Below are 68,617 nucleotides of genomic sequence, written 5' to 3'. Positions count from 1 at the left end.
CAGAGAAGACAGATGTGACCACGGGCCTGGAAGGCATAGCTGGCCATGTGGCTGGATAGGACTAGGTTGTCAGGTTAACATGGATGAGCTAATTGAGAGTCTGCTCAGCTAAGGCCTACCTACCTGTTGAAATATTAAAAGGTCTTTTTTTTGTGGTTATTTGTGAAACTAGGTGGTTAAGGAGTAACTGTCACTATATTAATTTCCAGCATTAATTAATACAGAATATTACTTTCTTTTTTAAAATAAGTGGCACCCAAACTGGGGCCTGAACACATGATCCTAAGATTAAGAGTCTCTATGGACTGAACTTTTGTTTAAAAAAAAAAAGTTCCTTTCTCCCTCCCAGGAAGTCCCACCTATCTCTCTCTACTGTCCAATCACAGGCTTTAGCCTTTTATTGAGCAATTAACTTGGGGAGCAAGGTTTGCACAACAAAAAGCTAGTGTATGTGGGCAACTGCATCTGTGTATAGAATTTAGCATTCGAATACATAACAGCACCAGACCACCCCAACAGGGTCTCCTGTTCTGGCTGCCCTGGAACTCACTACATAGACCACACTGACCATTAACTCATAGCAATCCACCTGCTTTTGTCTCCTGGTGTTAGTACTAAAGGCATGTACTACTATGCCTTGAAACCTTTAGTTTTACCTCAATGGTCTATTAATTCTCTACCCTGTGTCCTAACTTGGTTCAAGTGATCTTTAAAAAAAAAAAAATCATCCATTAATGTCATGTTTCTATTTGTTTATGTGTGTGAGTATTTTACCTGCCTGCATGTCTGTACACCAAGTCCACTGAGTATCCATGGAGTCCAGAAGAGGTTATCAGTTCCCCCGGGACTGAAGTACCAGGACAATTATGAGCTGACACCTTGTAGGTGCTAGAAAAAGAACCCCAGGGCCTCTCAAAGAGCCGTGGGTGCCCTTAACCACTGAGCCATTTCTCCAGCTCCATTTGAAGTGCTTTTGATCATCTGTCTCTTCCACAAAATATCACATGGGTCCATCAGAGAATAGAAAAGAAATTGAACCAAAATTCAAGGGCCTTCTAACTCTGTCCAGTGGTGTAAGGCGTGTAGGGATGAAGCATAACACTTAGCCTATTTGGTTTGTGGAGACCACTCATTTGTCACTTGGATGTGTTATTTTAGCCCATATACCAAGTGACTCAAAATTGCTAGTTCTAATGGGATCTGGGGCTTTTTGGTAGGTCCCAACTGCTGTGCAGGCTCCTCTACCATTTAGGCCAAATGATCCAGCAGAATCAAGGATTCTTGGGGTGTCAGCAGCAGATAAGGACGCTGTTTGGAGCCTTTGACAAACCCCAAAGGAGACCTTTGGGATTTTGAAGTAAGGTTCTGCTGACAACTATTTACCTTTGTGCAGCTCTTGGTCTGCTATTAGGCCTTAGTGGGAACTGAATCACTGAAAATAGGCCACAAGGTTTACTATGAAACTGTGAGCTGCCTATTATGAGCTAGGTGTTATCTAACCCAACAGTTCATACTTTATAACAATCAAGTAAATAGGACAACCCATTGTGTACAGTCAGACTTCTTCCCCAGCCATTCCTGTCACAGACCAATGGATGGTGAACAAAGTGGTCTTGGTGACAGGAATGGAGGTTATATGTGGGCTTAACAACATAAACTTCTGTTGCAGGATATTTGATCACACTGTAAACTATAAAATTGTGTTATTTACTGAAAGAAAATTATTTCTAGTTGTGGTGTGGCACAGTCCTTAGCATACACCTTTAATCACAAACAATGAAAGTACAGTTAGTTTGTAGAAGGAAGCATCCATGTCTGGAAGTGATGTCTGAGTGGCAGACAAGTGGCAAATCAGAGAAAGATCTAACAGGAGAGAATATGCCCAGCTCTCCTGAGAACAGAGAGAAAAGGAGCAATTTAAGAGAGAGCAGTGCAGAGAGAGAGGAGGCAGTTTTCCTGGACAGTGGTACAGAGACGCTGCAGAGAGATAGCAAGCTAGCCACAGGTGAAGATAAGCCAGGGAATGAGGAGCCTAGAATAGAGGTTGTCCTGTTGCTTCTTGTATTCAAATGCTAAATTCTGTACCCCAAGATGTCGATGCTCCTGGTAAGGAGCTAGCTCTTCAAGGACAAGGAGATTTTATGTATATCAGCTTTTGTTGTATAAACCTTGTCCCCCAAGTTATCCATGATTGATTAATAAAGATGCCTAGAGCCTGGAATGGGCAGGAGAGAGCAGATGGAGCAAAGGTTCTCGGGCAGAAGGTCTCAGAAGAGAAGGGAGAAGTCACCACAGGGTAGGTAGATCATGAGGGCTGGCTTGTGAAAATAGGAGTGGTCCAGGTGGAACATGGCAAGTCATAACTCAGTGTTATTGACAGGGAAGCAGACAAAATAGCATAGAGGGTTGATATCTGCTCAGTTCTAGGGCTTTAAGGCTTATTATAAATATAAAGGGTTTGTGCCTTTTATTTGGGAACTAAATGATCTAAGGTTGAGTGGAAACCCCCAAAGAATATTCACCATGACCCAGACTGCTAAAGTTCCTTTGAGGTCAAACAGAGCAATTCAGTCAAAAACTGAGAGAAGTGGGGCTGGAGAGATGGCTCAGTGGTTAGAGCACTGACTGCTCTTCCAGAGGTCCTGAGTTCAATTCCCAGCAACCACATGGTGGTTCACAACCATCTGTAATGGGATCTGATGCTCTCTTCTGGTGTGTCTGAAGACAGCCAGCAACACCGTACTCATATACATTAAGGAAAAAAAAAAAACTGAGAGAAGCTAGATTGAATCAGTCATCTGTAGATAGAGTGGGATATTGAGAGAAGAAAGAATTCTGGGAGAGAAGGAGGTGGGAGGAGCCAGGAAAGACATGAGGAGATGGACACATGGTTCCTCAGTATAACCGGCCAATAAATGGGCTGTCTTTAATTATGATCTAGTCAGAATAGAGCCTAGCTATATGACCAAAGTATTTATTTATAAATTTAATTTGAATTTGAGTCTTATTTCTTAATTTTGGGAAGATGGGGTTGAGAGACAGAACCAGAACTTAACTACCAGTCAGCTTGGAAAGGAGTTTGAGCCAGAACAGCTGAATTGAACCAACCAGCCAGTGCTCAGAAAGCACTAAAAAGGGTCAGCTTTAAGTTTCAGAGGATGAAAATACTCTAGAACTAGATTAGATTGTACAGAGGCTAGAAGCTTCCAGGACTAGACCTAGGTTTGCAGACAGAGGCAGTAAGCCCCCAAACGATAGTTACTACAAGTGAATAAAAGTTACTTTTACAGTGCTCCTTATTGTGGGCAGTCCCTTCTGGTAGGAAACAGGATAAAAAGGACCAACACTTGCTAGAATGTCTGTCTTCCTCCTCTTGCCTTTTTCTTTGCCTTTTACCTATTCTCTACCTCATATGTGAATGTAAAGTCCATCCGCTCAGTTCTGCTCCTCTTGTGACCCCCTAACTAAAACACTATTGTACCAACTCACAGCTCCAGCCCAGCCCTCATTTAAAACACACACACAGACACACAGAACACTGAGGTGTGGGGAGGGGGCAAGCAGGTGTCAGGTTTAATCTGTATGAATCTTTACAGGCACTTTTCATGAGTTTACAAGAGACCCTTGAGACATCAAACAGATGGTATTTTAATTCCCAAGTCTTGACTCTTAGTGCCAAGTTCATGCTCCGCTCCAGACCTCCAGATAGAGGCAGCTGTTGAACTCACCCACACTCCTCAAAGATGTCTGGATAGTGCCGAAAGAGCACTGGTGGGTCCCGGTCACCTCGGACTGGGGCTCCGGGCACAGCCCGAATCCCAGGCCTACGGCCCCGGCGACCCCCTGAGCAGGAACGGTGGATCCACTGATGTGCTTTCACTGCGAACTTCCTCTTGAAGCGAACGCCACACTCTGGACAGGGGAAGGGTCGCTCACCAGAATGCATGCGCCGGTGGCTGACCAGCAAAGACGGGTAGGTAAACCGGCGTCCACAGTCCACACACACATGGCGTCGCTGGCTGTCCTGTATATCTGTGTTGGGTTCCTGGACAGGAAGCTGCACACCTGCTATCTGATCTGGGGTAGCTTTGGTAGGTGGCTGTGACCCTGCAGAGGCCTTGGTAGCCATGGGATAAGTCTGATGTTCAACCACCTCTTTAGGTTGCAACTGAGCAGGAATCTCTGCTGGCCGCTCACCTCCTTCCTTACAGCCTGGCTTTGACTCATTTGGAGTATCTCCTGGGAAACAGAAATTAATTGCATTTTAAAAATCCATTTGTCACTGGGCAGTGGGGGCTCATGCCTTTAATCCTAGCACTACAGGGGCAGAGGCAGGCAGGATTTTTGTGAGTCCTCAGGCTAGCCTGGTCTACACAGTGAGTTCCAGAACAGCAAAGGGTACATAGAGAAATGTCTCAAAAAAACAAAAATCAAAGCAAACCAAAAAAAAAAAAAAAAAAAAAAAAACCCTCATTTGTCCCACTAGGGAAGTAGCTGTAACTCCAGCGTTTGGAAAAGGTGAGACAGGAAGAGAGCTGTCAGTTTGAGGCTAGCCTGGTCTACACAATGAGGTCTTGTCTCAAAAACAGGATAGCGGAGTATGATGGCTGCTCACCTTTAACCCTAGGACTTCAGAGGGAAAGGCAGGGAGATTTCTGTGGGGTTGAAGACAACCCCGTCTAACTGGTGAGTTCCTGGCCAGTCAGAGCTACCTGTCTTAAAAAAAAAAATCAATACAACAAAAAACAAAACAAAACAGGGGCTGGAAAGATGGCTCAGTGGTTAGAAGTAATTGCTGTCCTTCCGAAGAACCTGAGGGAATCTCATGTCTCTGACCTCCTTGGACAGCTATCCTTGTGTAGACACATATACTGACACAGAATGAAAGTAATAAAGATAAATCTCAGGGGAAAGTTTCAGTAAAACCTAACACTTCTGCACTGACTATCCTAGCTGTTACTCAGGCGGCACCAAAGTTTGCTGCCCAGTGACTTACTTTGTTGGAAGTCAGTTAAAATTCCCTTTCTCGCATGTCAAATGCGAAAAACAATAGTTTCTTGACTTTACAGAATTATTGGATTAAATATATACATGTTCCCTGATCAGTTAGTAAATGCCCAATAAACAATATTTACTGCTGTACTCTGTAATTGGCTTTGGTAAAGTGGCTCTCGTATAGATGAGGCACCATATTTGTTTCAGCTTTCTTCCGTTCAGGGTAATGCTGGGAAGCCAAACTGTCACCCTCCAGGTAGCCATTTTTCTCAAGTACCACTTTACCTTGTATGAAATATGACAGGCCAACCTGAAACCAGCTGTTTTTAGAGGTATTTTAGGGGTCTTGAGGAGGGGAGCTGAGACAAAGTCTATGTGTAGCCTCAATTGGCCTCAAATCCACCTGCCTCTGCCCTGGGAATGCTAGGATTAAAGGTGTGTGCCACAATGACCAGCTTTAGTTGGTTTTGAAAAGGGGGAAATGAGCAATATTCTAACAAATATCTGAAAACCTAAATATTCTTTGGGTTCTAGAGTCTCCTGCCTGTTCTTTCTTTCTTTCTTTTTTTTTTAAGATTCATTTATTTCTTTTTATATACATTGGTGCTTTGTCTACATTTGGGTCTGTGTGAGGGAGGGTGTCAGGTCCCCTGGAACTAGAGTTACAGACAGCTGTAAGCTGCCATGTGGGTGCTGGGAATTGAACCCAGGTACTCAGAAAGAACAGTTGTTGCTTTTGAATGGTGAGCCATCTCTTCAGACCCCCTACTCTGTTTTTAATGGAACAGCTCTCCCCAATTTCCAAAACTCTTAACAGGTAGGCTTTCTTTTCTTTAGTATCTGAACATGTTGGCTCTTTAAATTCTGTAGGAATGCTGGAATGGGGAATCTGAAAGGTTTACTAGAGAAGAAACCCCTGAACAAATAAGTTTTAGGAGGACTTGGGACAATCCCTCACCTCTCGGAGCTCCTCCCAGGCTTTCCCCCTCCTCAGGATCCTGGGCGGCGGGGCTCCAAGCCTCACTCTCCTGTTCCATCCAAGAGATGAGGGCTGGTTTGGGGCCCGGGAACCCTGAGAGAGAACAGGGGTCACAGTGCTGGCCTGAGAAGCTGGCCGAGGTAGATAGCATCCCACTAGGGTGAGGGCACCTCCTCGGAACTTATGCTCAAATTAACCTGGGCAGGGTTTGCGAAGCTCTTGCCTGAATGAAGACTCCCGAGAAAGCCCCGAGAATGGAAGGTGATTGATGCTGCTGGTGGAAAAGTGCGGGATGAGGGCTCACAATCCACTTGATCGGTCTACAGCATCTCCCCGGTGAACCCCCGAGGAGGATGGGGGGCGGGGCTCTGACTCGGGGCCTCACCGAGTGCGCCCAGGATGCCGTAGGTCTCGCGCATCACCTCCCGGTACAGGGCTCTCTGCGCGGGCCGCAGACACCCCCACTCCTGCGGGGAGAAATACACGGCTACGTCCGCGAAGCTCACAAGCTCAGGCTTCCTGAAACCAGGCCAGATCTCCCCAGGCATCGGAACCAGCAGTGGGGCCGGGGGTGGCGCCATCGGGGATCCTGCCGGGGCAGCGGCTTGGCTGCCCCAGCCTTCCGCTTCCGGCCGCGGCAACCGCGGGAAGCCACGCCCTTGCCACGCCCCTTGGTCACGGTTGCTAGCAACCCATGCAGAAAGAACAGGCAGCCAGTCAGTAGCCGCTCCGGTGGAGACTAGTAATGCTCCATAATCTTTATTCCACAGCCTCTCACACAAAGACAGGATTCAGGTGAAGGGACCCGAAAAGTGTCTTCAGAAAACATGGCGACCGCCTAGCTTTAGTTGCCATTGACAGCACTGAGGCGCCATTTTTGCAGCTTAACACTTATGGTGTCTTTAGGACTTCCATTGCCAGCAGTGCCCCATTTGCCCTTAAATTCAAAGCCCACTTCAGGAGGGTTGACTTTCGTTTCTATGTGGAGGAAGAAGAGGCCTTCAAAATATATGGGCTACCTCACCAACCTCTTGTGATTGGCTGTAACTGCAAGGAGCAGTAGTGCTGCAATTGACTCTGGAATGGCGGGACATCTGAAACAATTCTGAGGACCTGGGTATCCCTGGTGCCTGAGATAATGTCTTTCCAGTCTCCCAGTGTGCGTCCTGCTGATGTAGCTGGAATCTGTTGGTCATCCTCTAGCGCCTGGCAAAGCCTGGGTATTGCATTTTGGAAACCAAGTTCGTGTCTTCAAGAAGTTGAATGCTTGGGCTGGAGAGATGGCTCAGTGGTTAAGAGCACTGACTGCTCTTCCAGAGGTCCTGACTTCAATTCCCAGCAACCACATGGTGGCTCACAACCATCTGTAATGAGATCTGATGCCCTCTTCTGGTGTGTCTGAAGACAGGCTGTCCTGTATTCATATAAACAAAAACAAACAAAAAAAAAAAGATTTATTTTAAAAAAAAAAAAGTTGAATGCTTGAACCCATAGTTCTGCTCGCTTAGTCTCTGTACTGATGTGCTTAATGTGTTTCTGCTTGGATGGAAGGGTATCCAACTTGGAAGCCCAGAAACCACACAGCACTGAGGTGAACAGTCTCCTAAGAGAAGAGTATTCTGAGACATGGGAGCTCAGGAACCACAAACTGGAGGGTCCAGTGTGTGGAGGAATAAATCCAGAGATGGCTGCCCTCTGCTCCTTGGAGCAGACAACAGAGAACTGAACAGAGGGCAGGCCTTGTATAGGATTTCTTAGTGGGTAGAGCTTTTCAGGGCAGAGATTTCTAGAGTGAAGCTTGGCGAGCTTTCAAGTCTTGATCTTGGGGAGCTCAGGGATTGGTGTGGTTTTGTTTGTTTGTTTGTTTGTGTTTTTCTGTTCAAGTATTGGTAGGTCTTCATGCTCTGGGATAAGTGAGTTTTGTGAGAGAAGCTCAGGGGTTGATAGTTTTATTTTATCTTTTCCTGCTCAGGGATTGGTGACATTTTTTCACACACCTCGCCCCCTTTTCCTGCATTAGGCCCATGGGGTAGGGTGGGAAGTCTTTCCTAGCTATAGGTAACTTTGACTGAGGTACCATCTCTGTGGAGCTGTTTGGGGAGGCTGAAGAGGGGATGCTGCCACTGCACACAGCTCCTGTGGGTACGGCTTCTGCAGTGCTGTGTTCACCAAAGCTGTAGGCTGAGGCAGGAAAGGTGTCACCACGATGTGGGACAGCTTCTTCTGAGATGGGAAAACAGATGTGCCACCCTGGACAGCTCCTGCGATGGCTGCAGGCTGAAGAGGTGTCGAGGTGCTGCCATTCTGACAAGAGCCACCATTTTGACAGCTCCTGTGGGGGCATCTTACAGCAGCCATAGAGTGGAGAGGGAAGGAGGGGTCAGTCACAGCTTTGAAGAATTTTGAGGTGCGCTGCTTAGGGACTACACCTAGTGAAGTTGGAATTGGAATTAGGGAAAGTTTTAAACTGCATTTAATTTTTTTTTTTTTTTTTTTTTTTTTTTTTTTTTGCCAAGTTCATCAATATGTATGTGAAGCCAGCGTTGGAGTTGGGATTGTGTAAGCCCAGCACTCAAGAGACCCAGGCGGAAAGAGCTGGAGACCAGTCTGGATTATAGAATGAGACTGTGTCAAAAAGAAAACTATATTTAACCCTCTTTTTAAAATTAAATTGAATTTTAGTATATATATAGCTTTATGGGTTTTTTCTTTATTCTCTTTATTCACTACCTGTGTGAGTTTTTATGGGTTCTTCTATCTCTGTACAATATCGTCTCTCTCTGACTCTGCACAGCTGCTCCTGGTTCAGCTGTCACCAACCATCTTCTCGCTCTGGTAGTGCAGTTTACCTTCAACTGACTCCTATTTTCACTCTGCTCAATCTTTTCCCTTCTCTAGCTCTACTCTGAAGAGAGAATCTCTTATACTCATCACCTGTCTGTGATAAAGCCGATGGCCGATGAGCTGAGGCAGGGAATGGGTGGGACACTAGCAGGAAGAGAGGATTCTGGGAAATAGCGAGTGAAAGAGTTGCCTAGGAACACTGAGGAGATAGCCATAAACCAGCCATGTAGCTGAACTCAGGTTAGAATAAAGAGGACGTTCAGCCCAGACTTGGATGCATGAAGCTGAGGAGAGGGGAGAGGTGGAAGATATAGAATAGTCTGAATTGGTTAGATAAGTTGTGCGCCAAAGCTTATGGTCAAGGTATTAATAAATTATTCGTCTGAGTCATCATTCCAGGAGCAAGGGCTCAGAAGAAAAATGGATCTATGTTTTACACTACTCAAACTTCTTTCTTCCTGCACCAACTGTCTTCTCTAACTCTACTCTGACCCTACTCCTATCTGTAGTAGCTTATATTCTAATGCAAACTGGATCCCCAAAAGAGCTTGCACAAGAGGGTCTGCACTTAGTTTGTGGGAACCTTCCCCAGTCAATTCTGATTGATAAATAAAGATACCAATAGCCAATAGCTGGGAGGAAGGCTGTGTGTATTTCATTCGGAGACATAAACCACTGAGGTGGGTAGGAACCTGGTGTTGGCATTTATTAAAAAATTAAGACTTCACAGTCCTACTTTTCTGCCAGCTGGATCCTACCCTTGCCTTCTTCCCAGTGCCACTCCCAGCTCTCAGTCTCTGCTGGCTTTCTATATCCTCCTTTTCCCAGAAATCAAAGCGGCAACTGATACTGAAGGCATAGGGTCCTTTAAAGGGCCAGGCACTCCAAATAAATCACACTACACAAATGTACTTCTATGTAACCCCAACTGTCCTAGAACTCACTATGTAGACTGGCTAAACTTGAACTCACAGAGATCTTCCTGCCTTTGCCTCTGCCTTGGCTGCTGCGGTTAAAGGCATGTGCCACCAATCTGGCTGTAACAATTTTCTAAGAAGTAGAGTGTCGGTGTTTATGGAAAGGTAAACAAGTTTATTATTTAAAATGCTTAAATTTGTATACAATAAAGTTGGAGAATGAGCAAAGAATGGTACTACAATGTTCACTTCTAACCTCCACATGCATGTGCATACATGCACGTGTTTGTACAACAAACGTAAACACATGTAAGAAACACGTTCTGGTGTTCTCTAGCACAGTAGGGTATCTACAAATAATAATCGCACTATTTATTTCTTACAGGGTTTCACTATATAGCTCTGGTGCTGATTTAGAACTTGCTATGTAAGCTGGAGTGGCCCTGAACTCACAGATATCCACCTGCCTCAGCCTCCTGAACACTGGAATTAAAGGGATGCCCGCATTATGGTGTGTATTTTTTAATAGCTGCGTGGACCTGGACCTCAGTAGAGGCCTTGAGGTTGGTAAGAGGATTCAACAGAGACGGTAAGGTCAGTTAAGTTTACCCTGGAGAGAGGCTGCAAGGAGAGAAAGGGAGAGTAGGGAGAATGAAAGATGGGGGAAGAAAGAGAGGGAAAGCAGGGGAGAGATGGTATGTAGCTCAGTAAGAGAGAACTTGCTTAGCTCCTGGGTTCAATGCTGTGATGGTTTGAATATGCTTGGCCCAGGGAGTGGCACTATTAGTAGGTGTGGCCTTGTTGGCATAGGTGTGGCACTGTGGGTGTGGGCTTTACGACTCTCATCCTAGCTGCCTAGAAGTCAGTCTTCCACTTCCAGCCTTCAGATGATGTAGAACTCTCAGCTCCTCCTGCACCATGCCTGCCTGGATGCTGCCATGCTCCTTCCTTGATGATAATGAACTGAATCTTTGAACCTGTAAGGCAGCCCCAATTAAATGTTGTCCTTGTAAGAGTTGCCTTGGTCATGGTGTCTGTTCACAGCAGGAAAACCCTAACTAAGATGCTAAACAGTGTGATTACCCCTCCCCCCCACAAAAAGTTCATTTTTAGCAACAAAGAAGCCTCAAAGACCTGCCCTGCTGAGGACAGCAAATTGTGTAGATTTCTTCAGTTTTTCCTGAAGCCTCTGGAAAAAAAGTGGTTTAACAACCCTCCAAATTTTGTTTATTTATTTTATATATGTGTATATACCTGTGTAGTCATGAATGTATGGCAGTCAGAGGACACCTTGGAAGAGACAGTTTTCTCTTTCCACCATGTGGGTTCCAGAGATCAAACTGAGATTATCAGCACTGGCAACAAATGTACGTGCTATGGTATTGGTGAGAGGGGAGTTCGATGACTGTGGTGGTTTGAATTTGCTTGGCCCAGGGAGTGACACTATTAGGAGGTGTGGCTTTGTTAGAGTAGGTGTGGCCTTGTCAGAGGAAGTGTGTTACCATGTGGTGGGCTTTGAGACCTTCCTCCTAGTTGCCTGGAAGCAGCCTTTTCCTTTTTGCCTTTGGAACAAGATATTCCAACACTCAGCTCCTCCAGCATCATGCTTGCCTGAACACGGCCATGCTTCCTGCCATGATGGTAATGGACTGAACCTCAGAACCAATAAGCCAGACCCAATGTTGTCCTTTATAAGAGTTGCCCTGGTCATGGTGTCCCTTTACGGCAATGAAAGCTGTAATATACGGTAACTCAGCAGGTAAAGTGTTTTTGTGCAAGCCTAGTGCTGTGAGTTCAACCCTGTAACTTATGTAATAGTGGAAGCCGAAGCCAGATGTGGTGGTGCATGATTTATTTCTTAGGAGTCTGGAGGTTAAGGTCAGAAGATTTCTATGGTTTCAAAGCTAGCCTGGTCTACAATCTAAGTCTCAGGCCAGCCAAGGCTACTTAGTGAGAATCTGTTTCAACAACAAAAAGTGGAAAGAGGACCAACTTCACAAAGTTGGTCTTTGACCTCCTCACACATACCCAGATACACTATGTACACCCACAATCATAACTTAATTAATTAATTTTAAAATTTAAAAGATAACAGGTCAGAGCCATTCACAGTGCAGAGCAACAACAGGCCTATGAGCAGGACTTTAAGACAGACTATGCTGAATAATCACATCCTGCGTGCCAAAGTTGGGACTGCAAGCCAAAGGCTTACAGAGCTGGGAGCCAAGATTATAAGACTTCAGTAAGGGAGTCCGGAACACAAGATGCTAGTAGATAAGACAGTCCAGGAGCATAAAAGATTCAGGAACTGGCAATCAAGTTACAGGAAATCAAATAATCGCTCTTAGGGCTTTATCTCAGTTCGGCGCATGCTCCTGAGAGATCGCAGAAAGATCACATCAGACACCTGAGAACCCTGAAAGTACATTGGAAAGAACGGAAAATCAGAGTCAAAACTCACAACTAGTAGCTAAAACAAATGGGGGTGGGGTGTTTAGAGTGATTTATTTTGTGTGCCTGGCCCTTTAAAGGATCCGCAGTTAACCCTATGCCCTTCAGGATTGGCTACATCTTGGACTTCTGGGAACAGGAGAGGATATGAAAAAGCTAACAGAAGCTGAAAGAAATTGAGTAGGATTGGAATAGGGTCAGGGAAGAGTAGGGTCAGAGAGTAGGATTCAAGAAGACAGTGGTGTTAGAAGAAAGAATATTAAGTCAGGCTAGAGAAGAGATTAAGCAGAGTGAGGACAGGAGACAGAACAAGAGGATTGGACTAGCAGAGTAGAAGAGAAGTCAGCTGGTGACAGTTGAATCAAGTATGGTAGTTTGAATAAACTTGGCTCATCGAGAATTAGGAGGTGAGGTCTTGTTGGAGTGGGTGTGGCCTTGTTGGAGTGGGTGTGGCCTTGTTGGAGTGAGTGTGGCCTTGTTGAAAGAAGTGTGTCACTGTAGGAGTGGGTTTTGAGGTCTCTATGCTTAAGCTCCACCCAGTGTAGAATGAGAGCTCCTTCCTTACTGCCTTCTGATCAAGATGTTGAACTATCAGCTCCACCAGCACCATGTCTGCCTGGATACTACTATACTGCCCCCCATGATGATAATAGACTGAACCTCTGAATGTAAGCCATCCATGGATCCCTGATGTTTCCACAGATACCAATGGCTTAGATAACTCCATCCCAATGGCGTATCTTACACTGGATCACCAGCTACAGCTTAGAGTACCATCCCCAAACTCTAAAAAATCCATGGCAGTATTTGAATAACATTGTAAAAGTTGTTTTACAGTGTTTATATAAAAGTACAAACTGAAATCATACTGTTACTACAGAGGAAGAAAGAACTAGTTGCAGAATTGGACCAAGATGAAAAGAACCAGCAAAATACATCTTGTCTGGTACAGGAACATAAAAAGCTTTTAGATAAAAACAGAAGCCTTTCTACTTATTACCAGCAATGCAAAAGCAAGCAAACAAGCAAACAAACAAACAAACAAAAAAACAACTAGCGGTCATCAGAAGCCAACAGCAGAAATGACAAGGCACTTCATGATTCTCTGGGACCGTTACATTTTTAAATGTGCAAAGACCTTTTTTTAAGAAAAGACAAACCGTTGTAACTGTTTGTTAGCTTTTTGGCGTGTTCTGAACGCCAAATGCCTCTTATTTGCTGCATGTTATGTCGGTGATTTTTCTTCGTGTGGTGGATATAAAATCCACTGTCTTGTTGCATCGGATGATAGCACCTGTGGCTTGGGAAAGCAAGCGTTCTCAGCTTCAGAGCACATGAAGTGATCTTGGCTGTATATGCTTGCTCCTGGTGTGAGCTACCTGACAGGTGGGGTATCACACTGGATACTGTGTGCAAACATCATCCTTTCTCTGTAGTAAAAGGTGGGACCTCAAGAATTTTCTTCATAGTGCTCATCTCAGAAATCTGGTATTCTTACCCCAATAGATGGTATGCACCAGCGTAAAGACAGGGCATTAAAACAACTGGTGGTACATCACAGAGGGACAGGACCTTGAGGCTAAGTACAAAGACATGGTTTTGTGCTGACACATCCTGGATCAATACTCAGTGTAGCCCCACCTGTTGCTGTTAAAGGTAAGTGGTGGTGGCTGTGTTTAATGAAAGCAAGTTTACTGATTTTCATAAGGTTGAACATCATCTGTGAGATACTGAATAACATGCTGTTTATTACACCCTAAGGATTTTCAGTTCTGTGTGAAAACAGAAGCTTTTCTGACTTTTAATATTAGCAGAAATGAAATTGAAAGATCATGATGTAGCTTAAATGATCCTTCTTGTAACAGTTACTGGATTGTTTTATGATATATTTGAAGAAAACTGAAAAAATAATAATTGGCCCAGCTAAAAAGGCTTCAGCTTGGACATCTGTCTATTATACCAAATAAGGAACAGAGCAGGCAAATCGGGAGACCTGAATAAAGGAAAATACAGGAGTAAAACTAAACCCACTCCTCATGGATATTTGGAGGATTTGATGCTCCAGAAATCCTTTCTGGAATGCCTTCTGCCTTCCCATGCTTCTAAGAGAATTTGAACACTTACAAAAAGAATATTTATATTGTTACCAGTAAGTTTACTATCAACCTTCAAAATAACTTAAAGGTAATAATAAAATGCCATTAAAAATAACTACTTGTTATGTAGTTTATGGTCTTTTGCCTGTAGGAACAGTAGGACTAGTCTGGGAAGGAACAGATTGACTTCCCAAGGATTCATTGCACATCCAGGAATTATAGATGATTTCAAAGAAGAAATTAAAATAATGGCTTACATTTAAAAATTCAATTTAGGGCTGGAGAGATGGCTCAGCGGTTAAGAGCACTGACTGCTCTTCCAGAGGTCCTGAGTTCAATTCCCAGCAACCACATGGTGGCTCACAACCATCTGTGATGGAATCTGATGCCCTCTTCCGGTGTTTCTGAGGACAGCTACAGTGTACTCATATAAATAAAACAAAATCTTTAAAAAAAAAAAAAAAAAATTCAATTTAACACAAGTGACAGAATCATTCAGCTGTTACTGTTTCCCTACATCAAAGGCAAAGCTGCTCCTGTAGGAATATTGGGAGCGTTTGGAAGTACTGAAAAATATGTGTTCTGGCAAGCAGTTATTAATGCTCAGAGGCCATCATTAAATTTGCAGGTGAATAACACTGAAATAGAAAGTTTGGTGAATACAGGAGCTGATGTAACTACTGATTCACAAAAATTCTGGAATTGAGAATGGCCACGTCGAAAGGTTTAGTTATAGTTTCTAGGAATTGGAAATTTATCACCAATAAAACAAAGTGTATGATGTGTGGGACCAGAAGGCCAACAGGAAAGTTAAGGCCTTATGTGGCTGACATAGCCATACATTTATGGGGACGAGATTTATTACAGCAGTGGGGAACTCAGATTAATATTCACTCAATACCAGAGACAATCCCTACAATAAAAGGGGTGAAATGTAAGATGTTTCTGAGAAAGGTATTGAAAGATGTCATCCAGGACAACCACAGACTTGCAGGTTGTCTAAACACAGGACACAACAGGGATTGAGTTTCCAAATTTATATTCCATTGCTGAAAGGATACCAATGGCCCTTAAATTAAACAATTAAAATTGTTGACTAATAAGCCTGTGTGAGTAGATCAGTGGCCCTTAACTAAAGAAAAATTGCAAGCACTTGAACAGCAGGTACAAGAGCATCTGGAATCTCAACATATAGAAGACACTAACGGCCTCTGGAATTCCCCTGTAGTTGTTATAAATAAAGAAATTGGGGAAATGGAGAATGTTAACAGATTTCAGAGCAGTGAATAAAATAATCCAACCAGTGGTTCCTTTACAACCTGAAATTCTTTTACCTTCTTTATTACCTAAGTCATGGCCTATAATAGTAATTGATTTTAAAGACTGCTTTTTTACTATCTCTTTGAAGAACAGGATAAAAAAGTTTTGTCTTCATAGTCCTATGTATGATAATTCTCAACCTGTAAAATATTATCAGTGGAAAGTTCTTCCTTAAGGAATGTTAACCAGTACAGCTCTATATTAGTATTTTGTGCAATAACTGTTAGAAATAATTCATAGGTAATTTCCTCAAACTATTATTTATCATTATATGGGTGCTATTTTTTTGGCTGATTCTGATGCAGATACTTTAAAAAATGTTTGGTAGGAAAAAAAGAATTGTGCCTTTTTAGAGTTTGCAGATCACTTCTGAAAAACACAGAAAGGAGATTCTATCCACTATCAAGGTTATAAAATAAATCAATAGAAAATTCAACTGCGGCTGGAGAAATGGTTCAGTGGTTAAGAGCACAGATTGCTCTTCCAGAAGTTCTGAGTTCAGTTCCCAGCATCCACATGATGGCTCACAACCATCTGTAATGGGATCCGATGCCCCTTTCTGGTGTGTCTGAAGACAGCTACAGTGTAATCATATACATAAAATAAATAAACAGTTCTTTATAAAAATAAAGAAAATTTAACCACAGAAGATACAGATAGAAGGGATCAGTTGTGACTCTTAATGATTTTCAAAAACTAATGGAAGATACTTATTGGCTATGGTCCACTATTGGATTAACTATTCAATAGTTAATTAAATCGTTTCAAACATTGCAAAGAGATTCAGACTTAAACAATCCAAGACAGATGTCTAAGTTAAGGTTTTACTGCTGTGAACAGACACCATAACCAAGAACAACATTTAATTAGTACTGGCTTACAGGTTCAGAGGTTCAGTCTGCTATCATCAAGGCAGGAACATGGCAGCACAGCTGAGAGTTCTACATCTTCATCGGAAGGCTGGCAGTGGAAGACTGATTTTCAGGCAGCTAGGATGAGGGTCTTTTTTTTTTTAAGATTTTATTTTATTTATATGAGTACACTGTAGCTGTCTTCAGACACATAGAAAAGGGCATCAGATCTCATTACAGATGGTTGTGAGCCGCCATGTGCTTACTGGGAATTGAACTCAAGACCTCTGGAAGAACAGTCAGTGCTGTTAACCACTGAGCCATCTCTCCACCCCCTAGGATGAGGGTATTAAAGCCCACACCCACAGTGACACCTACTCCATCAAGGCTACACCTCCAAATAGTGCCAAGCATATTCAAACCTTGACAACAGCTAACAAAAGAAGCAGAAAATGAGTTAACTTTAGTAGAAAAGAGGCTATAAGATGGATCCCATAGATTCTAAACTGAACTGTATTTTGGTTATTTTGGCTTCACTTCATTCTTCTGGGCCCATTATGCAAAGGGAAGATAGTATTTTAGAATGGATCTTCTTTGCACACAAAGTAAAAAGTTAAAGTCTTATATAGAAAAAGTTTCTAATTTAATTATAAAGGGAAGACTAGGACTATGTCGATTGTCAGGTATAGACCCACCAGAAATTATAGTAGTACCTTATACTAATGGTAAGATTACATTATTATGGGTAATCAGTGAAGACTGGGAAAGAGCTTGTAGCAACTACTGGGGAGAAATTAACAGCAAATATCCTAAAAGCAAGACTCTTTAGTTTATAAAAAAAAGTGCTACTTAGATTCTTCCACATACAGTAAAGGCAATTCCAATTCCTGAAGTGCCTACATTCTATACTGATTCAAGTAAGTTGGAAATGACATGTTTAAAGTCAGACAAAATGACCAAAGTGATCCAAAGCCCATATACTTCAGTTCAATAGTCAGGGTTGTATGCACTTCTTATGGTATTATTAGATTTCCTGAATGTCTTTTTCCTCTTGCTTTTTTTTTAGACTTTATTTTATGTATATGAGTACACTGTCACTGTCTTCAGACACACCAGAAGAGGTTATCAAGTCCCATCACAGATAGTTGTGAGCCACATGTAGTTGCTGGGAACTGAACTCAGGACCTCTGTGTCTTAGTCAGGGTTTCTATTTCTGCACAAAATATCATGACCAAAAAGCAAGCTGGGGAGAAAAGGGTTTATTCAGCTTACACTTCCACATTGCTGTTCATCACCAAAGGAAGTCAGGACTGGAACTCACGCAGGTCAGGAAGCAGGAGCTGATGCAGAAGCCATGGAGGGATGTTACTTACTGGCTTGCTTCCCCTGGCTTGCTCAGCTTGCTTTCTTATAGAACCCAGGTCTACCAGCTCAGGGATGGCACCACCCACAATGGACTGGGGCCTCCTCCATTGATCACTAGTTGAGAAAATGCCTCACAACTGGATCTCCTGGAGGCCTTTCCTCAACTGAGGCTCCTTTCTTTGTGATAACTCCAGCTTGTGTCAAGTTGACACAAAACCAGCCAGTATACTCTGGTAGAGCAATCAGTACTCTTAACCACTGGGCCATCTCTCCAGGTGGTTGACTCTCTTAATATAATTACTGACTCTCAATATGCAGAAAGAGTTGTTTTACAAATAGAACCTGCTGAAATTACTCCAAAGAATCCAGAATTAACCTTGTTATTTGTGCAACAGCAGCAGGTAATCAGAAAGAGAAACTCTCTGTATCACATATTTGGCCTCATGCAGGCTTCCCAGTTCCATTGGCACAAGGAAATTAAGAAATTGACTAAATTATTTATGGAAAATGTGTTAGAAGCCTCAAAGTTCCCATGAAAACACCATACTAAGAGTAAAAGTTTAAAGAAAACAACTTCAATCACCTGACAAAAAGCCAAGAAAATACCCTACTCATTTTTTGTATAACCAAACTCCACTACCCACTAGAAGTAACCCTAAGAGTACCAAAGAAGTGAAGTCTGGCAGATGATTGTGTTTCATTTTGCAGAATTTAGAAAACTACAGTTTGTATACCACACCACTGATACATACTCAGGGTTTCATCAGGCAACTGCTTTGAGTTCTGAGATGGCCGATTCTATAAGTACACATTTAATATGGCTATTAAGACTGACAGTGCCCCTGCATAAGGAAGACAAAGCAATTCTTTGCATATTATAATATAAATCACATTACAGGTATACCACACAGTCCTACAGGACAAGCAGTTGTATAAAGATCTAATTGAAGGCTGGAGAGGTGGCTCAATGGTTAAGAGCACTGACTGCTCTTCCAGAGGTCCTGAGTTCAATTCCCAGCAACCACATGGTGGCTCACAACCATCTGTAATGAGATCTGATGCCCTCTTCTGGTGTGTCTGAAGACAGCTACATTGTACTCGTGTACATAAGATAAATAAATACTTAAAAAAAAAGATCTAATTGCACCTTAAAAGAAATGCTTATAAACAAAAAGGAAGAACAAAGACCCCAGGGATAGACAAGAGTCTTCTGTGAACTCTAAATTTTCTGAAAGTTAGTGAGAAAGGAATAACAGCAACTGAGAGACACTGGGTTACAGAAAGAAAAAAAACTGTTGAATTAAATCAGCCTGTACACTATAAGGATGTGTTTGCATCTGAATGAAAGTCAGCAAATATTTCGTTTTGGGGATGCAGATTTGTTTATATTTCCACAGGAAACAGAAAGCTGTGGATACTGTCAGTGCATATATATGATCTGGCCCAAGCAAGTTCTGAAGACACAAGTAAGATACATGTGGCCCAAATTCCCCCACTTCCTACTACTGCTCCCCTTTGCCTCCTTGCTCCCAGCCCAGGCTGTATGGAGGACATTCTATGAGCCAGTGACAGGAGGGACGTCTAGGCTTTGGCTGACAGGCAGATGTGCATTGTGCAGGCACTACCTGAAGTGGACAGCTGCAGCCCTGTGACTCTGAAATCTTCCTGAAGGATGGCAGTGGAGGACAATCTCAGCAGCAGAGCTCTCAGGAGCACCTCGTTGGGCACTTTGCTTAGGAAACAGCCAGATGTGTTCATCACCGCCATAACGGGGGTTTGGCTGGATGGTAAGGAACTTGAAAGTCATGTGGCTGGAAAACCGGTTACAAAATTGGGGCAAGCTGGGCTGGGTGGTTCACATCTATAGTCTCAGCACTTCTGAAGGTGAAGCAGAAGGATCATGAGTCCAAGGCCAGCATGGACTCTTTTTTTGACTGAATCTCAAAAAAAGAAAAGGACAGACCATCAAGGAATTACTTAATTTAGGACCGAGGAATCTGGGCGGACCTCTGAGTGTGCAACAGAAATGAAGGTGTTTGTGCCTGGAAGGAATGCTCACCTCTCGGTGCCAATGTCCAGATGCCAGATCTGACTTGAGTTCCAGGCCCTCAGAGTCACCAGACTTGTGGCCTAGAGCAACTTGTTTAATATCACTGAGCTTCGGATTCCACATCCGTTAAGCTGATTCCTTCTATCAGGGAGATTAGAGATTTGAAAACAACAAAGACATGGAGGACTCCAGATAGAAGCTGGGCACAGAACACCAACTACCAGGGTGGAAAAATGGGTTTGTTGAACCTGCCATTTCTTGATAAACTGTTGCTCTCTCCTCCTCTGTCCCTTTGTGTGCATATGTGTGTGCGTGCATATGTGTGTGCATGTACATGTGTGTACATGTACATGCCTGTTCTTTCTTCATCATTTTCCTCTTCTTCCTCCTTCCTCCTCCTCTTCCCCCTCCTCCTTATTCTCAGTTATTTTCTTGTGGTTTGGTTTAGTTTTACTTTTGAAAACAGTCTCTGTGTTCCAAATGCTGGGGTCGCAGGCATATATCACCCCAGCCAGTTTAAAGATACACATTAAAATCAACAAAGGGAAAGGCATAGGAAGGCCCGGGGTCAGGGAAGGGAGCAGAAACATTGATATTGAAAGTGTCCTCTTCAGTGAGTCATACAAAGGTGTGCTTAGCTCTCCCACTAATGATTTGTGACAGGTTGTGCAGACTGCCCACGACTTAGCAACCACCTACGTGACTGTTTCCCCATATTGTTGACCCTTAACCTCTTAGACCTCAGTGACCTCACTTTGACCCCTGTGAGCACTAAGTATCATTAGGATATACATATCCAGTCAAGTTAGCACAGCATGAGCCAAGAATCCCAGCACACAAAACTGTTCTCGTTGCATTTTCTTTTTCCAGACAGGGTTTCTCTGTGTAGCCCTGGCTGTCCTGGACTCACTTTGTAGACTAGCCGGGCTGGCCTTGAACTCACAAACATCCACCTGCCTCTACTTCTGTAGTGTTGGGATCAAAGGTGTGTACCAGCACTACCCAGAAAAATCAATTTTTAAAAAATTATTTTTATATGTGTGTGTGGTTTGTCTGCATGCATGGTTGTGCACCATATACATGCAGTACCTGTAGAGGCCAGAAGAGGGGATCAGGTCCCCTGGAACTGGAGTTACAGTTGGGAGTAACCACGTGGATGCTGGGAATTGAACTTAGTTCCTCTGAAAGAGCAGCCAGTGTTCTCAACAACTGAGCCACCTCTCCAATCCTACATAAAATATTCTAAAAATCCACAAGTCACCCCCAGGAGCAGGCTGGGTCTAGTCCTATGGATGAGATTCCTTTGGGATGTGCAGACTTTAACAACCCACATCTGCTGAGTTGGCCCTTTCCTGCAGCTACCTGATCCATACATAGTCCTGTGCCTGTAGAATTTAGCAGCACTTGGGATCTTTTCAATTTGCAATCAGTTTAGACCCAATGCCCAATAATCCCTGAAATTTCTAGTTATTTGCCCTCTACCAATGCCTAGTCACCCTAGTAGGTGGCTGCAAGTGCCCTTGGCAAGCTGGGACGATCTATAGCTTACTTTTGCCAAAGTAACAGTTCTTCACAGCCTCTCGTCATTCCGAGATGAGGATGACTCTCAGGTATAAAATGCCTACCTAGCTTGCACAAGCATGACCAAAAATAAAAAGGTGGGTGATGTGAAAATGTAAGGGCTCTCTAGAGAGCCAGATGTGTTAGATGGTGTTTTGCTAGGGCAAAGACATGAAGGAGTGTTTTCCTGATCCTGACATTGGTGAAAGACTAAGGCAGACTTGTGAAGGAACGTTTCACTGAAGCAGACACAGGAGAGAGGGTGTTTTATTAAAGCAAACATGTGGAAGTACATGTGAAGAATGAGTCTGTGCTAGCAACACACATGTACTGGTCCTCCTTACATTGCCTAGCGAGCTGCATTTGTCAGGACTCCAGGGACTCAGGCTCATTGGATGCACGTGTTTGGGCAAGACCCAGGCTGAGGCAAAGCACGTAGAGGACAGGTGATGTTTGGAGGATATGAATGGGACTTGATGGAGTGACTTAGTTTCCCTGAGAGAGGCACAGCCAAAAATTTGTCCTGGTGTTTCTGCTGGTCCCTCCTTGTGACTAGAGCTGAGGCTGAGGCCTGGCTGCCTCTGCTAAGTCGTGTCACTGCTGTTGCTAACCTGGATTGCTGGTGTGTCTGTGAAGTGTTTGCAAATGGATTGAGCTGCCGCGGCCTGCTGACCTGTGACCTGAACTGCTGATTTCCAGACAATACAGAGAGGAGTTGCTCCAGAGAACCTTTCTAAACTTGTCCTCTTCCCCTGTATCCTAATAACCTCTCTTTTCCACTACCTCTGGTAGGTGGTGGGCTACAGGGAAGGTTAATGCAGTTAAGAATCATCATTAAAAATAGGATTTGAAAAAAAGTAAAGTTACAGGCAGGAACCAGGCATTCTGGCCCAGTGAATGGCTCACGTGTGAGACTTGCTGAGGGCAGGGCCTTACTTTTATTTTTCCCTCCAAAATTCAGAGGTGTGGAGACAGCACAGAAGAACATCTTCTAAATGTACTTTGTTTCAGTTTTTCCAGCACTGGGGATGGAACCCAAGACCCATATCACTCCTCCCGCCCCCTAGCCCCCAACACACACTTTGAAACAGAGTTTTATTATATATCCCAGGCTGGTTTTGAACTGATGGTTCTCTTCCTTCTGTCTCCCAAAGTATCTGGGGATGTCTGGATTACAGAAGGCCATCACCATACCTGACTTTTCTTAGGGTTCTTGCAAACATTAGATGTACCGTGCTTAACATAGTGCATGGCACACAGAAAAAGTCTCTTCAGTGTATTACTGCTTGAAGTGGAGACTTTCTGTTTGTTTGGAAAGTCAGTTATGTCTAATGATGGTTTCCAGAAGCAGACAGACACAGGCAAAAAGATGTTCTGCTAAAGCAGACACGTGGAAAGGCCATGGTGAAGGAGTAGAAATATGACCCCACAGACAGTGGGACCTAACATTGCTCTGCTCTGCCTCACTATTCTTCAGTAACAGCACACGGGTTCCTTTACATAGCATTGTTGAGACGTTGAGAGAAATTTGCCAATACACTTCTGAAGTTCCTTTGACTTCTTGCCGCTTCAGTAGCCTGGGCCAGTTGGGGAACCTTGTGGTTTCTTCAGGATTGAACCACAGCTGCTGGTTTGTTCATTGTCTCTTCCTGTAGGAAGGACTGGACTACTGCTGCTGGTTTGTGTGTGGGGTCGGCCTGCTCAGAGGACTGCAGCTGCTGAACTGCTGACAAAAAAGATGGAGCTTGCCCCCCATAGAACTATTGTTAAACAGGTTTGTTACATGTAATTTTTTTAAAATCTTGCTTCTGCCATATCCTAATAACTTTTCTCTTCCACTACCTCTGGTGGGTGGTGGGCAATAGGAGAGGTTGAACGTTTATTAAAAGTAGGTTGCAAAAATGTATACAGGAATGTATAATAAAGTGCCTACAACTACCACATTTGGCAGCAGACTGCAAAGCATTAGTGAAGGTAGTGTGTAGAAAACAGAATGCACTGGTGCATAAGAAATTTATCAGAAACTAAATGGAGACTGGCCAAAAGGATGACTTTTTTTAAAAACAACAATGTTTCAAAGGTAGTTGTTAGTAGGTTTACAGGCTAAAGTGTATGTGTGCAAGACAAGAGGACACGCAAAAGATCTGGAAGAGTGGAGTGGGCTGGCCTGATGTTGCTGATATTCTAATGCTAACACTGGTTCCCCGATACCTGTTTGAGTTCTTACTCAGAGTTCTTAAGTAGACCTAAGTGACCTAAGTGACGCTATATGACCTTGCCTTCAAGTTATTTCTGACTGGTGTATAAAGATGCCAACAGCCAATAGCTAGTCAGAAAAGACAAAGGGGGGCGGTGTTTAGGGTTCCCAGGCTTGGGGGTGGGATCAGAGGAGAACCATGAGAGGGAGGAGGTGAATGGGAAAGTCACCATGGGAGGCATGAAAACATGGCTTTGAGGGCTGGCCAATTGGAGTTAAGAGTGGCCCAGATGAAACACAGTAATAACTTGGGGTTATGGATAGGAAAATAGATTCTAACAGCATAGAGGGTAGATATCTGCCCAGCTCTTGTGCTGTTTAAGGCTTATTGTAAATAATAAAAGTTGTGTCTTTTATCTGGGAACTGAATGATCAAGAAGGGATAGAAACCCCAAAAAGAATACGAGAGGGAGTAGAGATGGATGGAACCCAGTGTAGCTGTATTGATGAACTTAACACATGAAGGACTTCCCCAAGAATTGATGGAAACAAGTACACTTAGTAAGTACACTGGAACTGGGAGACGACAGTGGGAAACAAGACACTTAGTAGGTACACTGGGGGACTGGGAGAGGGCAGTGGGATGTGGAGTTTCTGTACTGGCTGGTTTTGTGTCAACTTGACCCAAGCTGGAGTCACAGAGAAAGGAGCCTCAGTTGAGGAAAGGCCTCCAGGAGATCCAGCTGTGAGGCATTTTCTCAATTAGTGATCAAGTGGGAAGGGCCCAGCTCATTGTGGGTGGTGCCATCCCTGAGCTGGTAGACCTGAGTTCTATAAGAAAGCAGGCTGAGCAAGCCAGGGGAAGCAAGTCAGTAAGTAACATCCCTCCATGGACTCTGCATCAGCTCCTGCTTCCTGACCTGCTTGAGTTCCAGTCCTGACTTCCTTTGGTGATGAACAGCAATGTGGAAATGTAAGCTGAATAAACCTCTTCCTCTCCAACTTGCTTCTTGGTCATGTTTTGTGCAGGAATCGAAACCCTGACTAAGACAGTTGCTTTTTGTGGTCCTTTGGTGAACAACAGGTTACTAACTGCTAAGAATATCTGACATCTGAAATGTTGGAAGAGCAACTGCGGTTAGGGCTAAGAAAGGAATCATGCATGGACCACAGCCCTTCTCAACAACACTGTGATTTTTTTCCCATGTAGTTTATTGGAAACATGACTAAAGTGGCAGCGTTTCATTTGGGACGAACCCTGGCAATGAAGACCCTTAGGAAGCTCACATAGTTCTCATCTTTGCTCTCCACAGACATGATGGGAATTAGCTACAATAGCTTTCATTTTAAGTTTCAACCTGGACCCAGAAGCAACTGTAAAATTCCTGTATGAAGAATTACTTTGCTAGTAGGTGGTAACAGGTGGTTCCAGCCCTGGAGGCTTGGCATGCAGCCAAGGTCTTGGCTAAGGAAAGGCAGGTTTTTGATCTAAGGGGTTCAATTTCCATCATGCATTAAATTTCTTCTCAAAGAACGAGATGCATGTTTTGTGAAGAGTAATTCCAAAGGAGCAGAAATCTTCCATTAAATATTTTAATGAAATCCCATCTGGCACTGCCTCTGACTAGAGGGCCTTCATTATCCATGAAGAAACAGACAAATGGTTACCATCAACTTGCTAACCACCTAAACAGAGGTAATTAGAAATCAGTGTTTCCCATCTGCCCTCAGCTAGAGCTGCGAACAGATGCGCCGTGTGCAGCAGGAAGAGGCAGATGCAAAGAGGATGACCCGGTTCCGTTCTTGAAACAAGTAATGTTTGGAAATACCACTTTGGTACAGCTGCCCAGGCAAAAAGGTGGTAAAGTTTTACTGAGCACCTAGCAGGTGGGTGCCATTTTTCCAACCATTAGCCACCTGCATCAAACCCAAGTCTACCAGTTCCATGTCCACCCTTTAGTGCTTGATACCAGGCCCCCATTTTTCCTTAAACAAGCCTCACAGTGTACTGTGCTGATGCCTCATGCCCAGCCTGAACAAACTTCCCAAAAGTGAAGATTTGGTTTTATTACATCTTTTTAAAAAAAGGTAAGAGTGATTAGAGGTCTGAAAATGGGACTGGAGAGATGGCTCAGAGGTTAAGAGCACTGACTGCTCTTCTAAGGTCCTAAGTTCAATTCCCAGCAACCACATGGCGGCTCACAACCATCTATAGATGTGGTGCCCTTTTCTGCCCATGCAGGCAAATCTGCTCCTCCAGAGGTCCTGAGTTCAGTTCCCAACACAGGCGGCTCACACCATCTGTTCCAGGGGCTCTGATGCTTTCCTCTGTCCTCTGGGTACCAGGCCCAAAAATGGCATCTAGACATACATGTAGGCAAAACATAAAAATAAATAAATTGTTAAAATATGTACATACTCCTTTAAAAAAAAACAATTAACCAGAGCCAGATGTGGTAACACCAGCATACCACTCTAATTACTCAGAATCATTTAATCCCACAAGTGGGAGACCACTGTCTCACACACATCCTCCCCACCTCTCACTCACACACACACACTCACACACACACACACACACACACACAAACCTGCGTACAAAATAGAGATTAGGTTTTTTGAGGAGCAACCCTGTGGGTAGAGTACTAAACATACTCTAGACCAGGTTTACAAAGGAGCCTGCAGTAAATAGCCTTCTAAAAATTAGCACCATCCGTGAGGTAGCGAACTCCAGTCAGTTTCCAGCATTGGCCTATCACTTGGGCAGGAGTGTTGCAAATATGGAGCCAAACTCAGGTTTTCCACAGGACATGGAGACAGAGGCAGAGAGGGAAGGTTCTGCCCTCTATAAATGCCCTCCTGACTGAATATTATCTGTATATACAAACTAAGAAGGCAGCCCCTAAAAGAGACTGGGAGAAGAACACACCCACGTTGTTTTAAGACAGGCTAGCTTGGAAAACTTTAATCAAATGGCATCATCTCTCCCGATAACTGTTTCAGACATGCTGTAGGGCAGCCAGTGTGGTGGAACACACTGGAGTTCCGGGTGAGGAGCAGGGGGCCAGGATTCCGGGTCTGCTCCTCTGAGTTTCGCATCCCTCCATAAAGTGACTTTCCATAATCTCTGTCATACTAAAGAGCACTGCTCCTCTGGCTGGGCCCTCCTAGAAGAGGTCTAGGGCCACCGTTGGGGGTGTTGGGACAGCACTTGTGGACAGCCAGGGACCACCTCTGGCGGAAGCACCTGCCACACTCCAGGCAAGGGAAAGGCTTCTCCCCAGTGTGCAGAAGCTGGTGCTGGGCCAAGTGGCTCCACTGGGCAAAGCGCTTGGAGCAAAGGTCACAGGCATAGGGCCGCTCGCCGGAATGCACACGCCGGTGACTGGCCAGCAGTGAGGGGTAGGCAAAGCGGCGGCCACAGTCATCGCAGGCGTGCAGCTTCTCCTCCGTGTGGGTGCTGCGATGGATGGCCAAGGAGCCGCTCCTTCGGAAGGCACGGCCACAGTCGGGGCAGGGGTAGGGTTTCTCGCCTGTGTGCAAGAGCTGGTGCTGGAGCAGAGTGCTGCGCTGAGAGAAGCGGGCTTCACAGTGTTCACAGGCATAGGGCCGCTCCCCAGAGTGCACTCGCCGGTGGCTAACTAGGCGAGAGGAGGAGGAGAAACGCCGCTCACAGTCCGGACAGGGGTAGGGCTTCTCTCCGGTGTGGATGCGCTGGTGGATGACCAGGGCAGTGCGCTGGCGGAAGCGACGGCTGCACTCTAGGCAGGTGTAGGGCTTCTCCCCCGTGTGTGTCCGTTGGTGGATAGCGAGCAGAGATGGATAGGCAAAGCGACGCCCGCAACTAGGGCACTGATGAGGCTTCTCACCGGTGTGCGTGGTCCGGTGATTGGCCAAGGACCGGCTCCGTCGAAAGCAGCGGCCACAGTCGGGGCAGTGGTAGGGCTTCTCTCCTGTGTGTATGACCTGGTGCTGAGACAGGTTTTTCCTCTGGGAAAAACGTTTGCCACACTGGTCACAAACGTAAGGGCACTCACCAGAGTGTGCCCGCCGGTGACTGACCAACAGGGATGGGTAGGAAAAGCGGCGCCCACAATCCGGGCAAGGGTAGGGCTTCTTCAGATTCTGGGCGCACTTGTGACTCTCCAGGGCGGGGTGGTCAGGGAAGGTACAACCACAGTCAGGGCAGATGGGGCCCCCGGATGTCTGCCTGGGAATCAGCCGGGGTTTGCTGGGCTTCCGTCCTCGTTTCCCCTTTCGGGGTGCTTCCTTAGGTGGGAATACTTCCTTCTCTTCATTCTTCTGCCTGGTTCTGGTCTCTAACAGGAAACCGAGAATTAGCGAACACTGGACTTGTATGCTCGCCTATTAACGTTAATGGTTTCAAGACCACTACACTGAGCTCTTGTTAATTACTAGTATCAGAGACAGTTAAGTGTGTTGTGGAAATGTGGAAGGTATTTAGAGCTCCTCAAGCAGCTCGTGTAAAAATTTTAAGGAATATTGAACTGACTTTTACAACAGTGTTTCAGGGGCTGGGGGTTTGGCTTGGTTGACAGTGCTTGCCTGGATCCTGCACTGTATATAGTGGCTAGTGGCTCATCCCTGGTTACACAGCACATCTGAGGCTTTACTAAGATGCATGAGACTTTGTCCTTACAAACAACTAATCAAACAAACAAACAAAACTTGAATGTTTTTAGTAGCAGGGGGCAGCTCAGGAGTACAGGGAAACCTTTGTCCCTATTTTGTAGATAATTTGTTTCTTCCAGTGTTCTGGGGTTTTGTTTGTATTTTTTTTAGTCAGGGTCTGGTATCCAAGACTGGGCTCCAATTCACTATGTAATTCAGGGTCACCTTGAAGTTCTGTATCTTCCTGCTTCCACTTCCCAAGGCCTAACATTACAAGCAGGAGCCACACCTTGTTTCTATGCAGCACTGGGGAGCAAACCCTGAGCTGCGAGAGTGTGAGGCAAGCACTCTCCCCATCCTGACAAGATTTTACGCTGCAGTACAAAACACAGTTTCCCCATACCTTTCCTACATACCAGATAGCTGCCCCAGTGTGGGTCCTGGAGAAGCTGCAAGTGTTCTTAACTACTAAGTCATCTCTCCAGCCCCGAATTTGCATTTTTAGAAGCATTCCTGTACTGGTTTTATGTCGACCTGACACAAGTTGGAGTCATCTGGGAAGAGGGAATCTCAGTGGAGAAAATGTCTTCACCAGGTTGGCCTGTGAAGCAGTTTCTAAATTAGTGATTGGTGTGAATGAGCCCAGCCTTTTTTTTTTTTTTTTCCCTTTGGTGCCATTTCTGGACAGGTGGCCTTTGCTATATAAGAAAACAGACTTAGCAAACTAAGAGAAGCAAGCCAGTAAGCAGCCTCCACCATGGTCTCTGCTTGGGTGTCTGCCCTTGACTTCCTTGATGATATATGGTAACGTGGAAGTGAAAGTAAAAAACTCTTTCATCCCCAAGCTGCTTTTGGTTGTTTACCACAGCAATAGAAGCCCTAACTGACATAGAATCTGGTACCAGGAGTGGGGTATTGCTGTGATAAGCCTTACTATCTGTTTTGGGGAGGAGTGTGATTGCAACTTTTGAGCTGGAAAAGCTACTGAGTGCTCAGGGCTCTGTGGGCTATTCTGTGGGAATGTAGAAGATAAAGCTGAGAGCAGTGCAGATGGCCGATGTGCATCTTATAAAGCTCCAGAGTGAAGTGTGAAACTCTCTAAGATTCTTCCAAGGCCATTTATGTGATTTTTTTTTTTTTTAAATCAGAAACCACTAAAGGGAAACCTTCGCTTAACTGGAACAATTGATGCTATCAGCTGGATCTAAGAAACTGGCACAATTAAAAGAAACAAAACCACTAGCATCAGCAAGGATGATAAATCTGGGAGTATCTCCTCTGGATCAGCACACAGACGCTGTGGTCCATGATGGGGCCAAGGCCGTAGCTCATGATGGCAGCTGAACTTGGTTAAGGTATAAAGGGTCAAAGAGAGCAACTGAGGTTTGGTACTATGACAGAAACGCCTGTACCACTGGTGAATGTACAGCCTCAGCTGAAAAAAGAAACCACAGGATGGATGAGGTTATGGAGAGAAAGTAAAGCTCAGCACCACGTGGGAGGGTCAGTGTCTGTAAAGAGATCCCAGGAGAGGTGACTGGTGAACCTGTGGCAGGGTTTTGGATATAGCATTACCATGGATGACCACCACTCTAGCTTAGGAAAGAAGCCGTGTGTGCAGTGGATGACAGACAAGTGCCCCTGCCAAACCCTCTGAGCTTAGGAGATCATTGAGTCTCAGAAGTCTGACACTGAGCTTCACAGTTAAGACTTTGGGTTCGGTTTTACTGTAATTGTGCCCTGGTTATTACTTCTTGAAATAAAAAAGTATGTAACTTTTTTTTTTAAAACAGGAACCCATAGTTCATTTGAAAGAGATTTGGGGTATTTCAGAGAAACTTTAGATGTTTTAAGGAGTGTTTTAGAGTGTTTGAATTGAGATCTTGAAATGAACAAGAAACAAAGGTTATGGTTAACAGGGATGTGTTTGTATGTCAAGATGACAAGGGGTCAATTGTTGTGGCTTGTTTTATGTCAACCTGATGCAAGCTAGAGTCATTTGGGAAGAGGGAACCTCAATGGAGAAAAATGCCCTCACCAGACAGCCCTGTGGTATATTTTCTTAATTAGTGATTAAGATTGATGTGGGAGGGCCCCGCCCACTGTGGGTGGTGCCATCCTTAGGCAGATGTTCCTGGGTATATAAGAAAATAGGGGAGCAAACCAAGAGGCAGCCTTCCTCATGGCTTTCAGCTTCAGTTCCTGTCTTGATGTTCCTGCCCTGCCCTGCCTTCCTTAGATGATGGATAGACTGCTGCATGAAATGTAAATGAAACAAACCCTCTCCTCCCTAAGCTGCTTCTGGCCATGGTGTTTATCACAACACAGAAACCTCTGACCAAGACAACTCCCAAATATGCAGCCGTGGGTCTAGAAGCGCTTTGAGAGAGTTGTTAAAACAGTGTTAAAAACCTTGGACTGTATTTCATCCATTAGTTCAGAAGTCTATATGCACATTCAAATCAGTGGGGCTTTTTCTTTTTTAAAGTCAAGAGTGAATCAGGGGCTAGAGAGATGTCTCAGTGGTTAAGACTCTTCCTAGTCTTCCCAGGACCAATGGGAATTGGAGGAGTTCGGTGGAGGCTAAGTCTCTGATCCTGGGAAGCAGGATCTTTTTCATTTATGTCAATGGAGTACCGCCTGTAGTTCGTTTGCCCACAGTACAAGCAACCTTGTTAACTCTCATCAGACAAAAATTTTAGATTGGGTCCACAGTTTAGAGCATTACACAGGAGGGCAGCATGGTCTCCGTGGGTATTTTTCACTCACTTCTCTGGAATGTTACCCATCTCCGGTACTCCTGCGGATCTAGGGCTGCCGGTTCCCAATCATCAGTATTTCGTTCCAACCAGGAGATGAGAGCTGGTTTGGGACCTGCGCATCCTGGGGAAGGAGAACCAGTCAGAGGGCTGGCCTCGAGAGATGATGCTAAAGAATATATGCGACGCTCTGTCCCAACCCCGAACAAACCGATCGCAGGTCAGGACCCTGGGATCCCTGCCCCCACTCTACCCCGCCCTCAAGCTCCATCATCCCTTAGGCCCCGCGTAAGCAGATTGGGCCGGGCCTCACCGAGCGCGCCCAGGAGGCCGTAGGTCTCGCGCATCACATCCCGGTACAGAGTCCTCTGCGCGGGCCGCAGACACCCCCACTCCTCAGAGGAGAAGTACACGGCCACGTCCGCGAACTTCAAGGCCCTTGGCCTCCTGCCCCTTCTCCGAGTAGGTCCAGCCTCTCCGGGTGCCCGCTCAAGGAGCGGGGCCGAAGGCGGCGCCATTGGACCTGCTTCCCGGCCTTGCCCCGGGCACCGCGTACCCGGAGACCTAGAAGCCTGGCCGGAAAGGCCCGGCAGAAATCTGGATCGGCTGCCTGAGGGGCCGGGCGGCCAGACACAGACCGCCCCGTTATTCAGGGAACTCCCGCTGGGATTTGAGTGAGAAGCACCGGAAGATGCCTTCGGGGAAGATGGCGGCACTGCTTCTGCACCACCGCTGCCTAGAACACAGGCAGGTTCCAGCTATCGATTTTATTGACCCGAACGCCATACCGACTTCTTAACCTCCCTGCCCTAAAATGTAATGGCGCTGCGAGATGGCTTCATGCCCACTTTCCTCCTATCTATTGCAGTCGTTTATTGGTGGGTGACTGAAGATCGGGTGTTCTGATTGGGTATGTGTGAAGGCGGCCCATTTGAATGAAGCCAACGGATTCTTAAGGGCAAGAAGGTGGATGGTGTGTTTCTAAGCAGGTTGTGAAATGTGTTATGAGTAGAAGGAGCTTGTGTTCTCTTACGTTTGTTTGCCCTTGTTGGAGAAGACATTTCTATACGTCTTCCTAGGGAAAGTCACACAATGTTAACATGGATTTTTGAACAGGAGCATCCTGTGATGATAAACTTGTCACAGCCAGGAATCCTGAAAAGTACTAGATGAGAAGGGAGCAGTGATAACGTTTTGATGCACAAATGCACAAAAGGCACGTCTGGTAAAATTGCATGACGAGAATGGTGAGTTGACTAATCTCGTACCTTGGGCAGCTCCTAGGAAGTCTATAGAAATGAATGGCCTACCTTCCAGGACAGTTTGCTTGTTTGGAAGTGAGACTAATAGCTTTGGGTTTACCCTTCCTTTGGGCAGTGGCATGCACATTTAGGCTACCAGGGGGAACAAAAGTCAACTGGCTAGTTTGTAATGAAGCAGGGAAATTACCTCTGTACCGTTGCTTTTCTAACTAGTACAGCTGTGTCATCAACATGTCCCAGAATAGCATGGACGGCATAGCCCCTGTGTTTAAATGAAGAGTATATAGCCCAGTGGTAGGCCCATGGCCTAGCATTCATGGAGCCCAACGTTCTGTAAATATTTTTAAAAATAGATAACCAGGATTGGGTATGAAACCAAGCCCTTTGCTCCCTCCTGAACAAATATCAGACAACCAGTAAGGAAGACTGTTCAGAGTGTGGAGATAATTCACACATCTAGAGGCCACACATAAAGTCTGTGCTTCTGCTGTTGAGAGCCAACTAAACACCTGGAATATTAGAGTAGATGGTGTTTGACAATGTCTAGAGCCCTTATGAGAATAATTAACACTATGCCATAGTGCAAAGTCCTGGATTTGATTATCTGTGCTACCCACTCCCCAAAGAGAACTACAGCAAAAATCGTAAGACAGCTGGGTGTGGTGGTGCACACCTTTAATTCCCAGCACCTGGGAGGCAGAGGCAGCTAGAACTCTTGAGTTTGAGGTCATCCTGACCTACAGAGTGAGTTCCAGGCCATCCGGGGCTACCCCAAAAGCAACCTGCCTCAGAAAACAAATGAGCAACAAAACCCTGACAAATCTGGATCAGCTTACTCTAAATATGTTGCTCTGTGTAGGAATGAGATCCAAACATGGCACTAGCAACTCTGTTGGGTAAAAAACCTTAAGACTTAATTTCTCCACAGCTAGAGAAGTGGCTCAGTGGTTAAGAGCACTTGTTCTTACAGAAGTCCTAAGTTCTGTTTCTAGCACTCACATGGTGGCTCACAATTATCTGTGACTCTAATCCAAGAACTCTGACATTGTGTCTTCCAGCAGCAGCAGCAGCAGGTACACCTGTGGTAACAGATATACAGACAGCCAAAACAACCATATTTGGAAAATAATATTTTTTAAAAGATCCAGTCCATGGTTCATGCTCAGTGACTGCCAAGGCCTAGAAATGCAACTTTAAATGGTAACATACTTTATTTTTGCAGATTGCCTGGATCCTGACCTTTACCTGAGGTCACTTCATCATAAACCCAGACTAGGACAAGCAGTATCAGTCCTAGAGAGAGGTAGAACTCATTAATGAAAACAGTAATTGCCTTTCCTTCTTTTCCAGATAGGGCCTCATGCTGTTCAGGCTAGCCTTACCACTCACTATGTAGCTGTAGATGACCAAGAACATCTGGTCTTCCTACCTCTTAACTCCTGCATGCTCAAGTTACAAGTATGCACGGCATACCCAGTTTTATTTGGTGCTGGGCTGAAACCCAGGGCATTATGCAAACTAGGTATCTTAGTTAGGGTTTCTATTGTTGTGATGAAACACCATGACCAAAATGCAAGTTGGGGAGCAAAGGGTTTGTTTCATATCAGTGTTCATTATTGAAGAAAGTCAGGACAGGAACTCAAGCATGACTGGAATCTGGAGGCAGGAGCTGATGCAGAGGCCATGGAAAGGGGCTACTTACTGGCTTGCTTTCCATGGCTTGCTGTGCCTGCTTTCTTACCAAACCCAGCACCATGTTCAATGGGCTGAACCTTCCCCCATCAATCACTGATGAAGAGAAAACCCTACATGCAGGCATTTTCTCAACTGAGTTTTCCTCCTTTCATATAACTCTGCCTTGTGTCAAGTTGACAAAAACTAAGCACACCAGGCAAGCACTCAATTGAATCACATTCTTAGCCCACCTCAACAGATCTGTGCAATCAAGCTTCAGACTGTCCTTTCCTTGCTCTTCACTGATGCCTCCCAGCTTGCTAACACAAGTTCTTTCACTAAGCCACATAGCCAGAACTCCCTGATACATCTCTGATTACTTCTATAGCCACTCTCTGAAAGAAGACTTCCTAGTTCCTCCAGGTCTTGTCACTTTGTGCACGTTTTTTCTTCTGCCTTCGCTCACTCTGCATGCCTTCCCCTTATGAGTTCCTTCACAGACCCTGACCCAGGCCAGCCACAACCACATTTCTGGAACCCACTTGACAGATGAATCCCCTTGTATAGGACTACCCAGGAAGTAGTCCCCCAGACTTCTCTAGACAGGTGGACTTTCACCATATACCTTCTCTTGAAGCTTTCCCACATCTGGTGCAAGGAAAGGTTACTGTTTTTGTAACAACTGTGACCAAATGCTTGACAGAAACAAGGGAGGGTGAATTTACTTTACATCAGACTGGAGCAGAGAAGGGATAGGAAGGACTTACCCACAATGATGTTCTTCTCCAGCTAGATCCTCTTACCTTCTAAAGTCTCCCGAATCTGCCAAACCAGCAGCACTAGCACTGGACCAAGCATTCAACACTGAGCCCATGGGGGCAATTCATATGTAAAGCATAACAGTGTCTTGTCAGTCATATGCCTGTGGCTGAAGAGGAGTGAGTTGAGAAGCAGAAGGTGAATTCTGCATGTCGTGTGGCAAACCCTACTTGCCACCTGTGTGCACACATGCCTTTGCCTGGTTGCAGGCACCTCTGCAACAGGTGCACTACCCTTAATTAAGTCATCAGTAGAGCATCTCTGTCATCAGCTGTATGACCTGATAATGAGTTACGTTTCCCAGCTGGCGCAGTGAGTGCCAGATTATAGGCAATGATGGCAGTGACCTTGAAAGTGCTTGTCAGTGGTTGGCCAGAAGAGAGAGGTAGGCACAGTGACACCCACAGTGCATGGACAGGCTCAGGTAGAAAATACAGCCACACTTGAGACAAGGTGTACGTGTGTATGCTATGATCCCTGCATGAAGAAACTAGTGCTGGACCAGGTGAGCTTTCTGAGGAAAGTCAGTACAAAGGCTGGGGTTGTAGTTTAGTGGTACAGTGCTTGCCTACCATGAATGGGAGTCAGGGTTCTATCCATAGTACTGTTAAACACACACACACACACACACACACACACACACACACACACAAATAAAGCAAGGGGATAGGGCCTCAGCCAGAACAAAAAGAGCGTCTAAGCATGAGTATATTATTGCCTGGTAGCTGAGAATCTGAACAATGTCCAGCTACAGGCCCTGCACTGAGTTGTGGGAAGTTTATAACCCCAACAAGCCTGTATAAAAGACACGAAATCCAGGTGTTTTATTGACAAGCTATAAGCATAGATCAGGCAGGTTGGCAGCTATAATAAACTATTCCTCATACTATGAAGACCCTTGTCTCTTGCTGTTTCTCCTGCCCATCCAGTCCTGATCCATGGCAGCTTCCTCCACCCCCTGTCTTCCTCATTTCTTTTCTACTGCAACTCCCCTTGATTGAACCTCCAGTCCCACCTTTTCCCTCCACTGCCCAATCACAGGCTCAAGACTTACTGAGCAGTTAAACTAGGGAGGAAGTTCACATAGCATCAGTTGTGTACATGAGGGTCTGCTCGTTGGGGGCAACTACATTTTTGAGAATCCAGTACTTAGCATTAGAACCTAAGCAGCATCAGACCATCCCACTCCACTAAGTCACAGGGTCTTGCCATACTTTCATAGTTGAGACTCGTAATAGGCTGTATCAAGGGCAAAGCCTCCTCCTCTTTTCAAAGTTTCACTATATAGACAAGGTGACTTTCCTCCTGTCTCCCAAATGTGGGGTTACAAGCATGTACTACCACATCTGACTTCACCAAGGTTCTTGAGTTTCTTTGTTTTCATATCTACTCTTGCCTTTTGAAAAACAAGAGAGATTTGATCTCTTTTTTGAGGCCAACCTGGTCTACATAGTGAGTTCCTGGATAGCCAAGATGATGTAGAAAGGAACTGTCTAAAAAGTAAGAAGAGAAAAGTTGTCTTCAGGGGCTGTCGATTGGGTACTTGTGTGTGAACCCAGAACAGCACCAAGGCTTGTTCGTTCAAGGCACAGGACTTATGTGAGGGATTGTTGCTGTAGTCTCTCCAACCCAAATAAGCCCGCGCAAAGAAAACACAACTCAGTGCTCGCTTCGGCAGCACATATACTAAAATTGGAACGATACAGAGATTAGCATGGCCCCTGTGCAAGGATGACACGCAAATTCGTGAAGCGTTCCATATTTTAAAAAAAAAATTTTTACACACCAAGAAAACTTTGACTATTTCCAGGTTGCATCTTGTTTTACATGTACTCATTACAGTTACTCATTGTAACTGGTGGGATCTTGATCACACTATCAAACCTTTAAAAAAAAAAAAACAAGTACTGACAAAAATGTATTATATACTTTTATGCAAAACATGCTTAAAATCTGTACATTTATCTTTGTTCTTTAAAATAAAGTTGTTTAAAAAAAAAAGAAAACACAACTCAATATGAACACAAGGAGCGTGCCTACATTGGGCAGATCTACCACTACACTACTCTATTCCCCAGCTATGAGATCCCCCCCCCCTTTTTTTCTTCATCAGAACGTTTATTAAACTGTACTTACATGTCATTGTGGGTGTATGCTGACTTCCAGACAGACTCTTCACAAATGACACTTTGAACAGAAGTCGGACTACTAAGCCGGTAACATTTCAGACATAAGGCCCCCAGAGTCTGGCATTATTTACAATCCATCAACACTCACAGAGGTGGATATCATGGGCCTAAGGGCACCATGACCACAAGACATCTTTTTGTACTTCCCAAATAGTTTCATATTTCAGCGATGGAGGTCAGTTCTCAAAGCCCAACTTGTTCTTAGCAAGTTCTTAGTTTTTATGTCGGTTTATGTCAGTCTTACACCTTCCTAGGCCAATTCATCTGCAGACAGGAGGAGAAACCGTCACCCGGTCCTTCATGCCATGCATCCACGTGACGCCCAGTCCTCATATACAATCCAGCTCCTTTAATATATATGGAGTGACTCGCAGCAGGGACACGTAGATGAGGACGTTCCGGATGGAGCAGACCACATCCTCATGCATCTTCCGTTCATCTCCTCCGGGTCCAACTTCGGCACGAGACCTTCGATCCGGAACATTGTGGCTCTGCCTCTAAAGCTTGCGAGAGCGGCAGCCTGCTCTCCTCAAGTGATGATGTTTCTTAGAACTGCAGTTTCTGCAGGCCATGTGCTTCAGCTCCATCTTCCTCCTCCTCCGGCGACCCTGGCTGATCTGAGGAGCCTCAGCCCCACTCTATTTCTTCAAGTCTTCCCTCCTTCTCTTCTCTGCTTCTTCCGATAACAAATTTGTTGGAAGGGTCCATGGTGTGGAGGGACCAATTCAGGAATGGCTGCCTCTGCCCCCAGAAGAGAACACCAGCGAAATAAACAAAGGGCAGGGCTGATACAGGATTCTTTAGGGGGCAGAACTTTTCAGGGCAGAGATGTCTAGAGTTAAGTTTGGTGGGATTTCCTGCTCAGGGGTTGTAGGTTTTTCACCCCCTATTCCATGCATCAGCCCTAGGTTAGAAAGAAGACTTTCCTGACCACGGGCAGCTTTGACTGAGGTGTCATCACTGCTGAGCTGTTTGGGGAGGGTGGAAGGAGAAGCCACCACCGTGGACAGCTCCTGGAACATCTGCAGGCTGAGGCAGGAAAGGAAGTTGCTGCCACCGTGGACAGCTCCTGCGGCAATAAACCTTGTGACAGGCTGCGGGCTGAGGCAGGAACAGAGTTTCCGCTATTTTGACAGGTGCTGCCATTTTGACAGCTCCTGCAACCTGCTGCTCCTGCTCAGGGACTACAAAAGAAGTCCTCACACCTGAGTCTGACCGAAGCCTCTAACTGAGATGCAAGAATTAAGATCTGCTGTGAAAGAAAGTTTCTGTCTTAGTTTGTGTTTTATTGCTGTGAAGAGACACTATGACCTTGGAAACTCCTATAAAAGAAAACATTTCATTAGGGGTTGGCTGACAGTTCCAGAGGGTTAGTTCATTGTCATTGTGGCAGGAAGCGTTCAACACGCAGGCAGACATGGTGTTGAAGAAGTAGCTGAGAGTTCTACTTCTTGATCCAAAGGCAACTGGGGAGAGACTGTGAACCACACTGGGTATAACTTGGGCATATGAGACCTCAAAGCCCACCGTAACAGTAACACACTTCCTCTCACAAGGCCACACCACCTAATAGTGCCACTCCCTATGGGATAACCAGTTTGTGGCAGCCATTCCTATTCAAACCACCACAGTTGTAGAGGGATTTTAATTCAACAACAAGGTTACTCTGGCTAGAATACAGACTTATGCCCTTAGTACACAGCCTTAATCCTAAACAGTGGAGGTAAAGTTAGATAGTCAAAAGAAGCACCTATGCTTGAATGTGACTTCTAATTGAGGGGCACAGTGATGACAGAAAGGTTTGACAGAACGAGTCAGTGATAGGATCCACCCAACTCACACTGGAACAGGCAGGAAGGAGAGGTGACTTAAGAAAGCAGAGCAGAGAGAGAAAACAGTTTTACTGAGGCAGTCATAGACAGGCTGCAAGAGAGATAGAGAACAAGCTAGACATAGGTAAGGACAGAATGAACCAGAAGATTAGAACAGATTGCCAGAGTTAGTTTATGGCCAAACAGCAATTCAGCTAGAGGCTGGTGAGTAATCTGCATAGAGAGGGGTTTGAGCCAGAACAGCTGAGTTAAACCAGCCAGCAGAGGTCAGAAAGAACAAGAAAGGGTAATAATACTCAGTAAGTCTCAGGGTGAAAACATCCTAGGCCTAGATAAGACAGTACAGAGGCTAGCAGCTTCCAGGACTGGGTGTGGGTCAGCTGACTGGAGACTTGAAGTTGACAGTTACATCAGGAGAATAAAAGTTACTTTAACACACAGTTGCCAACAACAGGGAGACATTATTTCTTTTATGTAGACATATTTCAGCCAGGTGAGGTCATGTACATCTTTGACCTCAGCATCCAGGAGGTAAAGGCAGGATCTCTGATTAAACTGAACTTGGTTTTTTTTTATGTGTATGTTTGTCTGTGCTATAGTGTGATTTATTTTATGTGCCTGGCCCTTTAAAGGACCCTAAGCTCTTCTGTGTCAGTTACCTCCTTAGAATTCTGGGAGCAGGTTTGGATATAAAAAGCCCTCAGAGGCTGAGAGCTGGGCAGTAGGACTGGGGAGTAGGCAGAAGGACCCAGGACAAAGAAGAGTAGGGTCAGAGAGTAGGAGACGAGGTGACAGTTGAGCCAGGAGAAGATACTGTTAGGAGACAGAAGAACCCAGGTATAATCCACAAAGTAGGGAATGAAGAAAAAAATGAAGGCTAAAGGCTACACTATGCACCATTCACATCCATGCAGTGCCTGGGGAGGCCAGAAGAGGGCATCAGAACTGAACTCAGGTGCTCTCAAGAACAACCAGTGCTCCCACTGCTGAGCATCTCCAGAACCACACACTTCAACCCAGTTTTCACCTTCTCAGATGGTCAGCCTAGCTCATGCACCTCAGCAATCAGGTTTTCACCTCAGATGGCCAGCCTAGCTCATGCACCTCAGCAATCAGCCTACAACCTCATTTGCCACGACTGGTAGGGAAAGGCTTCTCAGTAACCCCTTGGGCTGTGTGTGGCCACTGTGTGACTTTCTTCTTTCAGGTAAGCCTTATCATTTTTTCTGGTTACCTTTCTGTTTTTAAACTTCAACTCTGCTTCATACTGGCTTACCTACCCTGAGATTCTTTTTCTAAAGTGTTTGTTTTTTGTTGGTTTTGGGGTTTTTTGTTTTTGTTTTTGTGGCATGCATGTGTGTGTGTGCATGTTTGTGTTTATTTGCTTTGTTGGGGGTTAGACATAGAAGAATGTCCCTACTACCTTGTGGGACCCAGGGATCCTACGTAGGTCATCAGACCCAAAAGCCAGTACTACCCGCTGAGGTTTCTGTACCATTTTGCTGGCATCCACCCGGAAATTCCTCTTTTGAAAATATATCACAAGAACTTACTGGGCATGGTGGCCCATGCCTGTAATCACAGCATTCTGGGAGCATATAGGAGGATCTTGAGTACAAGGCCACTTTGGGACAAGCAGGGAGAGCTTGTTCTGGGGGTGTCTGGAGCTGGATGCAGAGCCTCAATGTCCTTAGCAGCATTATGTGAAACAGCTGAAGATGGTGTTAACCTAGGGCCCATCGATAGATGAAGGAATGTATTAACAAAACAAAATGTAAAATAGAATGTTATCCAGTAGTGTCCAAAATAGAGAGTAATTCTGACACATACTAAACATGGATGAATACTATGAACACTGAATGAAATAAGCCGAGACATCCGGCCTCTGAACAGTTATTTGAATTCTTTAACCTGATGTTAGAGTCAGCCACCACTGTTTTAATAAATCCTCTTTCTGGGGTTCTCTCGAGAAACAACTTATAGAATGAATATTGCTATGTTTATAAATATATAATCTTGTATATATTTATAGAATGAATATGTATGAATAACTTACAGGCTGTGGTCCCAGCAAATCCAACAATGGCTGCCTATGAACAGAGGGTCCAAGAATCTAGTAACTATTGTATCCATGAAGCTGAGGCTGGTCTTCAGTCTATACCAGAATTCCTAAGAAGTGGGTTCTAAAGCCAGTGAGAGAATGAATTTGCTATTGAGGGGAGAGCAAACAGGCAAATAAAGCAAACTTCCTTCTTCTGTGTCCTTATATAGGTTTCCAGCAGAAGATGTGGCCCGAATTAGAAGTGTATTTTCCAAGCTGAAAGAATTTGAATTAGAAGTACATCTTCCCATTTCAAATATCTGGATTAGAAGTAGATCTCTCAACCTCAAATTAAACAAAAATCTCTCACAGGTATGTCCCTCCATTTGGGGGGCTTAGTTAATTACAGATGTAACTGGTAACTAAGAATAGCCGTCACACAGACATTCACTTATCAGTTGTGTTTCCTAGAGAACTCTGCCTAATACAGCTCCATGGCCAGACCCTTTCTCCCAGGCTCTGGTGGCACATGCCTATAATCCTAGCATTTGAGAGGTAGATGGAGAGAATTGGGAAGTCAAGGTCAACTTTCACCACATGCCAAATTTGGGGTCAGCCTGGGCTACATGAGACTCTGCCCAAAACAGACAAAAACATCTGCATCTCCTTTCTCCCTTGGAGCTTTCATACACAAACAGGATAAATTTGGCAAAATAGTTACAGAATGTTGCTTGCTTCTAAGCCATAGTCTTCAAATGAATACAATGACGAAGCTTTGTTTAGATTTTTCTCCTCTCTCTCTCTCTCTCTCTCTCTCTCTCTCTCTCTCTCTCTCTCTCTAATGTTCAGCTAATATGCATGAGAAGTGAGTACTTAGGTCTGTGCTACTAACAAAGGAAAACCTCAAGAAAGATTTGTTGTGCACAAGAATGGGCCCATAATAGCCAGGGCTTAGAGAGTCATGGGGAAAGTGACAGGTACCAGCGATCAGTGAAGGGTGGGAGGAGATATGAGAGGATTAGAGGAGACAGAATGCATTATATACAAATGAAATTGCCAAAGAAGTTAATTTGTAAAAAAGTATACTTTTAAAAGTGCATGCCTTCCTTTACATGTCTGAGTGCTTTGCCTGTGTGTATGTGTGTGCACAAGAGTGCCTAGTACAGAGGGTTGAAGGCAGCACCAGATTCCCTGGAACTCAAGGCACAGAGTTGTAAGCAACCATATAGGTACTGGATGGAGATTCAACATGGGTCCTCTGCAAGAGCTGTGGGTGTTCTACCCACCGAGACAGCTATCTCTCCAGCTCGAAAGTGCACAGAATGAAAATATGTCATACCATTCTTTTTCCTGAGACAAGGTTTCTCTGTAGAGCCCAGGCTGTCCTCAAAGTCAGAGATTCACCTGCTTCTGCTTCCCAAGTGCCTGCATTAAAACTGCACACCGTCACTGCCAGTGACGTCACACCATCTTTTTCACCCTTTGCTGAAAAACAGAATCAAGTTCCTCACTCCTTAATGTCTGTCAACTTGAAGGAGATGGCTCAGTGGGTAGTTGTGCTTGCCACCAAGTGTGACAACCTGGGTCTTACCCCTGGGACCCACATGGTAGGAAAGAAATAGCTCTTACATGTTGTCTTCTGATCTACATACATGCACAATGACACATATGTGTCCCCATACATAATGACACATGGAACGGCTAATTTTGGTTATCAACTGTCAACTTGACTCCATCTAGAACTAACTAAGACCCATGCTGGGCATACCCAAAAAAAACCTTTTAAGGAACTTTTTTCTTGGTTACATCATCTGAGTTATAAGACTCTCTCCTCTCTCTCCCTCGACCTGGGCCACTCCTGGTGGCAGCCCACATAAAAGGACATAGAAGAGGACACAGAAGGAAGAACTCATTTGTCCTGTTCCGGAGCCATCCCTTCACCAGTGTTAGAACCCACTTCTTCAGGATTCTAACACAGACTAAAGACCAGCAGCTCTGGACTTCCCTGGGACTCCAGCACCAGATGGGACTGCCAAGACCTCTGTCTTCTGAACAACTACTGGATCCTTGGCCTTTCTGTCAGGACGCAGTCATTGTTGGACTGCTTGGACCACAGCCTCTAAGCATCTCATAAATCCCATGCAGTATGTTTATTGTAACAGTTCTGTTCCTTCTATTCTAACCCTAACAAATACAGAATACAAATAAACATAGCTTTTTGTTTGTTTTTCCAGACAGTGTCCCCATGTAGCCTATGCTGTCTTAGAACTCACTCTGTAGACTAGGCTGGCTTTGAAGTCAGAGAGCCCCCTGTCTATGCTTCCTGGGTGCTGGGATTAAAGGTTATGTCCCACCACCACTTGGCAATAAATATTCATGTATGTTGTTTTGTTTGGTTGGTTTTTGTTTTGTTTTGTTTTTTTGAGATAGGGTTTCTCAGTTTAACAGCCTTGGCTTTCCTGGAATTAAGTCTGTAGACCAGGCTGGCCTCAGATTCACGAAGATCTGAAAAACATACTTTTTTAAAAAGTAATTTTTTTCTTGGAAGACAGCCAACAATGGTTTCTGGCCTCTACATACAAATACAACACAAACACAAGGGGCGGGGGAGGGGGAGGAAGGAAGAGAATTCTAGGGAAGTTAGGAGCTTTGGTTAGGTAGTGAAGGCACATTCACAGTGCAAAACCCCAGTAAATGACCACTCCTTCCCCAGCAATAGTCCAGCTCCTAACAAAGGATCTACTGGTGCAGGCTCTCCAAGCATTAGGATTCTACTCCTTTATCACTCATTGCTAAAGACTACCTGATACCCAGCAGAGGAGGCTTCTTTTCCAAGAGTTACTTCTGCCAGCCCCCGAACAGGAAGGACACTGTAGCTACTCCACCGAACAACTCCGGGTTGGTTATATTGGTCGCCTTCTGAGTGGCCTGCAGACACTACCTAGGAAGAAAAGGGAGGAAGAGGAAGGAGAGGAGGAGGAAAAGGAGGAGGAGAAGGAAGAGGAGGAGGGAGGGGAAACGCTAGTGAATAAAGCTCACCGCACCCAGCCTTCTCCCCATTTAAGCTATTCCCAGTCTCTCCAGAAACTGAACAGGAAGCTAGAGGCCACACCAGGCCTGGAATCTTCAGATTTTCCGTACTGACATCCCGACCCCGGAGCCTCAATCCTGAGAAACCTGAACCTAAGAAAATGGGAAATTCCCAAGTCTTTAGCATTTAATCGATATTCACTGGCATAGGAACAAGAAAAAAGTACGTTCGTTAGGTGGAGAAACTTTAGCTTCCCTACAACTAGTCCAAATATATCTAGAATCCTGGCATGGTAGTTAGCCGCTGACGGGCCTTGGAAAAAATGACGCTTTTCGGTCGACTAGTGCTAAAACCGGGCTGCCCTCAATTATAATGGCGGCGCAGTCGCAATTAAGCTTCTTCGCCCCTAGGTATTATGGTCGGCAGGAGATTTCTCGTAGTTTCTCCTAACCCCGGAAGACCGGGACCAGCGATTGGGCGGTGCCGAAGACACACAGAAGAAGGCCTCAGACGGTTGGACAGCGCGGCGTAAGGCTGGCTTTAAAGAAGTCGGAGGTGGGAGCTGTTGAAAACCCCGGATCCTTGGAAAGCTGCGGTGAGCGACGCAGGGGAGGGGTGGGAGTGGGGGGGACCGGGCTGGAGAGAGGGCAGGGAGGCGGGTGAAGAAAACATTTGAGTCTACTGGTCCGGGGCGCCCGAGAACGCGGGGCAGAGATCCAAGCAGGGCGGGGGTTTGGGGTGGGATGTTACCGGTGGGCTGGACCTTCTGGGACTGGAGTGAATGGTCTACGGGTTTGACAGTTTTCATCCGAGGATCCGGACTGAGTTTGGTGATGAGTTTAGCCCTCAACACCCCCCCTCCCGGGGAACTTTGTTAAGCCGAAACTCACAGTGGGAGGAGGCGAGTCGCGCGGCTTCTGATTGGAAGAACAGCGCAGTAGGATTCTTTCCGCAGAGATCCAATTTAGGCCATCTGGACGGAAGGAGGGCTGTTAGTATGTGGAGTCATTCTTTTGGAACTCTTGCTTGGTGGGGCGAGGACCACACAGGAATCTAGCGGAAACGGAAGCCTCTCAGGACCGGGATCCCATCGGATCCCTGAGAACCTCAGGGAGGCATCTACAGGGACAAAGGTCCCAGGAGGCTCGATCTGTGGGAGAGCTGTAACCCTCCGCAATCCAGTCTCGCGGCAGGTGCCAGGCAGGGCCCGAGTGATCAAGGCGGCTGCAACAGGAGGACCCGGCTCCGAGCGGCCGGCCCGGGCGCCCTTTGGTAGAAGGGCCTGTGCCCTACCCGGAGCCGCAGGCGGACTATGAAGGGCGGAGTCCCGGGGAAGGAGCTGGCCCTCATTCCCCACTCCCCCGCTCCCCAATTTACCCCAGGCCTCAGCCTGGAATCCCTCAGGGACTCCCCGGAACCGGCGCTTTCCCCATGGACTTGTCTGGAGACTCCAGGTGAGAGCGTACCCCGCCCGCCTAACATGAGCTCGGGAGACGGGGATGCTGACGGCTGTACCCGACCACAAGAGAGCCAACAACAGGTTCAGACAACTGTTTTCTACTTCTTTCACGCTCCAGCCCTTCTACACAGCCAAGCCTGTGCCGTCAGCCTCTAGCTCGAGCATTATGGGAAGCCAGGAGCCCGAAAAGACCGAGGCTGCAGCCTTTGGGGACCCCTTCATCCCTGGAAAAGGCCTCTCGGAGGGTCCTAGCTGTGGTGCTGGAAGATGTCATGGCTACAAACAGGGTGAGCCCTTTAAGTGAAAGACCACTCCCCCCCCTTCCCTATCCTCCATCTGACTTCGTACTAAAGTCAGATCAACTCCATTAAGCAAACCTTCAAAGCAGCCTCCATAATGCAAGACTTAATGGTTCCCGGGTAATTCGTACACCTGTCCAGTCACCCCCTCCCCCAACCACATTAAACTAAGTATGAAAAACTCTCTGACTACCCTGTTATAACTATTTTTGCTATTTGGTGGGTTCTTCTTTCTTCCATTCTCCCAACTCCCTAACACTAGATAAAAGAGAAAGAATAGAGAGGAAAGAAAGAGATCCCTGAATAAAGTCGGGGTAGAAGAGGGGGCGATGTTAGACTACTTCCTGCCGATTAGAGGTGTCCAGTTCCTTGGAGCAAGTTTGATCTTCGCCATCAGGACATCTAATTTCTTCTTGTAAACAATAACTAACGTCCAATCAACAGCCCATCCAGTCTTCGGAGGCCTTAGCATTTATATGTCCTCTGAAAAGTCCCCAGAATTCCAAATGTCATACAGTTGCAGAAACTATCTTCAGCTGGCAAAATTACGCCCCTGCTGGAGGCAAATCCTGGTAAGTTGCTGTGGACAATCTAAAGCAGCCCCTTATTCCACACCTGGCATCAAAACAAAAACATACTATTTTTGTTGTGTGTGTGTGTGTTTTTTTTTTTTTTTTTTTTTTTTTTTTTTTTTTTTTTTTTTTTTTTTTGCAGTTTCTGTGTGTAGTTTTATTTGAACACAAAACACATACACAAGCCATCTACTCACTGCGTAGCCTGGCGTTGGGATGGTGCCTCTGATGGGCAGCTGTGCTACTCTTTCTAGATGGCTTTTTGGTTCTTAGAGGACACATTGTGAGCAATCTCACCACAGTAAGATCTGTTACACATCAGCAGCACTTCCAGCTCCTTGACATTGTGGACCAGAAACTTCCAGAAGCTGCTCGGCAGCATGTGCTTGGTTTTCTTGTTACTCCCATAACCAGTGTTGGGCATCAGGATCTGGCCCTTGAATCTTCTCCACACCCTGTTGTCGATACCTCTGGGTTTGCGCCAGTTTTGCTTGATTTTCACATATCGGTCTGACTGGTGCCTGATGAACTTCTTGGTCCTCTTTTTGACGATCTTGGGCTGCACCAGAGCTTGGGTGAGAAGAGTACATTTCACGCCTGTAGCTCCTGACTAGTATTTCACCCTTAATTTAGGCCAAATCAACTCCTTTAGGGATCTGAGTGTATTCTAGCTAAAATCTCTGTCACCTTTGTGGCTAAGGACATAGTGAGACACTGAAGACCCTGTCCAGTCATTCTATTACTCTGGTTTCTGTTGTTCTGTCTTACTGAGACAGGGTCTTTTAGCTGACCTAGAACTCAAAGCAATCCTCTTGTGTTAGCTTCACAAATGCTGGGACTACAGTAGTGAACTAGGCTCTTCCTCTTACAGGTCCCCCTGGCAGACAAAGGGGAAACCTCCAGCCCGCTGAATCACAGCCACCAGCAGGATTCTGTCCGCACCCATTTACCCGCTTTACCATCCCAACAGGTCAAGTGGTCCTTGCAAGCCAGGTAAGTGTGAAAGGGAAGGGGATAAGCTGAGAAGACAGTTGAGCCCACTGACCTTGTTCTTTCTCTAGGCCTCCTGACCCGCTGCATTTGTGCAGAGAACCCTTGAGTCGTGTCCGCCAGCCCTCCCCCACCTCAAGGATGAGATCAAGGACAACTCCTAACTCAGAGGAGAGCCTTTCAGAAAAGACAGACCAGGTCCCCAAACCCACCCTGCTGGTGGTACTAGAAGACATTGCCAGAGCCAAACAACCAGCTGAGGTATAAGAAAGTGCAGTGAAGATGTCTGGGTACACCTAGGGCAAGCGTGGGGCTGGAAGTGGATTTCTATTAAGGCCAAGACAACAGATTTTTTAATTTTATTATTTTTATATTTTATTTATTTATTTATCTGTTTATTTATTTATTTATTTATTTATTTATTATTTATTGAGACAAGGTCTCAGTGTGTAGACTTGGGTGGCCTAGAACTTGCTCTGTACACTAGGCTATCCCAATTTATAACCTGCCTCTACTTTTCAAGTATTGGGATAAAAGCATGTGCCACTACCACAATAACAAAATTTTATGTGATAGACACTATTTAAATAAAGGAAAAAAAACCTTTTGTGTACAACCATGCAGATTCCTGGGGCATGAATTAGGACACGGGGAGCTGGAGAAGCCAAAAATGGCTTCCTGCTTTTTCAAAACTCCTCCCCTGTTTATATCCAGGGTTTTGCTGAAGATCAGCCCAGCCTCACTGTCCCAGAACAAAGGTGAGAGGGTGGGGAAGGGATTATCAAAGCTATCATCCAGATATCCAGAGCTGGGGGCACCAGGATTTACTCGTCTAATCCTTCCTTATAGCACCTTCAGAAGCCTTAAGGACCAGGGGAAGCACTGGCAGAGAAAGGATCTGGACTTGGAAGCACCTACAACTCTTCCTTTGTCCCTGCACCCCAGAGCTGAGCCTATGACAAAAGTCGAGCCAATGTCCACACCCAGTAACCTAGAACCCCCATTCCAACTGTCCACTCTGCCTGCAGATCCTTCAGAGAGCCCAGTACCAGGTAAGGACTTGAACAGGAGTGAGACTCAGCAGTTTGGAATTGCCACTGTGAGCATGAAACAGCAGTAGCAGAACTGTGGGTGGGGCTTAACCTGCTCCCAGGGCAGAGCAGGAAGTATAAAATGGGATTTGGGCCTCAGGCGTTGAGGAGTTCTGGTTTTGCTTTGCAGTGCAAGGGATCAAATCCAGGGCTTAGGGCATTAGGCAATCTTATTACTGCATTTTAGGAGCAAGTTCACTCCTCTAGAGACAGATTAGTGCTTGGGGAAGAGACAGAGGTTTATAAGGTGATGCTTTAATCACCTAAGGGTGAGAAACATCCCCGTAACCCTCTCCTTTCTTCAACTGCAGATCCCACTCTGGAGACCCCAATGACTCCAACATCGTCCAGCCTCTTACGCCCCCGTCTCAGTCCCTGGGGCTTGGCACCTCTTTTCCGTTCCGTCCGATCAAAGCTCGAGAGCTTTGCTGATATCTTCCTCACATCTAACAAAGCACCACAGCCTCCACCCCCTTCACCTCCCATGAAACTGGAGTTGAAGATTGCCATCTCGGAGGCTGAGCAGTCCAGGGCTATTGAGAAAATGACATCTGTCAGCCCCCGGCCCCCTATCCACCAGTGGCGGACTCAGTGCAATTCCCCAGCACCTGTCCCCAAGTTATCTCTGGGACGAAGCTACTCCTGCCCTAATCTAGGGCCCCCTGACCCAGATAGCTGGCCTCCTGTTCTATCCCAGTCAAGCCAGTCCAGGCCCCGGAGACATACTGTGGGTTGTGGGGAGATGGCCCGGACCCTACCACCTTCTCGGCCCTGTCTCCGGAAAGAGGTCTTCCCTCTTGGAGGAGTGGGAGTCTCACCTTCTCTTGCTACATCTTGCTCAGCCAATGCCTCTGCTTCCTTCTTTTGCGAACCAGCTGAACCCAGGTAGCGCTCTCAGTAGCCCTCTGGAAGTCAGCCTCAGCATGAGTCTGGCCTCCTTTGCTCAGCTGTCACTGACAGAAGACGGTGTGTTACTGTGCATTCCCTTGTCCTGACTGTTGACCATCTCTGCAGATTGAGTTCAACGAAGGGGAAGGAGTTGAGAGCCTCAAAAGACAAGGTGTTTTCTGACCCAGAGGAGAAGGTAATGAATGAGGAGACAGGAGCCAGCTTAGGCCTGAGCCCATGCCTCTCTCATCCTCTGCCCTATTTTTAACAGGCCATGGGGAAGGTTTCTAGATTCAGAATACGGAGGACACCTGTTCGTCTACAACCAAATCTTACACCAATGGGGCTGCCTCGACCAATCAGGTAAGAGGCTCAGAGAGCAGGAAACTACCTTGACCAAGTAGGTGATAGTCCTATTCGAAACCTGGAAGATTAAATTTGGCATGGACTTGACTTGTGCTTAGAACTTCCTTAACTATCACTTCTGACTCTTACTTTGCCCAGAAACCAAAATTCCCATCACATCAGGCTTTGCCTATACCTTCTCAGTGCCTTTTGCTCTTTTGTTTCCAGGTTGAATAAGAAGGAGTTTACTTTGGAAGAAATTTATACCAATAAGAATTACCAATCACCCACAGCCAGAAGGTGAGAAACTAGAAAAGTCTGAGGGCAGTAGAGAGGGCTGTTTGAACCAGGGAGAATCCTGGTAAAGATCTCTTCTCCCTACTTGACCTAGGACCTTTGAGACCATCTTTGAGGAGCCACGGGAGCGCAATGGAACCCTGATTTTTACCAGCTCTAAGAAGCTCCGAAGAGCAGTAGAATTTCGGGACAGTAGCCTTCCTCGATCCCGGCGCCCATCACGAGGGGTCCGCACTGCGGCAAACAGAACCCTTACTCCCAACCTGGCACCCAGCCAGGATGTGGGCTCTCTACTGCAAGAACGGCTTAAGGAGCTAGATGCCTTGCTCCTGGAAGAGGAGATAGATGGGGAACACCCTTGTCACCTCTAGGAGCTCAGTTTGCCCATCCGTCCTTTAGAGAGGGGAGAAATCTCTGAATCATATTTTTTCTCTATTTCTATAAAGTTTTCAATATATGTTTCTGACTCCTTTGTGTATCCAGCAGTTTGAGATTATTTACTTATACTAGCTGGTTTTTTTTGTTGTTGGTCACCAAAGTAGTAGAAAAGGGGGGACAGTATCAGAGAAAAAAAGGAGATGGAGTGGACACTAGCGACTGCCTGTCCCACTCTCGTCCTCTGGCAGTGTTAGGGAACCAAACCTAGAATCTTGCAGATACTACCTCTGAGGTGGAGCCCAGAGATAACTCTTGCGAACTCTTTTATGGGGTGATATGGATACCCTGGTTACACAACTCATCTACATCATAGAAAGTAAGTGGCTTTGGAACAGATTAAGGCCTTGATCAAGATGGTCTTGAATTCCTCCCAAATGCTGTAATCACCCACTTAGAATCGATCATAGAGTTTGACTGGCACAAGCCCTCCTAGGGAATTTATCACCTTATGTAGACAACAATACAAGGTCTGTCAAGGAAACGCCCACATTAAAATGACAGCCAAAGCTAATCAGATGGCCCAGCTGATAAAAGGTGCTCAGCACATGAGCATAGTAACCAGAATTCGATCCCCAACACCCATGAAAATGTTGAAAACTCCACAAAGTTGTCCTCTGGTATGCAGTCACCCTCACACAATATGTCCACCACATGCCCACACAATAATGATACATTTAAACAAAACAAAAAAATCAGATCTAAGTGGTATAATCTAAGAGTTGCAGATGGTGGCATAGTGGCCAGGACCTTCACTCTGGAGCTAGAATCCTGGCAGTTTGTAAACAGACTTAGTATGGCAAATATTTACCTCGGAACTCATTACCAAATGAATTAATGCGAGAGAGTACTCTGCACTCGAGTGCAAAGTGTTTATTATTGTTGAGCACTGGAAGGGACGGCCACCGCTCCAACCCCGCAGGAACAAGAGCTTGGTCTCCGCCGTACCGTTGACTGGCGGAGCGTGCCTCGGTGTGTGGCGACAGCACTGTTGCCCGATCCGCCCAAAGATGGGCAGAAGGCGTTAACGCCATGCGCTTGCGCGAAATACCAACAGGCATACAGACCCTACACATCAGAGAAGCGCATCTAGGACAGCCTAACGCCTACCAGTGGCCCGCCTCCTCCCACTCCAGGCACCACCTCCCAGTGCCTCGCCTCGTTGCCGTCAGTAGATGGCCAATAAACGGAGAGCAGGAAGAGGCGGGTGGCCTAAGGGACCGCTCCAAACACCTACTTCGGACTAGTCCAGTCACAAGACCTGGGGGGGGCGGGGCTAACCTGACAGCCCAATCCAAGATTTGAAGGTGGTTACATCCGGCACTTCCGCGACTTTGACTCCGCCCTTTGCATTGACGTAAACTTGCCAACCTATAAACGCCTGAGCCTCGGAGGGAGGGGGAAGGAGGCGGAGAGAGGAAGGAGGCGTTGGCTGAGAAGGAAGAAGGAGGAGGGGCAGGGAAGTTCTGGTGGAGAAGAGGCCGAAGACTCCCAAGAAGACAACAGGAGGATACAGTGGAGTTCCTCGCTCTCCAGCGGCCATTTCGGATTCTTCTAGATACAAGCCAGTTAGGAACGGAGGAAAGGAGGAAGAGTCTTTTATGTCGGAGGACAGAGAGAAGCTCTATCCGTCACCGTTGCCTCACATCCGGGACTTTGGAAGGCAGGCCCCGCCCCTTGCACCTTTCAAGGCTACGGGAGGCGTATACCTCTTTAAATCTCTTTAAAGGGGTGGGTACCGAACTCGGCCGACTCCAACGCCAGCCTTAAAGGGGAAAGCAGCCGAAGCTGACAACTCCTGTTGGAAGAATTGGGGCAAGTGGAGTTTTCCTACCTCCTGTCCTACGAAAGAAGTTCATTAAATTCATCTTAAAGGGGAAGTGACAGCTTGTGAAGGGCTAGAAACTTAACTACAATCTCTTCAAAGGAACAGCTTGCTGTTTGAAGGCCTCTGGACTCTTTAAAGGGGTGGCCTCTTTCAGCCGGAGGACTTGAGACACTTTTAAAGGGGAGGTCGAGCTTTCCGCCCCTTTTAAAGGGGTGGTCCTTCCTCTTCCTCTGGGAGACTTGCCTCGACCCCTGGCACGGGGCCGCCACCGCACTAGACCAGCCGGACACAGTGGAGTCGTCTTAAAGGGGCCGGGGGCTGGACAATTTGAGGCCTCGCCTTAAAGGGACGGCCGCCCAGTTTTAGTCGTCGCGGCCCCGCCAGCCCTATAGGGGGGGCCTTCAGGCTTGTCGCCCCGGGGGCGGCGCCGGCTCTCTGGGCCTTGGCCTTGGGGCAAGCCAGGGGCCAGCGGATCCTGTTTTAAAGAGGAAGCCGGAGCTCTCTTGTCCCTGTGCAAGCACCAGCGCCGCGCTCTCGACCCGGGGCCTGTGGACAGGCCGCTTCGGGCCCCGCCACCTCCGGATGCGGCGCTGAGGGCCGTCACCATGGAGACGGCCGCGGCCCCAGGCCCGGGCTGGGCAGCTGAAGGGGAGCGGCGAAGAAGACGCTGTTCGCGGCGAGACCGTGATCGGGAGCAGCGGCGCCGCCGAGGTCCAGGCGGTGACGCGCCCCGGGCCTTGTTGGCCGCCCCGCGAGGCTCTTCATCCTCGTCGTCACCGCCGCCGCCCGCCCGTCCCTGGTCGTCAGCTTCATCTGGAGAGCGGCCTGGGGGCTTAAGACGGCGGCGGCCCCGACCCAGGCCTCGACCCCCAAGACCGCGAGCTCGGAAGCGGCCTGCCGGTTCGGGCAGCCGCGGAGAGGAAGAGGAGGAGGAGGAAGAGGGGGGCGCAGACGACGGAGAAGCCGAGGAGGAGCCTGAGGAGGAGGAAGAGGAGGAAGACTTGATCGATGGTTTTGCCATCGCTAGCTTTGCCAGCCTTGAGGCCTTGCAGGTGTGCCTTAATGGGATTTGGGGGTCTTTGAGAGGAGGGTCAGAAGGGCAGAGAGAAGGATATAGCCCTTAGAGAGGATGGGGTTGAGGGGGTAGTGGTGACACCCCAAACCAGAGCAACCGGCTCCTCTTGCCAGGCTTCTGCCCCACCCTGGGGTGGGAGGAGGTAGAGCTAGTCTCTGGGGACTACCTAGGTTACACTGCTTGAGAGGCATTTGAGTAACTTGGTTACCCTTAGAGAGTTAGGGAGTTTTTCTTTCTCCAACCATGTTTACACCACTTCTTCTACAGAAGGATGCATCTCTTCAGCCCCCAGAACGACTGGAACATCGGCTGAAGCATTCTGGGAAACGGAAGAGGGGGGGCTCCAGTGGGGCCACTGGGGAGCCAGGGGACAGCTCAGACCGTGAGCCAGGCCGACCCCCTGGGGATAGGCCCCGCAAATGGCCCAATAAACGAAGAAGGAAAGAGGTGAGCTTGTCCCAGATCCCAGTCCTTCAAAATTCCTCAGTCAGAATGTCATTGATGTAGATTGACATTCCATAAGCATCACAACTACCAATCCTAAACAGTAATCACAGTTTCTAGGATCTAAGAGGAAGGCAGAACTAATTGAACAGCAGCCCCTCTCCAATCCAGGTCTGAAGGACTTAACTACAGCCAAACTAACTTGCTTTTTGCTTGTGCTGTGTATACTACAAACACGCTGATAATTGAGGGGACACATCAAAGGCACTTAGTTGAATTATAAATAAGTTAGATGTCCCTACCCTTTCCTCTAGCTGGTGGCAGCCAGCCTAGGGGGAAAGAAATAGCCAACAAGCAAATACCTGGACTAGACTGAGCAGTTGTACAAGGCAGTGATCTGGGAGAGATCTAGGCAAAGAGCTACAGAAACCCACATGAGGAAGCCACTCATTCTGTCTGGGGGATGGGCAGAGGGTTGTGGTTAGGGAAAGCCCCCTAGAATGTCTTGGGCCCCAAAGTAGTCAGAAGCTTGCTGAGGAAAGAAATGAAGAAAAGTTGTTTTGAATAAAATTTAAGATTTGAGAACCTAGTATATTAAGAAAATAGTAAGATCATTGGCAATGGAGGTGGGAAGTATACAAAGAAACTTAACAACAGTGATGGAAAGTAGTTTTTAAGTGCCCTTGAATGGGAGTTGTGGCTTTGTACAGTTGCCTGGTCAGTCAGCCTCCCTTACTTCTGGACTCTGGTCTTTCTCAGGCCTTCTCCCGACACTCTTTGGAAGCTGGATATATAGTAAGTGTTATCTACCTGTAATGGCCCTTCCCTACCCTGTTGGGTCCCTCTCCTCTTCTGTCTCCTGATATCTTTCTCTTTCCTTCTCAGTGTGACGCAGAAAGTGATCTGGATGAGAGGGTGAGTGGGGCTAGGACTGTTGGGTGGGCACTGTCACAGATGTTTAAGCAAGCAGCCTGCAGTTTAGAGAACTCCCACAAGCAACAGACATTCTTCCTGAGTGGGAACATGGGGTATATTGAACAAGAATTAAATTTTGAGGAGGGAGGGAGGGAAGAAGGTGTTGGGATAAGGGGTAAGGCCACAGTGTCCATGTGTTTGCTTTTGAGGGGTCAGTTCTCTCCTTCCAACATGGGGTGGAATTCAAGTCATCGGGCTTTTACCTGCTGATGGCTGCTATCTTGCTGGCCCTGGTTTTTGTTTGTTTTTGGTCGTTGGTGGTTTAATTTGATTTGAGGGTCTGTTTGATTGGTTTGTGTTTTGTTTTTAATTTTAATTTGTGTGAGTGTTTTGTCTGCATGTATGCTTGCATATTACCTGTTTGCAGTGCCTGAGAAGGCCAAAAGAGTAACAGATCCCTGGGACCTGGGGTTACAGACAGTTGTGAGTAGCCACGGCTCTTAACTGCTGATCTGTCTCTCCAAACGTGATGCCAACCCTCCACCCATTGTTTTAATGATGAATATGGCTAGGAAATCAAAGAATTGAAAGCTCAGTTAGTCCAGCAACCTCCTCAGAACCTTTTAAGCCTCTACTAGTTTTCTACAGGAGTCCAAAGTGAGTCTGGAACTGAATGGTCCTTCCTGTGGCCACCAGCATTTTTTGTATAATTAGAGTCTTGCAGTGAGGACATCAGACCATGGTTGATCAGTGCAGATGCTCATCCTGGAAAGCTCTTTCAGTTTCTCATAGTGATTGTTGGAAAATAATGTGCCCTTGAAGGTAATGTCCTACCCCTTTACTCCCATAAGTAAAACTACATTATCCACCCTGATGTTTGTCTTCTTTTTCTTTTCAAAGTGATTGTGGTGAGCTAAAGGGTTATGGGCTACCTGTGGGGCTGGGGTCACTATCCCATTTTAACTAATTATCGTCACATGAGAATATGGGACCATTGTCAAAAGGCCTTCATCTGTGTTTTACATGGCCTTTCCAGCTCTGAGAGTACCACCAATTTAAAGGTTTTGGTTTGTTGTTTGATTTTGGTTTGTCTGTTTTCGGTTTTTTTCTTTGTTTTTTTGTTAATAGTGTTTTATATCAGCAGTTAGTCTGCTTTGCTTTTTAAAGATTATTTTATTAGAACCAGGCATAATAATTTGTACCTTTAACCTAGCACTCAGGAGGCAAAGGTAGGCAGGTCTCTGAGTTTGAGACCAGCCAAGGCTACATGATGAGACCCTATTTCAAAACAAGCAAAAATACTTATTTTCTTACTTTTTAGTTATGTTTATGTGTCTATCTGAGTGAGTACAGATGCCTGCAGAGACCAGGGGAATCATCTCCCTTGACACTGGAGTTACGGGCAGTTGTGAGCTACTTGACATTGCTACTAGGAATCTAACTTGGGTCTTCTGAATAGAAACAAGTGGTACTAACCACTTAGCCACTTCTGCAGCTCTCCAGCAGTTAGTCTTAGTTGACATTGCTTTGATCTGTCATCTCTGCCATCTCTGGCATAGCAGAATTTTGGCCTCAGTGGCCCTGCTGTTTTAAGTCCCCTGAAGCCAACATTCCAATAGGTCATAGCTAGGCTGATGAAATGAACAAGCCTTTTCCTAACCTAACCTTTCCCTGCCTTCTTCTCCCAGGTCTCCGATGATGACCTTGACCCTTCCTTTACTGTCTCAACCAGCAAAGGTTGGTCCTAAGGGCTGGGATGGAAGCATGAAGGAGAAATGGGTGAGCATGAACCTCTGCTAAGCATGTCTGCCATCCTGCACTCACAGCCTCGGGTCCTCATGGCACCTTCAATGGGAACTGTGAAGCAAAACTGTCTGTGGTCCCTAAAGTGTCGGGCCTGGAGCGGAGCCAAGAGCAGCCCCCGGGGCCCGACCCGCTGCTAGTGCCTTTCCCCCCAAAGGATCCACCACCTCCACCAGCCCCTCGGCCTCCTGTCTCGTCCCCTACACCCTTACCAGCTACCCCCAGTCTGCCACCCCCACCCCAGCACCAGCTGCAGCTTCGGGTCTCGCCCTTCGGCCTCCGGACTTCTCCCTATGGCAGCAGCCTGGACCTCAGCACGGGCAGGTGAGTGTACGGGCCGGTCTCCTCTGGAAGGCCATATTCTATAACTGGGACATGGAAAGAGTCTGACTGGGAGAGGACTCTGAGATTGGAAAGTTTGACTGACACTGGGTAAAATAAATTTAAAGTGCTTACTGCAGGACTTTCTTAAGCCCTTTCTACATTCATGTACAGGGCAGTCCAGTTGTGCCTTTTGTATGTGCCAGTGAGAACTTTGTGAAATGTGCATCTGCTACAGATAATGTTCTTGGAAACATACTTTGGGAAGTGCTAACTTGACGATTAATAATGCTGACCTTAGTGTCAGCCAGCCCCAGATTCAGACCGGCCACTTAATGGGTGTGTGATTTTTGACAAGTTGCTTGACTTCTTTGAACCTCAATTTTCTCTTTCTTGTGAGATGAAATAATAATAGTACCTCTCTCTCAAAGCTATTTTGAGGATCGATTCTGAATGAAAGCAGTGTTTCCCAAAGTGTGTATATACATCATTAGCAAAATATGGGATGATTTCAGGTCTTGCCTTGGTAAACTCTTAAAATAGGCAAAGTTAGCTGCTTTAGAAAAATATGGTTACTAGCTTAGCTTTTTGATTTCACATGTGACTGCATAGAATAGACAGAGTGAGTTATGCTCTAGAAAAGAATTGATGTAGTACAGATGTTTGCATGGCTGCAGTAACGCTGCGGAAGGTGATGTGGCATGGTGGAGACTTACATTGACTCATAAAGCCAATGCCAGCAATTGGTCTACAGTAAGTACTCACTAAGGGTTAAGAGTTAATGACACTACTGTTAAGGGCTCTTCATTGTTGTCTGTCTTCATCATCATTGTTGTTATTGAGAAAACTAAGGCTCAGAGAGGGGCAGTGAACCCAGGGTGTTCATGGCAGGACGGGCATGGAGTCCAGGCTACCTGAGTGGCAGGACAGGACAGTGTGGTGCGTCTACTATCTTAGGGTGGTAAACTAACTCCGCTGGCTCATTGGAATTAAGCATCAAAGTGAATGCTCTGTTTTATACCGTGGTTGAGTCAGAAAATAGAAAGTCATATGGCAAGAGATGACAGAGGCATCTTTGTGAAAACTAGATCTAAAGAGAAGGGGTTGCTGGGTGTGGGAGGCATCCTGAGACTGGGTTCTCTTCAGGGAGTCCCTGGGGGCCAAGTTCTACCATCTCCCATGTTGGAGAACCAAGGCCACATCACCACCCAGGCTTCTGACCCACCTCCTGTTAGAGCTAGCACCTCCCACCCCCTCACTCATCTCCCCACTTCTCTCCCCAGCTCTTCACGGCCGCCCCCCAAGGCCCCGGCCCCTCCCGTGGCTCAGCCTCCCCCCTCATCATCCTCTTCGTCCTCCTCCTCCTCATCTGCCTCCTCCTCGTCCGCGCAGCTCACCCATCGGCCCCCGACGCCTTCACTGCCCCTGCCTCTGTCCACCCACAGCTTTCCTCCCCATGGGTTGCGCCCACCACCACCACCCCACCACCCTTCCTTGGTCTCCCCTGGCCCCACCCTGCCCCCACCCCCACCTCTGCTGCAGGTGCCAGGGCACCCTGGGGCCTCAGCCGCTAACGCCCTTTCTGGTGAGTTTGGGGTCCTGGCAGGGTGGAGTGGTGGGGGACCATGGCCCCAAGGATGGGCTCAGTTGGCTTTGGCAGAAACCAGGGGCCTGTGGAGGGAGTGGCTCAAGGCTAAAGGGAAGGCCAGTCACCTTGGCCCAAAGAGGCTGACTTGGTGGCACCAGATATTAAAGCCTTCTTCCCCTCCCCTCCCACAGAGCAGGACCTGATCGGCCAGGACCTGAACTCACGCTACCTGAATGCCCAGGGTGGCCCTGAGGTGGTGGGAGCAGGGGGCTCGGCCCGGCCCCTGGCCTTCCAGTTCCACCAGCACAACCACCAGCACCAGCACACCCACCAGCACACCCACCAGCACTTCACTCCCTACCCCCCGGGCCTGCTGCCTCCCCACGGCCACATGGTGAGCTCCTCCTTGGGCTGCTGATGAGGCTCAGAGACCTAAGGGAAGGTGTCTCCTACAGGGGAAGGAAGACCCTGGCTCCCTGGCTGGCAGCTTACTCTTCCCTTCTCTTCCCTAGTTTGAGAAATACCCAGGAAAGATGGAAGGCCTTTTCCGACATAATGTGAGTGTGTGAGGGTGTGTGATGTGTGGGAATGTATGTATCAGTGGAGTCCAGGCTTCAGCTCCAAAAGCAGGAAGATCCCTGAGCTTCTTGGGGGTGTTAGGGTGGAGGCCAAAGAACTAATGGGTAGACCATACCTGGGGTACATCTCCACTCCCTGCTTGGACTAGTGCCCTTCTCTCCACAGCCTTACATGGCCTTCCCTCCCGCTGTGCCCGGGCTCCCTCCGGGTCTCCCACCAGCTGTCTCCTTTGGCTCCCTGCAGGGAGCCTTCCAGCCCAAGGTGAGCTCCTGATCCAGACAACTACTACTTCCTGTCCCTTATAAACATCTTCCCATTCCCCAAAATGTTTCTAGCTCCCTGACCTCCCTTCTGGACCCAGGTTTTTGCAAAGCCATGATTCCTCTCCTGATCCATATTCCAGCTTAGTTCTAGACCCCTTTTTAACTTTGTATTGGCTCTCCTGTCTGATCCCTACACTCCCCCTCACTCCCCTTTCCCAGAACACGAACCCTGAGCTGCCACCACGACTGGGGCCAGTGCTGAGCGGGCTCCCCCAGAAGGGGACACAGGTGAGGGGGGGCAGGGCAGGTCCTGGGGGAGTTGGAAGGTGTGTTGAGGGGAGAGCAGAATTGACTAGAGAAGGGTGAGTTCTTGGCTCTTCCCTACAGCCCACCCTCAGGTGTCTAAAGGGAGAACTTTTATATAACTGGTCTTCCAGGGAATAGAAAGTTGATGACATTGTCCCAAGAATGAAGTAATTAATAGGGCAGTAGTTTTGTATTTTAGTTTTCTTTGTTTGGTGTGATACTAGATACCAAACCTAAGGCCTTCGACATGCATCTACTATTGAGTTACAGCAATAGCAGGACTGATTTTTTTGTAGGGGTTTTTGAATGTAAGTCACAGGATTTTTTTCCCAAATAACATCATACCAGGAAGCCCATGGAAAGATAAACTTAACCTTTATAAAATGACCAAAGGCTTTGCCCTAGGGCTCTGAGAATACTGTGAGAAAGTTTCCTGAAGGGTAGACTAAAGTTTTCTGACTCCCGTAAAAGGCCCCTCCCCTTAGGGTTTCTATGTATGGACCCATTAGAGCAGACTGCTTCTCTGGTTGAGAAACCTGGCCTACCTAGTTATCCCAACAGGGCACAACCCTAGGATCTTGGTCAGAAACCTAATACAGAAGAAGCCATACCTATAGTGGGGGGAAAATGGGAAAGGAATTTTGACACTGCAAAGAATGGTTTGAGAGAACCATAGTCTGAGAGAAATTAGGAACAGTGCTGTAGAGATTTGGCACACGGGTCAGTAAACAGGTCTGAATCCTCCAATCTCTCCTTTACCATCCCCAGATCCCTGATCATTTCCGGCCACCTTTGAGGGTGAGTTTGGTGAGGATCTCAGGCTGCATGAGGCTGGGGGCTGGTTTCAGGGTGTTTGGCTATGGTTGGTGGGATCCTGCTTGGGAAAAATTAAGCTCAAGATGTGAAGGCAGCCAGGTGTAAAACAATAGAAAGTACAGGCTTTTAAGTCACAGCCTGGGCTTAGATATACCTGGCCATGGAACCTTGGGCAAAACAGTTTTTCTCTCTGAGCCTCAGTTTCCTTAGGCTTTAAGTTGTAGGGATGATGATTGAGGATGCTGTGTGGCAAGGCTGGGCCCAAGGCCGGGCCTGGGATGGGTGATGAGTGAACATTTTTCCTTCCCTTTCCCTTTGGTCATCCTGGGTCGACAGAAACCAGGAAAGTGGTGTGCCATGCACGTTCGTGTGGCTTACATGATCCTGAGACACCAGGAAAAGATGAAGGTACTGGGACTGGAGGGCTTGGGAGAGTGGGTCAGAGAGTCAGGGGTTGTCTGTACTCTGGGAAGTGACCTTCAACAAAGCTCAGAAAATGTTTAGCAAGCCTTTTCTCCTGTCTCATCACTGGTAGACAGTTGTATAGCACCTGGGTTCTCTGTCTAGTTACTGGAATGGTTAGAGAAGATGCTAAAGGATGTAGTAGAAAGCACTGAAGTCTCCTTTGGTGCCATCCAGCTCTTGGGGGGAAGCTAGTGGTAAAAGTTAAAAGCCAGGGATAACCTAAGAATAACAGGATAAAAAGGGGTAAAAAATTAGACCATACCTAGATCCTCACTTGCCCTCCCGCTATGTCCCATGCAGGGTGACTCCCACAAGCTTGACTTTCGGAATGACCTCCTACCCTGCCTTCCGGGGCCCTATGGAGCCCTGCCCCCTGGCCAGGAGCTGTCCCACCCGGCCTCCCTCTTCACTGCGACTGGTGAGTCTAACCAGCCCTCTCAGAGCCTGTAGCCCAGTGTCCACTTGCTCTCAGTCATCCTCATCAAAATCTTCCACTTCTCTGTCCCAGGAGCCGTCCATGCTGCAGCCAATCCTTTCACGACAGCTCCTGGGGCCCATGGACCCTTCCTGAGCCCCAGTACCCACATTGGTAAGAGCCAAGAGAGTTTTGGACTTTCTATGCCCTGTTCTTAACATGGAGGTAGAGGTGGAAACCAGACCTAAGAGACAGCTCAAGTTGGGTAGATAGGATTCTATTTACTTTGTGACCTTAGTTACTCTCCCTACTGACTATGTGGTTCCCTCTTCTGTGGAATGACTATGGAAAGGCAGGATGGTTCCCACTCTGCCAGTGGGACTCCTATCTCTGAAACAGCCAGTGATAGAGGATAATGTTTCACTGGGAGAGAGTGGAGAAGGAAGGCTAGGCAGGTCCAAGAGAGTTCGAGGTTATTGTCCTCAAGGGGACTTGAAACTTTCCTGGGGAGATTTATGGGTGGGCATTTAAAAAAAAAAGTTGAACCTAGGTCAACTTTCTGGCTACCAAGACTATGAGGTTCCCACATAGGGGTAGAATAGTTAATTCTGACAGATGTGTGATAGGTATGAAGTTAGAGTCAGCCTGAGAAAGGTATTTCAGGTAGGGTGAAGCCAGCAGAAGTCTTCAGACTAATAGTTTTCTAGCAGAAATGAGAGCTGCTAGGAGGTCTCAGGTGTCTGAAGTGGGGGTGCAGATAAGAATTTGACTTTGAAAATCAAACAGGCCCCAGGGTGATGGTACCACTTTATAGCTAGATGCCTTTGGGCAAGTCATTTCACCTCTCTGAGCCTGTTTTATCATTTGACAATGGGAACTGTCCTGATTACTCCAGGAGATTGTAAAGAGGCTAAACAACATTGGGCAGTGTCTGGCTTGACCCAAGAAATGCCCAGTACATGGTTGTTAAAGCTTAGTCACTAAGAGCTGGTTATAAATGCCTTTAATCCCAATGCTGGGGGAGGTAGAGGCAGGTATTTATCTGTGAGTTCCAGGCCGGCCGAACTATATAGTAAGATCCTGTTCAAAGAGCAAATAAAAAAAACTAAGCCACTAAGTGTTCCAGCCTCATTACTCACTCTCCTCTCCCCCACTGTTTCCTTGGCCCTGCTCAAAGTTGGCTTGACCTGTGCTCTGACCAGTCCCCCTTTTCTCCCACAGATCCCTTTGGGCGTCCCACAAGCTTCGCCTCCTTGGCTGCTCTCTCCAACGGGGCCTTTGGAGGCCTGGGCAGTCCCACATTCAGTGAGTGCTGGGTAGAATGGGAAATGAGGGAGCTGCGACAGTGGGGCTATGGGCTCAAGCTGGGCCTGTGATGCTCTCTGTAGTGTCCCCCTTCTTGGCCTCTATCACTTTATACTTTACCTTCTACTCAGACTCCAGCGCCGTCTTTGCCCAGAAAGAAAGCCCAGGAGCCCCACCAGCCTTTGCCTCCCCACCAGACCCATGGGGCCGCCTGCACCGCAGTCCCCTTGCCTTTCCTGCTTGGGTCCGACCCCCTGAAACTGCCCGGACACCAGGCTCAGATAAGGAGCGACCTATGGAGCGAAGAGAGCCCTCTGTCACCAAGGAGGAGAAGGACAGGTATATCCTCTACACAACTGCCACCTAACCTACTCCAGTGCTGTCAGCCATAGCAATTTCTTCATTCTGTCCCCTTGTGCTCTCCCCCTCCACCAGGGACCTCCCTTTCTCACGGCCCCAGCTGCGAGTTTCTCCTGCTACTCCTAAGGCCAGAGCTGGTGAGGAAGGAGCCCGGCCAGCCAAAGAGTCTGTGCGGGTAAAAGAAGAGCGAAAAGAAGAGGCTGCTGCTGCCGCTGCTGCTGCTGCTGCCGCTGCAGCCGCTGCTGCTGCTGCTGCTGCCGCTGCTGCTGCAACCACTGGGCCTCAAGGTCTTCACTTGCTTTTGGAGAGGCCCCGGCCACCCCCCTTTCTTGGCCCTAGTCTGCCAGATCGCTGTGCAGGCTTCCCAGAGCCAACCTGGTTGGCAGGGCCCCCACGCCTGGCCAGGCCACCACGCTTCTATGAGGCAGGTGAGGAGTTGACTGGACCAGGGGCCATGGCAGCTGCCCGCCTCTATAGTCTAGACCCTGCTCATCCACTGCTGTACAGCCGGTTGGCTCCTCCACCACCACCTACTGCAACTCCAGGAACCCCTCACCTACTCAGCAAGACCCCACCAGGAGCCCTTTTAGGAGCACCACCACCTCTTGTGCCAGCTCCCCGGCCTAGTTCCCCACCTAGGGCCCCTGGCCCAGCCCGGGCTGACAGGTGAGGAGAGGTAAGGGGCAGGGGCAAAGCTCCACCCCCTTTCCCCATACCTTGTGACAAAAGTCCCAGGGCTGAAGTTTCTAAGCCAGGGTTGGGAGGCAAAGGTCACAATTTCATGGTCATCTCTGAAGTCATGGACCTGGAAATAGAATCCCCAACCCCCCAAGTATCTCATGGACTGTGTGGTCACTGGGAGGACAGAGGTCACAAGCCTCTAGAGAGGTGTGTGTGTGCGCACAAGGGGGTCATTTCAGAGGTTATGGCTCATGACCTAAGGTGCACCAATGCCCCCTCTAAGGGCCTCTAGGCCCTTGGCCTGCCTCCCCAAGGGCTCACTAAGCCAGAGGCCAAAGTGCCCCCTCCCTTTCACCTACCACCCAAGTTCTCATGTCCTCTTAGGGCTGAGGAAAGAGGAACTAAAGGAATAGGGGTTCCATGTACATATTTATCACCCCTTCCACAAATACCCCAGACCTTTTGTACATTTTTACAGGGGTGCCCTTCCCTATAATCCCCTTCCTGGTTAATTAAATCCTCAGACTGGTGCTGTGTTCTTAGCCTCTGGCCTCTGTAGGGGTAAGGTGTCCCAGGGGAAGAGCCTGGAGAGGATAGACAGGAACCCAGGGCTTGACCCTGGGTGTTTGGGATCCAGAAGGAAGTAGACCAACAGGGAAAGGGACCTAGAATCGAAGCTAGAGGGAAGGGCAATAGTGCCTGGCTGTCAGCCCAGGTTTCTCCAGACTCGTTCCTATTAATTCTGTGTGGCCCACAGCTCTAAAAAAGGCTCAGCCTTTAAGCTTCAGATTCCACTTCTTAATGGCTAAGTCCCTACCACCACCCCATTTTCAAGTGCCCCCAGGATTCCTGGGCCCTGTTCCACAGTAACCTGTCCCAAACTAAGGGAGGGAGAGGTGGCCAGAGAAGGTCACCGTGAAACACACACCAAAGAAGGGGGTTGGTTCAGGGGTGGGCAACACAGGCAGCTTCTTTAGCAGCCTCCCAGCAGCAGCCCCAGCCTTCCCAAAGCAGCAGGCACCTCCAGGCTGGGGCCCCAACTAGAAGGCAGGGCTCAGTTTAACAAAACCACGTTGACTTTTTCCCCAGTGGGGCTTATTCTGTAACATGACTTGCGAATATTTATATAAAAATGAGTGTTACGATGACACACCTCCCCACCCCCCCGGCTCCTCTTTCAGTTTGTGTGAGTTGTCTGTTGTGGGCTGGACTGGGTCCCAGAATGAGGGCAATACTGACCATGTCCTGATGAAGGGTTTTTTTTTTCCCACCCTCCTACCTGGAGAGCTCTGGGATGGGTGTTTAATGATGGCTGTTGGTGTTTTTCAAATACATTAGAGTCAAGATTCAAACAATGCAGAAAGAAATTGAACCATCCCCGCTATTTGCTGTGTGTTCTCTTTCTGTTTATCTGTGAATATACATTAGAAAAGATTCATATATTTTAATAGATACATTGTTTTTTGCCACAACATTGTCAGTACAAATCAAACACATGAACACAAAGTTCAGTACCTCATAATCCCAACTCAGAAAAGCACTACTTAAAAAGACAGATGTATGGCTGGGGATGCATGCCTTTAATCTCAGCACTCTGAAGGCAGAGGCAAGTGGATTTCTCAGTTGAGGCCTACCTGGTTTACAAAGTGAATTCCAGGGCAGCCAGGGCTACAGTGTAAGACTCTACCTCCAAAACAAAAACAAAAAACAAACAAAAACTTGGTGTGGAACTGAAGAGATGGTTAAGAGCACTTGGCTGCAAGGAAGGGCATGGTGATGCATGCCCTTGGTCAAGCAAGCCTAGTCTACATGGAGAATTCTGGGCCAGTTTCAAACAAAACATTTGCTGTTCTTTCAGTGGAGCTAGAATTAGCTGCCAGCACCCATAATGGCTCATAACCGTCTGTAACTCTTAAGGCTAGAAGATCCATTAACTTCTGGCTTCTAAAACCATCAGCTGTATATGTGGTACAGACACAGCATGCAAGTAAAACACTCATATACATATTTTTTAAGACTTAAAATGTAAAAATTTGTACTGAAGAAAGGAGGCTCAGTAGTTTAGAGCACTTGTTAGACCTGCAGAGGACTTTGGTTTGATTTTCAGCATCTACATGTAGGATGGTAGCAATCTGTAACTTTAGTTCCAGAGGATTTATTGCCCTCTTCTGGTATCCTCAAGCACCAGGCATGCACATGGTATATATACATCAATCCCAGCAGGCAATCATTAGTATACATAAAAATCTTTTTAAAAATGTATGATTAAAAAAAAAAACTAGCCAGTTATGTTGGAAGGCAGAAGCAGGTGGATCTCTGAGTTCAAGGCCAGCCTGGTTTACAGAGCAAGTTCCAGGACAGCCAGGTCTGCACAGAAAAACCTTGTCTCAAACAAAAATTAAGATGCAAATGGAGGCACATGCTTTTAATCCTAGAATTTGAGAGGCAGAGGTGGCTGTTCTCTTGAGTTCACTGAGACTTTGACTCAAAACATGAAAGGAAAAAAAAAAACCACTTGAGGCAAAGGTAGGAAATATTGGTTCATAGCCACTGTGGCTGCGCAGTTACACAGCAAGGCCATGGTTCAAGGAAAACTCATAAGGTGGGAATATAGCTCATTGGTAGGATGCTTCCCCAGCCTTGGGTTGGAGAGATCCTCGGTACCAAATGACAAGTTCTGGAAGGTATGCTGCAAAGGTAAAGAAAATTAGAAACCTGAGGGCATATGGTGATAGAGGAAAAATACAAAACTACACACTGATTCAGAAAGCCACTGTCATCAGACCTCTATTCCTGACTGCTTGAAATGTTTTGAAAAGTGGGATTGATCCTGTGAACCAGTTTGTAACCTCCACTTTATATTTAGCTTGTTTTTCCATTTTTCAAGCATGGTCTCACTAAGTACCCTAGCACTGCCAAGGCAGATCTCTCGGGTTCAAGTCCAGCATGGTCTACCCAGAAATTTCCAGGATAACCAGGGTTACACAGAAACCATATCAAAAAATGAACAAGCAGAAAGAGGCTGTTCTTCCAGAAGGTCCAGGTTCTATTCCCAGCACCTACGTGGTAGTTTAAACTCATCTGTAACTTTTCCTGGCCTCTAGGGGGCGCCAGGCAGGAATGTGGCACACACGACAAACGTGCAGGCAAAATACTTATACACACAATACTAAGTGTGGTCACACAGTGCCTTTAATCTTGGGAGGCAGAAGTAAATAGATCTCTTGTTGAGTTGGAAGCCAGCCAAAACTACATAATGAGACTGCGTGGGGGGACGGGGGATAGAGAGGAGTGTTAAGGGTACTTGCTACTCTTCCAGAGTTTTCATTCCCAGTACCCACATCAGGTGGCATAAAGCAAACTATTCTTTGGCCATATTTGATGGCATACACCTTTGAGCACTTAGGAGGCAGAGGCAGGGGTCTTTGTGAATTCAAGGCCACCTGATTTACATAGTGAATGCCAGGCCAGCCAGTTGTCAATTTTTTTAAATAAAAAAACCCACAGGTAGGGGCTCCTCGTTCCGCTGGTCCGTTGTCACCATGGTGAAGCTGAGCAAAGAAGCCAAACAGAGGCTGCAGCAGCTCTTCAAGGGCGGCCAGTTTGCCATTCGCTGGGGCTTTATTCCTCTCGTGATTTACCTGGGATTTACGAGGGGTGCAGATCCTGGAATGCCTGAACCATCAGTTTTAAGCCTACTTTGGGGATAAAAGACACTGGTCATCTGGATTCGGACACAATCCAACATGGAAGGTGTGTGCTCCGGCTGGATAAGAAAGGAGGCGTCATTTCAACTCATCTACAGCAGAGTGAAGTCTGTACTGACTTATGATAGACTATTGGAATAAATATTTTTGACTTTTTAAAAAAAAAACCCACAAATTTTAATTTTTTTGAGACAATCTCTTCATAGTTCAAGCTGATTTCAAACTTGCAGTCCTCTTGCCTTAATATTCCCAAGTATTACCATATTCATCTGATAGCTATAAAATCTTCAATGTATGGGGTAGTGGGTTTTTTTTTTTTTTTTTTTTTTTTTGAGATTTATTTATGTATGTGAATGCTCTATTTGCTTGTATACCTGCGTGACATAAGAGGCCATCTGATCTCATTATAGATACATTTTTAAAGAAAATCTCAATTGTTCAATTTTACCAATGAAGACTCAGGAGCTACATGTTAGAGTGAATGCCTGCTAGCTCAGAGAGAGAAGCAGCACCCACCTGACCTTCCTCCTGAGCCTACATCCGACTGGAATGCCCTTCTGTCATGCCATCTCAACCAACCTTCTTGATTCCCCTCCCTTCTACTCCTGTGTGTGTCTCTGTCTGTCCTCCCAACTAACTCTGTGTTTTTTCCTCATAATCCTATATTCACTTTCCTGTCAACTGGTTGCTTGCTCCAACTTTTGACCTATGGTTGACTTTATTTAATCCTGTCTACAATATTCAAGTAGAAATCTCTTGGATTAAAAATATGTGCTAAGGCTGAGCCACACCATAACTAAAAACAGTAAATAACATAATCTGTAGGTTCACGGTGTGATCAAATATCCTGCAACATAGATTGTTATGAGCTGTCATGTGGTTGCTGGGAATTGAACTCAGGACCTCTGGAAGAGCAGGCAATAAAACTGCTGAACCATCTCTCCAGCCCTGAGGTGGTGTCTTTATGGCAGGATCTCACCATATACATTATATGGTGTACTATATACTATAGTTTATGCCTTATACTATATAGACCAGGATGTCTCAGTCTCACAGAGATCCCATTTCTGCCTCATCAGTGCTGGAATTAAAAGCATGCACTACTATGCCTTGTCTATAAATCCTGAGTCCAGAGCAATGTACTCCTTGTTAATATGATTTTTATTTTATGTGTGTGGGCCGTTTTTCCTGCATTTTTGTACCATGTGCATGCAGTACTCTTGGAGACTGTAAGAGAGGGCTTTTGAACTGTTGAAGATGTTTTTGAACTGACATGTGTGTGAGGAACCTGAGTCTTCTGGAAGAGCAGCCAGTGCTCTTAACCATTTAGCCATCATCCCTCTAATCCTTGAGCATTGTACTATGCCTGTACTATGTTCTTATTTGTAAAATAAAGGGTTTGGGGGTTGTTTGTTTGTTTTTAAGGCATAATTACAAATAGGTCTAGATGGCCTTGAGCTCAATATATAGCTAAGGATGACCTTGAACAATCTTTTTCTGTGATAA

General features: G+C 46.5%; 5 protein-coding genes and 2 pseudogenes across 9 annotated transcripts; 3 read left to right on the top strand and 4 right to left on the bottom strand.

Moving 5' to 3' along the window:
* Window positions 1-3,638: 3,638 nt before the first annotated feature.
* Window positions 3,639-6,594, bottom strand: LOC308417491 (zinc finger protein 688-like). 2 transcript variants are annotated; one of them, XM_080912880.1, is made up of 3 exons: window positions 6,360-6,594; window positions 5,954-6,067; window positions 3,639-4,239 (listed from the first exon to the last, which is right to left on the bottom strand). In XM_080912880.1, exons 1-3 carry the CDS (start codon window positions 6,553-6,555, stop codon window positions 3,725-3,727), a joined length of 825 nt encoding a protein of 274 aa, XP_080769006.1. In that variant the 5' UTR covers window positions 6,556-6,594; the 3' UTR covers window positions 3,639-3,724. The 2 variants fall into 2 exon arrangements, with proteins under 2 accessions (XP_080769006.1, XP_080769007.1); XM_080912881.1 differs by lacking the exon at window positions 5,954-6,067.
* A 20,024-nt stretch (window positions 6,595-26,618) lies between these two features.
* Window positions 26,619-31,786, bottom strand: ZNF689 (zinc finger protein 689). The gene is made up of 3 exons (XM_080912879.1): window positions 31,330-31,786; window positions 31,027-31,140; window positions 26,619-27,944 (listed from the first exon to the last, which is right to left on the bottom strand). Exons 1-3 carry the CDS (start codon window positions 31,532-31,534, stop codon window positions 26,761-26,763), a joined length of 1,503 nt encoding a protein of 500 aa, XP_080769005.1. The 5' UTR covers window positions 31,535-31,786; the 3' UTR covers window positions 26,619-26,760.
* A 4,738-nt stretch (window positions 31,787-36,524) lies between these two features.
* Window positions 36,525-41,941, bottom strand: LOC308417483 (mitochondrial import receptor subunit TOM5 homolog; annotated as a pseudogene). Its single transcript, XR_013975684.1, has 2 exons — window positions 36,908-41,941; window positions 36,525-36,655 (listed from the first exon to the last, which is right to left on the bottom strand). The product of XR_013975684.1 is annotated as a mitochondrial import receptor subunit TOM5 homolog (transcript).
* Window positions 41,942-44,626: 2,685 nt separating this feature from the next.
* On the top strand, window positions 44,627-50,277 carry PRR14 (proline rich 14). Its single transcript, XM_080912871.1, has 11 exons — window positions 44,627-45,318; window positions 45,442-45,610; window positions 47,066-47,187; window positions 47,256-47,445; window positions 47,899-47,942; window positions 48,034-48,236; window positions 48,587-49,160; window positions 49,290-49,359; window positions 49,435-49,526; window positions 49,737-49,808; window positions 49,900-50,277. Exons 1-11 carry the CDS (start codon window positions 45,296-45,298, stop codon window positions 50,174-50,176), a joined length of 1,836 nt encoding a protein of 611 aa, XP_080768997.1. The 5' UTR covers window positions 44,627-45,295; the 3' UTR covers window positions 50,177-50,277.
* On the bottom strand, window positions 46,384-46,899 carry LOC308416948 (large ribosomal subunit protein eL32-like; annotated as a pseudogene). The gene is made up of 2 exons: window positions 46,882-46,899; window positions 46,384-46,804 (listed from the first exon to the last, which is right to left on the bottom strand). The product of its transcript is annotated as a large ribosomal subunit protein eL32-like (transcript).
* A 1,367-nt stretch (window positions 50,278-51,644) lies between the features above and the next one.
* FBRS (fibrosin) lies at window positions 51,645-64,635 on the top strand. Of its 2 annotated transcripts, none has more exons than XM_080911372.1 (18): window positions 51,645-53,120; window positions 53,429-53,590; window positions 54,347-54,382; window positions 54,473-54,502; window positions 56,191-56,239; window positions 56,329-56,629; window positions 57,910-58,211; window positions 58,406-58,608; window positions 58,727-58,771; window positions 58,959-59,054; window positions 59,276-59,344; window positions 60,131-60,160; window positions 60,515-60,586; window positions 60,944-61,061; window positions 61,152-61,232; window positions 62,280-62,363; window positions 62,495-62,702; window positions 62,799-64,635. In XM_080911372.1, the coding sequence occupies exons 1-18, from the start codon at window positions 52,674-52,676 to the stop codon at window positions 63,391-63,393; spliced, it is 2,928 nt and encodes a 975-aa protein (XP_080767498.1). In that variant the 5' UTR covers window positions 51,645-52,673; the 3' UTR covers window positions 63,394-64,635. The 2 variants fall into 2 exon arrangements, with proteins under 2 accessions (XP_080767498.1, XP_080767497.1); XM_080911371.1 differs by having other exon boundaries at window positions 53,411-53,590.
* Window positions 64,636-66,917: 2,282 nt separating this feature from the next.
* Window positions 66,918-67,269, top strand: LOC308418249 (mitochondrial import receptor subunit TOM7 homolog). Its single transcript, XM_080913633.1, has one exon. It carries the CDS (start codon window positions 66,947-66,949, stop codon window positions 67,112-67,114), a length of 168 nt encoding a protein of 55 aa, XP_080769759.1. The 5' UTR covers window positions 66,918-66,946; the 3' UTR covers window positions 67,115-67,269.
* The last annotated feature ends 1,348 nt before the right edge of the window (window positions 67,270-68,617 follow it).

The sequence above is a fragment of the Micromys minutus genome (genome assembly GCF_963924665.1).
Source record: "Micromys minutus genome assembly, chromosome: 2".
In the NCBI taxonomy this organism is placed as follows: Eukaryota; Metazoa; Chordata; class Mammalia; order Rodentia; family Muridae; genus Micromys; species Micromys minutus.
Note: the sequence above shows the minus strand (reverse complement) of the source record. Positions and strands in the feature narration are given on the sequence as shown.

Excerpts from the sequence above, each read along its gene's own strand:
- LOC308417491 (XM_080912880.1), bottom strand. The coding sequence starts at position 6,555 with ATGGCGCCACCCCCGGCCCCACTGCTGGTTCCGATGCCTGGGGAGATC. Across the intron at positions 6,068-6,359 it reads CGGCATCCTGGGCGCACTCG|GGTTCCCGGGCCCCAAACCA; the intron begins GTGAGGCCCCGA and ends GTTCTCTCTCAG. Across the intron at positions 4,240-5,953 it reads CCTGGGAGGAGCTCCGAGAG|GAGATACTCCAAATGAGTCA; the intron begins GTGAGGGATTGT and ends TCTGTTTCCCAG.
- ZNF689 (XM_080912879.1), bottom strand. The coding sequence starts at position 31,534 with ATGGCGCCGCCTTCGGCCCCGCTCCTTGAGCGGGCACCCGGAGAGGCT. Across the intron at positions 31,141-31,329 it reads CGGCCTCCTGGGCGCGCTCG|GATGCGCAGGTCCCAAACCA; the intron begins GTGAGGCCCGGC and ends CTCCTTCCCCAG. Across the intron at positions 27,945-31,026 it reads ATGGGTAACATTCCAGAGAA|AGACCAGAACCAGGCAGAAG; the intron begins GTGAGTGAAAAA and ends GTTTCCTGTTAG.
- PRR14 (XM_080912871.1), top strand. The coding sequence starts at position 45,296 with ATGGACTTGTCTGGAGACTCCAG. Across the intron at positions 47,188-47,255 it reads AAGTGGTCCTTGCAAGCCAG|GCCTCCTGACCCGCTGCATT; the intron begins GTAAGTGTGAAA and ends TTCTTTCTCTAG. Across the intron at positions 49,527-49,736 it reads GGGCTGCCTCGACCAATCAG|GTTGAATAAGAAGGAGTTTA; the intron begins GTAAGAGGCTCA and ends TTTTGTTTCCAG.
- FBRS (XM_080911371.1), top strand. The coding sequence starts at position 52,674 with ATGGAGACGGCCGCGGCCCCAGGCCCGGGCTGGGCAGCTGAAGGGGAG. Across the intron at positions 54,503-56,190 it reads AAAGTGATCTGGATGAGAGG|GTCTCCGATGATGACCTTGA; the intron begins GTGAGTGGGGCT and ends TTCTTCTCCCAG. Across the intron at positions 61,062-61,151 it reads CTCCCTCTTCACTGCGACTG|GAGCCGTCCATGCTGCAGCC; the intron begins GTGAGTCTAACC and ends TCTCTGTCCCAG.
- LOC308418249 (XM_080913633.1), top strand. The coding sequence starts at position 66,947 with ATGGTGAAGCTGAGCAAAGAAGCCAAACAGAGGCTGCAGCAGCTCTTC.